Here is a 72,089-nt window from a genome sequence, read left to right as displayed (position 1 = left end):
CTCCTATAACTGTCACTGGCCTACGTGTCCCAGCATCCCCTATCAGAGCTGCAGCCTGTAGTCCTATAACTGTCACTGGCCTACATGTCCCAGCATCCCCTATCAGAGCTGCAGTCTGTAGTCCTATAACTGTCACTGGCCTACGTGTCCCAGCATCCCCTATCAGAGCTGCAGCCTGTAGTCCTATAACTGTCACTGGCCTACATGTCCCAGCATCCCCTATCAGAGCTGCAGCCTGTAGCCCTATAACTGTCACTGGCCTACATGTCCCAGCATCCCCTATCAGAGCTGCAGCCTGTAGTCCTACAACTGTCACTGGACTACGTGTCCCAGCATCCCCTATCAGAGCTGCAGCCTGTAGTCCTATAACTGTCACTGGCCTACGTGTCCCAGCATCCCCTATCAGAGCTGCAGCCTGTAGTCCTATAACTGTCACTGGCCTACATGTCCCAGCATCCCCTATCAGAGCTGCAGTCTGTAGTCCTATAACTGTCACTGGCCTACATGTCCCAGCATCCCCTATCAGAGCTGCAGCCTGTAGCCCTATAACTGTCACTGGTCTACGTGTCCCAGCATCCCCTATCAGAGCTGCAGCCTGTAGCCCTATAACTGTCACTGGTCTACGTGTCCCAGCATCCCCTATCAGAGCTGCAGCCTGTAGCCCTATAACTGTCACTGGTCTACGTGTCCCAGCATCCCCTATCAGAGCTGCAGCCTGTAGCCCTATAACTGTCACTGGCCTACATGTCCCAGCATCCCCTATCAGAGCTGCAGCCTTTAGTCCTATAACTGTCACTGGCCTACATGTCCCAGCATCCCCTATCAGAGCTGCAGTCTGTAGTCCTATAAGTGTCACTGGCCTACATGTCCCAGCATCCCCTATCAGAGCTGCAGTCTGTAGTCCTATAACTGTCACTGGCCTACATGTCCCAGCATCCCCTATCAGAGCTGCAGTCTGTAGTCCTATAACTGTCACTGGCCTACATGTCCCAGCATCCCCTATCAGAGCAGCAGCCTGTAGTCCTATAACTGTCACTGGCCTACGTGTCCCAGCATCCCCTATAAGAGCTGCAGCCTGTAGTCCTATAACTGTCACTGGCCTACGTGTCCCAGCATCCCCTATCAGAGCTGCAGTCTGTAGTCCTATAACTGTCACTGGCCTACGTGTCCCAGCATCCCCTATAAGAGCTGCAGTCTGTAGTCCTATAACTGTCACTGGCCTACGTGTCCCAGCATCCCCTATCAGAGCTGCAGTCTGTAGTCCTATAACTGTCACTGGCCTACGTGTCCCAGCATCCCCTATCAGAGCTGCAGTCTGTAGTCCTATAACTGTCACTGGCCTACGTGTCCCAGCATCCCCTATAAGAGCTGCAGTCTGTAGTCCTATAACTGTCACTGGCCTACGTGTCCCAGCATCCCCTATCAGAGCTGCAGCCTGTAGCCCTATAACTGTCACTGGCCTACATATCCCAGCATCCCCTATCAGAGCTGCAGTCTGTAGTCCTATAAATGTCACTGGCCTACATGTCCCAGCATCCCCTATCAGAGCTGCAGCCTTTAGTCCTATAACTGTCACTGGCCTACATGTCCCAGCATCCCCTATCAGAGCTGCAGCCTTTAGTCCTATAACTGTCACTGGCCTACATGTCCCAGCATCCCCTATCAGAGCTGCAGTCTGTAGTCCTATAAATGTCACTGGCCTACATGTCCCAGCATCCCCTATCAGAGCTGCAGTCTGTAGTCCTATAAGTGTCACTGGCCTACATGTCCCAGCATCCCCTATCAGTGCTGCAGTCTGTAGTCCTATAACTGTCACTGGCCTACATGTCCCAGCATCCCCTATAAGAGCTGCAGTCTGTAGTCCTATAACTGTCACTGACCTACATGTCCCAGCATCCCCTATAAGAGCTGCAGTCTGTAGTCCGATAACTGTCACTGGCCTACATGTCCCAGCATCCCCTATCAGAGCTGCAGTCTGTAGTCCTATAACTGTCACTGGCCTACATGTCCCAGCATCCCCTATCAGAGCTGCAGTCTGTAGTCCTATAACTGTCACTGACCTACATGTCCCAGCATCCCCTATAAGAGCTGCAGTCTGTAGTCCGATAACTGTCACTGGCCTACATGTCCCAGCATCCCCTATCAGAGCTGCAGTCTGTAGTCCTATAACTGTCACTGGCCTACATGTCCCAGCATCCCCTATCAGAGCTGCAGTCTGTAGTCCTATAACTGTCACTGACCTACATGTCCCAGCATCCCCTATAAGAGCTGCAGTCTGTAGTCCGATAACTGTCACTGGCCTACATGTCCCAGCATCCCCTATCAGAGCTGCAGTCTGTAGTCCTATAACTGTCACTGGCCTACATATCCCAGCATCCCCTATCAGAGCTGCAGTCTGTAGTCCTATAAATGTCACTGGCCTACATGTCCCAGCATCCCCTATCAGAGCTGCAGTCTGTAGTCCTATAAGTGTCACTGGCCTACATGTCCCAGCATCCCCTATCAGTGCTGCAGTCTGTAGTCCTATAACTGTCACTGGCCTACATGTCCCAGCATCCCCTATAAGAGCTGCAGTCTGTAGTCCTATAACTGTCACTGACCTACATGTCCCAGCATCCCCTATAAGAGCTGCAGTCTGTAGTCCGATAACTGTCACTGGCCTACATGTCCCAGCATCCCCTATCAGAGCTGCAGTCTGTAGTCCTATAACTGTCACTGGCCTACATGTCCCAGCATCCCCTATCAGAGCTGCAGTCTGTAGTCCTATAACTGTCACTGACCTACATGTCCCAGCATCCCCTATAAGAGCTGCAGTCTGTAGTCCGATAACTGTCACTGGCCTACATGTCCCAGCATCCCCTATCAGAGCTGCAGTCTGTAGTCCTATAACTGTCACTGGCCTACGTGTCCCAGCATCCCCTATAAGAGCTGCAGCCTGTAGTCCTATAACTGTCACTGGCCTACGTGTCCCAGCATCCCCTATCAGAGCTGCAGTCTGTAGTCCTATAACTGTCACTGGCCTACGTGTCCCAGCATCCCCTATAAGAGCTGCAGTCTGTAGTCCTATAACTGTCACTGGCCTACGTGTCCCAGCATCCCTATCAGAGCTGCAGTCTGTAGTCCTATAACTGTCACTGGCCTACGTGTCCCAGCATCCCCTATCAGAGCTGCAGTCTGTAGTCCTATAACTGTCACTGGCCTACGTGTCCCAGCATCCCCTATAAGAGCTGCAGTCTGTAGTCCTATAACTGTCACTGGCCTACGTGTCCCAGCATCCCCTATCAGAGCTGCAGCCTGTAGCCCTATAACTGTCACTGGCCTACATATCCCAGCATCCCCTATCAGAGCTGCAGTCTGTAGTCCTATAAATGTCACTGGCCTACATGTCCCAGCATCCCCTATCAGAGCTGCAGCCTTTAGTCCTATAACTGTCACTGGCCTACATGTCCCAGCATCCCCTATCAGAGCTGCAGCCTTTAGTCCTATAACTGTCACTGGCCTACATATCCCAGCATCCCCTATCAGAGCTGCAGTCTGTAGTCCTATAAATGTCACTGGCCTACATGTCCCAGCATCCCCTATCAGAGCTGCAGTCTGTAGTCCTATAAGTGTCACTGGCCTACATGTCCCAGCATCCCCTATCAGTGCTGCAGTCTGTAGTCCTATAACTGTCACTGGCCTACATGTCCCAGCATCCCCTATAAGAGCTGCAGTCTGTAGTCCTATAACTGTCACTGACCTACATGTCCCAGCATCCCCTATAAGAGCTGCAGTCTGTAGTCCGATAACTGTCACTGGCCTACATGTCCCAGCATCCCCTATCAGAGCTGCAGTCTGTAGTCCTATAACTGTCACTGGCCTACATGTCCCAGCATCCCCTATCAGAGCTGCAGTCTGTAGTCCTATAACTGTCACTGACCTACATGTCCCAGCATCCCCTATAAGAGCTGCAGTCTGTAAGTCCGATAACTGTCACTGGCCTACATGTCCCAGCATCCCTATCAGAGCTGCAGTCTGTAGTCCTATAACTGTCACTGGCCTACATGTCCCAGCATCCCCTATAAGAGCTGCAGTCTGTAGTCCTATAACTGTCACTGGCCTACATGTCCCAGCATCCCCTATAAGAGCTGCAGCCTGTAGTCCTATAACTGTCACTGGCCTACATGTCCAGCATCCCTATAAGAGCTGCAGCCTGTAGTCCTATAACTGTCACTGGCCTACATGTCCCAGCATCCCCTATCAGAGCTGCAGTCTGTAGTCCTATAACTGTCACTGACCTACATGTCCCAGCATCCCTATAAGAGCTGCAGTCTGTAGTCCGATAACTGTCACTGGCCTACATGTCCCAGCATCCCCTATAAGAGCTGCAGTCTGTAGTCCTATAACTGTCACTGACCTACATGTCCAGCATCCCCTATAAGAGCTGCAGTCTGTAGTCCGATAACTGTCACTGGCCTACATGTCCCAGCATCCCCTATAAGAGCTGCAGTCTGTAGTCCGATAACTGTCACTGGCCTACATGTCCCAGCATCCCCTATCAGAGCTGCAGCCTGTAGTCCTATAACTGTCACTGGCCTACGTGTCCCAGCATCCCCTATCAGAGCTGCAGCCTGTAGTCCTATAACTGTCACTGGCCTACGTGTCCCAGCATCCCCTATCAGAGCTGCAGCCTGTAGTCCTATAACTGTCACTGGCCTACATGTCCCAGCATCCCCTATAAGAGCTGCAGTCTGTAGTCCCGATAACTGTCACTGGCCTACATGTCCCAGCATCCCCTATCAGAGCTGCAGCCTGTAGTCCTATAACTGTCACTGGCCTACGTGTCCCAGCATCCCCTATCAGAGCTGCAGCCTGTAGTCCTATAACTGTCACTGGCCTACGTGTCCCAGCATCCCCTATCAGAGCTGCAGCCTGTAGTCCTATAACTGTCTCTGGCCTACATGTCCCAGCATCCCCTATCAGAGCTGCAGCCTGTAGCCCTATAACTGTCACTGGCCTACATGTCCCAGCATCCCCTATAAGAGCTGCAGTCTGTAGTCCTATAACTGTCACTGACCTACATGTCCCAGCATCCCCTATCAGAGCTGCAGCCTGTAGTCCTATAACTGTCACTGGCCTACATGTCCCAGCATCCCCTATAAGAGCTGCAGTCTGTAGTCCTATAACTGTCACTGACCTACATGTCCCAGCATCCCTATCAGAGCTGCAGCTGTAGTCCTATAACTGTGACTGGCCTACATGTCCCAGCATCCCCTATCAGAGCTGCAGCCTGTAGTCTTATAACTGTCACTGGCCTACATGTCCCAGCAATCCCCTATCAGAGCTGCAGCCTGTAGTCCTATAACTGTTTCTGGCCTACATGTCCCAGCATCCCCTATCAGAGCTGCAGCCTGTAGCCCTATAACTGTCACTGACCTACGTGTCCCACATCTCCTATCAGAGCTGCAGCCTGTAGCCCTATAACTGTCACTGGCCTACGTGTCCCAGCATCCCCTATCAGAGCTGCAGTCTGTAGCCCTATAACTGTCACTGGCCTACATGTCCCAGCATCCCCTATAAGAGCTGCAGTCTGTAGTCCTATAACTGTCACTGGCCTACATGTCCCAGCATCCCCTATCAGAGCTGCAGCCTGTAGTCCTATAACTGTCACTGGCCTACGTGTCCCAGCATCCCCTATCAGAGCTGCAGCCTGTTGTCCTATAACTGTGACTGGCCTACATGTCCCAGCATCCCCTATCAGAGCTGCAGCCTGTAGTCCTATAACTGTCACTGGCCTACATGTCCCAGCATCCCCTATCAGAGCTGCAGTCTGTAGCCCTATAACTGTCACTGGCCTACGTGTCCCAGCATCCCCTATCAGAGCTGCAGCCTGTAGTCCTATAACTGTCACTGGCCTACGTGTCCCAGCATCCCCTATCAGAGCTGCAGCCTGTTGTCCTATAACTGTGACTGGCCTACATGTCCCAGCATCCCCTATCAGAGCTGCAGCCTGTAGTCCTATAACTGTCACTGGCCTACATGTCCCAGCATCCCCTATCAGATCTGCAGCCTGTAGTCCTATAACTGTCACTGGCCTACATGTCCCAGCATCCCCTATCAGATCTGCAGCCTGTAGTCCTATAACTGTCACTGGCCTACATGTCCCGGCATCCCCTATCAGAGCTGCAGCCTGTAGTCCTATAACTGTCACTGGCCTACATGTCCCAGCATCCCCTATCAGAGCTGCAGCCTGTAGTCCTATAACTGTCACTGGCCTACGTGTCCCAGCATCCCCTATCAGAGCTGCAGCCTGTAGTCCTGTAACTGGCCTACATGTCCCAGCATCCCCTATAAGAGCTGCAGCCTGTAGTCCTATAACTGTCACTGGCCTACATGTCCCAGCATCCCCTATCAGAGCTGCAGTCTGTAGTCCTATAACTGTCACTGGCCTACGTGTCCCAGCATCCCCTATCAGAGCTGCAGCCTGTAGTCCTATAACTGTCACTGGCCTACGTGTCCCAGCATCCCCTATCAGAGCTGCAGCCTGTAGTCCTATAACTGTCACTGGCCTACATATCCAGCATCCCCTATCAGAGCTGGCAGCCTGTAGTCCTATAACTGTCACTGGCGTACGTGTCCCAGCATCCCCTATCAGAGCTGCAGCCTGTAGTCCTATAACTGTCAATGACCTACATGTCCCAGTATCCCCTATAAGAGCTGCAGCCTGTAGTCCTATAACTGTCACTGGCCTACATGTCCCAGCATCCCCTATCAGAGCTGCAGCCTGTAGCCCTATAACTGTCACTGACCTACATGTCCCAGCATCCCCTATCAGAGCTGCAGCCTGTAGTCCTATAACTGTCACTGACCTACGTGTCCCAGCATCCCCTATCAGAGCTGCAGCCTGTAGTCCTATAACTGTCACTGGCCTACATATCCCAGCATCCCCTATCAGAGCTGCAGCCTGTAGTCCTATAACTGTCATGGCCTACATATCCCAGCATCCCCTATCAGAGCTGCAGCCTGTAGTCCTATAACTGTCACTGGCCTACATGTCCCAGCATCCCCTATCAGAGCTGCAGCCTGTAGCCCTATAACTGTCACTGACCTACATGTCCCAGCATCCCCTATCAGAGCTGCAGCCTGTAGTCCTATAACTGTCACTGACCTACGTGTCCCAGCATCCCCTATCAGAGCTGCAGCCTGTAGTCCTATAACTGTCACTGGCCTACATATCCCAGCATCCCCTATCAGAGCTGCAGCCTGTAGTCCTATAACTGTCACTGACCTACGTGTCCCAGCATCCCCTATCAGATCTGCAGTCTGTAGCCCTATAACTGTCACTGGCCTACATGTCCCAGCATCCCCTATAAGAGCTGCAGCCTGTAGTCCTATAACTGTCACTGGCCTACATGTCCCAGCATCCCCTATAAGAGCTGCAGCCTGTAGTCCTATAACTGTCACTGGCCTACATGTCCCAGCATCCCCTATAAGAGCTGCAGCCTGTAGTCCTATAACTGTCACTGGCCTACATGTCCCAGCATCCCCTATCAGAGCTGCAGCCTGTAGCCCTATAACTGTCACTGGCCTACATGTCCCAGCATCCCCTATCAGAGCTGCAGCCTGTAGTCCTATATACTGTCACTGACCTACGTGTCCCAGCATCCCCTATCAGAGCTGCAGCCCTGTAGCCCTAATAACTGTCACTGGCCTACGTGTCGCCAGCATCCCCTATCAGAGCTGCAGTCTGTAGTCCTATAACTGTCACTGGCTACATATCCCGCCCCCTACAATCACTGACCTAAAGAAGGACATGTGGCAGGTGGCGGGCCTTACCATATCCAGCTTACCCTATTCAGAGCTGCAGCTCTGTAGTCTACTACTGGTCCTGCTACTGCCTATCAGCATACCCCTATCAGATGACTGAACCAGGTAGTCCTATAAGCTGTCCTGACCTAAACGGTCTCAGCATCCATCAGAGGCTTGCGATTTGCCGTAATGTCCTATAACCTGGTCAGCGAAGCCGACATTCCCTACGCATCCCACATCAGAGCTGCCAGCCGTAGTCTATTAACTGGTTATATGGGCGTACAATGTCCCAGCATCCCCTATCAGAGCTGCAGCCTGTAGTCCTATAACTGTCACTGGCCTACATGTCCCAGCATCCCCTATCAGAGCTGCAGCCTGTAGTCCTATAACTGTCACTGGCCTACATGTCCCAGCATCCCTATTCAGAGCTGCAGCCTGTAGTCCTATAACTGTCACTGCCTACGTGTCCCAGCATCCCCTATCAGAGCTGCAGCCTGTAGCCCTATAACTGTCACTGGCCTACGTGTCCCAGCATCCCCTATCAGAGCTGCAGCCTGTAGTCCTATAACTGTCACTGGCCTACATGTCCCAGCATCCCCTATCAGAGCTGCAGCCTGTAGTCCTGTAACTGTCATGGCCTACGTGTCCCAGCATCCCCTATCAGAGCTGCAGCCTGTAGTGCTATAACTGTCACTGGCCTACATGTCCCAGCATCCCCTATCAGATCTGCAGCCTGTAGTCCTATAACTGTCACTGGCCTATGTGTCCCAGCATCCCCTATCAGAGCTGCAGCCTGTAGTCCTATAACTGTCACTGGCCTATGTGTCCCAGCATCCCCTATCAGAGCTGCAGCCTGTAGTCCTATAACTGTCTCTGGCCTACGTGTCCCAGCATCCCCTATCAGATCTGCAGCCTGTAGCCCTATAACTGTCACTGGCCTATGTGTCCCAGCATCCCCTATCAGAGCTGCAGCCTGTAGTCCTATAACTGTCACTGGCCTACATGTCCCAGCATCCCCTATCAGAGCTGCAGCCTGTAGTCCTATAACTGTCACTGGCCTATGTGTCCCAGCATCCCCTATCAGATCTGCAGACTGTAGCCCTATAACTGTCACTGGCCTACATGTCCCAGCATCCCCTATCAGAGCTGCAGTCTGTAGTCCTATAACTGTCTCTGGCCTACGTGTCCCAGCATCCCCTATCAGAGCTGCAGCCTGTAGTCCTATAACTGTCACTGGCCTACATGTCCCAGCATCCCCTATCAGATCTGCAGCCTGTAGTCCTATAACTGTCACTGGCCTATGTGTCCCAGCATCCCCTATCAGAGCTGCAGCCTGTAGTCCTATAACTGTCACTGGCCTATGTGTCCCAGCATCCCCTATCAGATCTGCAGACTGTAGCCCTATAACTGTCACTGGCCTACATGTCCCAGCATCCCCTATAAGAGCTGCAGCCTGTAGTCCTATAACTGTCACTGGCCTACATGTCCCAGCATCCCCTATAAGAGCTGCAGCCTGTAGTCCTATAACTGTCACTGGCCTACATGTCCCAGCATCCCCTATAAGAGCTGCAGCCTGTAGTCCTATAACTGTCACTGGCCTACATGTCCCAGCATCCCCTATCAGAGCTGCAGCCTGTAGTCCTATAACTGTCACTGACCTACGTGTCCCAGCATCCCCTATCAGATCTGCAGTCTGTAGCCCTATAACTGTCACTGGCCTACATGTCCCAGCATCCCCTATAAGAGCTGCAGCCTGTAGTCCTATAACTGTCACTGGCCTACATGTCCCAGTATCCCCTATCAGAAGCTGCAGTCTGTAGTCCTATAACTGTCACTGGCCTACATGTCCCAGTATCCCCTATCAGAGCTGCAGCCTGTAGTCCTGTAACTGTCACTAGCCTACATGTCCCAGCATCCCCTATCAAGAGCTGCAGTCTGTAGTCCTATAACTGTCACTGGCCTACGTGTCCCAGCATCCCCTATCAGAGCTGCAGTCTGTAGTCCTATAACTGGTCACTGGCCTACGTGTCCCCAGCATCCCCTATCAGAGCTGGCAGTCTGTAGTCCTATAACTGTCACTGGCCTACGTGTCCCAGCAATCCCCTATCAGAGCTGCAGTCTGTAGCCCTATAACTGTCACTGCGCCTACGTGTCCAAGCATCCCCTATCAGAGCTGCAGCCTGTAGCCCTATAACTGTCACTGGCCTACATGTCCCAGCATCCCCTATCAGAGCTGCAGCCTGTAGTCCTATAACTGTCACTGGCCTACATGTCCCAGCATCCCTATCAGAGCTGCAGCCTGTAGTCCTATAATGTCACTGGCCTACATGTCCCAGCATCCCCTATCAGAGCTGCAGCCTGTAGTCCTATAACTGTCACTGGCCTACATGTCCCAGCATCTTCCTATCAGAGCTGCAGCCTGTAGTCCTATAACTGTCACTGGCCTACGTGTCCCAGCATCCCCTATCAGAGCTGCAGCCTGTAGTCCTATAACTGTCACTGGCCTACATGTCCCAGCATCTCCTATCAGAGCTGGCAGCCTGTAGTCCTATAATGTCACTGGCCTACGTGTCCCCAGCATCCCCTATCAGAGCTGCAGCCTGTAGTCCTATAACTGTCCACTGGCCTACATGTCCAGCATCCCCTATCAGATGTGCAGTCTGTGTCCCTTGCCATCTGGTTGTCAGCGCCCCATTTACCTTAGTACCATTTAGTGAGGAGATCCCGCAGCCAATTACAGTTGGGCTACTGTGATTGGCTGTAACCCATACAGCTAATCTGTACCATACAGACACTCACACAGGGGATACAGTTAAGCAGCCCCATCATTCCCAACCCATTGGCCTTTATATTCCATGAAATCCAAATAAGTGCCTGTAACCCTCCCCTTGCTTTCTATGGGATCCCCTCTATTTGGGAGCTGCCATTCTTGCTACTCCCCCTATGTGCAGATTGGTACCCCCCGGCCCATGTATTGGTACATTCTGTATAACAGTCAGGCTCTCAGTATCTCTTGCTAGTAATGATGGCATCACATGGGCTGGAGCAAGGGATTGTGGGAGTTCTAGTAACAGAGCTCGGAATTACAGGCCGTCTCTCATAGACTCCATTATAAGAAAATAATTCAAATTTTTAAAAATGATTCCTTAAGATATAATTACCCCTTATTGGGGCAGAACAGCCCTATTGGGTTTATTTAATGGTTAAATGATTCCCTTTTCTCTGTAATAATAAAACAGTACCTGTACTTGATCCCAACTAAGATATAATTACCCCTTATTGGGGGCAGAACAGCCCTATTGGGTTTATTTAATGGTTAAATGATTCCCTTTTCTCTGTAATAATAAAACAGTACCTGTACTTGATCCCAACTAAGATATAATTACCCCTTATTGGGGGCAGAACAGCCCTATTGGGTTTAATTACAGTTGAAATAATTTTTGTAGCAGACTTAGGTAGGAGATCCCAATTACAGAAAGACCGCTTATCTGGAAAACCCCAGATCCCGAGCATTCTGGATAATAGATCCTATACCTGTACATATACATACTGTATTAGCTCAATATAAACAGCACAATAATGCCTTGTATTGTTATGTTATTTATATTATACATCCATATATCAATATCAACTGCCCCAATAACCTTACCCCCTGCCATTATTAGTATCAGTATTACAGCCCCCCCAGTGCCCATAACTCCTGTCAGTAATCGCATTGCTTGAGCCATTGTGATGTCACAGTGCAGGCAGCTGTATTGTGATGTCACAATGCAGAAAGCTGAGGTTGTTGCTAAGCAGCCTGGGATCGGCACATTCTTTCTTACGCGAGCAAGGTGAGTGGAGCTCCGGTTACATAGGGGGGACATTATGGAAATAAAGGTTTAGGGACAGATTTATCAGTGTAACAAGTGGGGGAAGGATACACCCCGCGCGACTGTATTTAATTCCCTACTACAGAGTGTAACATAGTGGGGGGGATATTTATTATAGAGAGCAATTTGGGAATAAGCCATATTTAAAAAGCTTTTCATGACATTCGCACTGTGAATAAAAATTCGCTATTACGTTTGTACATTAAATGCGCCAGTCGCGTCCGGCTTTATACATATAAACAGGGGCGGGGCAAATATGTTCCCTGTGCCAATCATTTCCATTGTAAGATCCCCAGGGGGAGGGGCCAATATAAATACAATACAGTATATACTATACATACAGTTTCCCTTTCCCTACGGGGATTTATCACCCTACCAATTCTAATATATTTTATTGGATTCCACACCGTGTTTTCTTCCTTTTATTTATCTATATTGGTCGTCTTTTATCATTCGTAAATAGTATTATTTTTTTTTTTAAATTCAGAGGTTTACCCCTTATGTAATAAAAGCCACTAAGCACTGTGTGCAGTAACTCATAGCAACCAATACATTGTTTTGGCTTTGTGACCAGTAAATGCTGCTGATTGGTTGCTATGGGGAAACGTAATTATGTTGGTTAGCGCCCCCCATTTTCTAAACACTACTCCTATAGCTTTAGGGGTACAACACCCAAACTCCCCACACTTCTTCGCCTTATAGCAGAGCAGTTTGCTTGTGTTTTTCTAAGCGATCCGGCCCCTCGTCTTTTTGTGGCGCCGCTCCGAACGCCCCAATTTTCCCATTGACTTTGACAGGAAGATTTCAAACTGCTGCCAATCTTACAGCTTTGAAGCTGCACCCCCCAAACTTGAATTGCATAGTCATGGGGTCAGCTTGAATGAAAAGATGATATATGTTGGATGCCCAAAAGTGGGCAGGGCTATGAACATCCAATCAGATTTTATCTATTGACTTTCAATGGGGAAATCCAACCTGCTGCCATTCTCACAGTATTAACCCCGGGGTTTCCAAACTCTTCACAGTTGGTCACTAGGGGATTGCAGTCTTATTTGTAGAAAAAGTGGGCGGAGCCACCAACAGCCAATCCGATTTCACCTATTGAATTTTGTTGGCTTCATTCCAGGGTTCCCATTGGGTGACTATGTATTCACGGTTAGAAAAAGCTGACAGCCAATCAGATCTCATTCAGTGGCTTCACCTGTTTTTCAAACTGACATTAAAACACTATTGGTACAAGGCTCAAAAGTGGGGCCAAACTGTTTAATGTCTCTATATAAATAATAAAATATAAATAAAAGCAACCAATCGGATTACTACCGTTTGCACCAATGATGTTTCTCTCTCTCCGCAGAAAGAATGGCAGCGAAAATGGCGAGGCGCATACTTAGTAAAGTATTTTGTTGCCTCCCACTTTTTAGAAAAGTAAGGGCCTTTGTTTGACTCTAATATCTCTGATTTGGGTTTGCGAATAAAAGTTGCCGATTTCCCAACGCGATCGTTACCATTTATAATCCGACTTTATTCTCTTTGTTTTCAGAAACGAATTGTGATAAAAGATAAAGAAGTTGTTATTCTGGTAAGGAGGGAACTGCCAAGCAAATATATTGTACCCATCCCAGTTTGCATTTCAGTATAATATCAATACTTTATTTCTATTAAATAAACTCTTTTCTTTATGTGAAACAGGTTCAACCAGAAGAACAACAGAATCAACCCACTGAAACCATCTGCGAGGTAAGCAAAACGGAGAAGCTGCAAATATCTCTTTCCTCTTCTGTCTTCTTTCCTATCTATCTATCTATCTATCTCTCTCTCTATCTATCTGTCTGTCTATCCTCTATCTATCTATCTATCTATCTATCTATCTATCTCTCTATCTATCTGTCTGTCTATCCTCTATCTATCTATCTATCTATCTATCTATCTATCTATCTATCTATCCTCTATCTATCTATCTATCTATCTCTCTATCATATATCTATCATCTATCTATCCTCTCTCTATCTATCTCTCTCTCTATCCATCCATCCATCCATCTATCTATCCTCTATCTATCTATCTATCTATCATCTATCTCTCTATCTATCTCTCTATCTATCATCCATCGCTCTATCTATCTGCCCACCTGTCTCTTTCCTCTTCTTCCCTTTGGACACAGACAGGCGCATACACAGTAAAGGGAAAAAGCAGCTTTTCATGTGTAATTGGCTTTTACCCTACTGCGCCTGTACCTGCCAGTGTATGTAGGCTCCCATAGTTGTACTGCCCCCCCTACATTATATATATCCGCTTTGCACCCCTATACTGGCACACACAGTCGGCTCTAGCCATGTGCCCTGCCACATACAATTAATAATCCATTTTAAATACAGATTAATGCAACTGCCAAACCCATAAGGTCACTAGAAATAGGTTTGAGCTTTTCCAGCAAAGAGCCGAGTTGATCTCCCTGATCTCATTATTCTCTTTTCTCTTAACCAGCAACCAGTTCCACCTACTGGGAATGTTGTCTCCCAAGTAAGTAGCGAGAAATAAATTGTTTACAACTGATAAAAATATGAAGTAAAGTTGCTTGTTTTTGTATTATGAAAGATAAATACCGTATAGAGGCCTGATATCTCTGTCTCTTACGCAGGACAACCCGGAGCAGATTGTGGGGCTTGGAGATAACACCTTCCAAGTAAGTGGGAAAGGCAATAGTGGAAAGTAACTGGTTATTTTGCCCTTTATCAAATACATCATTACAGTAGTGAATGAGTTAATCACACTTTTTTTTTTATTCTTTAACCAGGAACAAACAGAAGATGAAACTGGCGCGGATATTCACCAGGTAAGTTAAAATAGACAAAAAAAAAAGTTCTTAAAAAAACCTTCCTTTGTATAAAGAATAATTTCTCTTTGGCTAAATAGGAGTATTCACCTGAGCCATCTGACTTTTCCAAATTCACATTTATTGATCTCCTAACAAAGTTATCTATCTATCTATCTATCTATCTATCTATCTATCTATCGCAACTGCCAAACCCATAAGGTCACAAGAAATAGGTTTTAGCTTTTCCAGCAAAGAGCCGAGTTGATCTCCCTGATCTCATTATTCTCTTTTTTTCCTGAACCAGGAACCAGTTCATCCTACTAGTAATGTTGTCGCTCAAGTAAGTCGCAAGAAATACATAATATAAAACTGATAAAAATATGAACTAAAGTTGCTTGTTTTTGTATCATGAAAGATACGTTAAATACCGTATAGAGGGGTGAGGCCTGATATCTCTGTCTCTTACGCAGGAACCCCCAGAGCAGAACAGACAACAAACTTACATCTTTGATGAAGAACCTGAAGAATTTCATGGTTCTAATGAATCAGAGGAAGAGGAAGATTATGACGTAAGTGGAAAAGAACTAAACCAGCAACAAATATAATAAGAAAATCCCGATATTGATTGACTTTGAATGTAAAATGTGTTTTTGTGTAATTGTATTTGTCTTTTTCTCTTAACAAGGAGGAATCTGATGAAGAACCTGAAGAATTTCATGGTTCTAATGAATCAGAGGAAGAAGTAGATTATGACGTAAGTGGAAAAGAACTAAATCTGCAACAAATATATTAAGAAAATCACGATATTGATTGACTTTGAATGTAAAATGTGTTTTTGTGTAATTGTATTTGTCTTTTTCTCTTAAAAAGGAGGAACCTGATGAAGAACTTAAAAGATTTTTTGGTTCTAATGAATCAGAGGAAGAGGAAGATTATGACGTAAGTGGAAAAGAACTAAATCAGCAACAAATATAATAAGAAAATCCCGATATTGATTGACTTTGAGCGTAAAATGTGTTTTTGTGTAATTGTTTTTGTCTTTTTCTCTTACCAAGGAGGAATCTGATGAAGAAGAACTTCTTTATGAAGAAATTTATGAAGAAGTTTATGAAGAACTGTATGAAGAAGTTTATGGTTCTTATGAATTAGAGGAAGAGCTAGATTATGACGTAAGTGGAAAAGAACTAAATCTGCAACAAATATAATAAGAAAATCCCGATAATGATTGCCTTTGAATGTAAAATGTGTTTTTGTGTAATTGTTTTTGTCTTTTTCTCTTGACAAGGAGGAACCTGAGGAAGTAGAACTGTATGAAGAATTTTATGGTTCTTATGAATTAGAGGAAGAGGTCGATTATGACGTAAGTGGAAAAGAACTAAATCTGCAACAAATATAATAAGAAAATCCCGATATTGATTGCCTTTGAATGTAAAATGTGTTTTTTGTGTAATTGTATTTGTCTTTTTCTCTTAACAAGGAGGAATCTGATGAAGAACTTGTTTATGAAGAAATTTATGAAGAAGTTTATGAAGAAGTTTATGAAGAAGAAGTTTATGGTTCTGATGAATCAGAGGAAGACTATGGCGTAAGTTGAAAAGAACTAAATCTGCAACAAATGTAATAAGAAAATCCCTTAGGATTTTCAATCAGGCTCTTTTAACAAGGAAGCTCAAGGGGAAATAACGGCCAAGTGGCTGTGATGATGGCCACATTTGAGATTTCAGGTTTTTGGGGGATTTAAAAAATTCAAATGCTAATAAATCTGCCCCTCAGGGTGCTTTTAGGGCATTTTAATATCCAGGTGTAGGTGTTTAATTACTAGGGGTAATTACTACATAAATGTGGAGATATGCTAAATGGCTAGCTGAAATTACACCTATTATCTCACATTCATTTGTAGTTTCCTAGAATTGACTTTGTTAAACCAAAGATCTGCTCCGTAGCTAATATTATAACATTCTTCCCTTAGGTGCAAAACAACTGCATAAGACGAGTTATTAGAGACTAAGGCCAACAATCTGCCCAAAGGAATTTCTATGATAGAATATTAACAGATCCAATGAAGAACGTATAAGCGCCAAAAAGGAATCTACCCCAGGCAGGATCTGTTACCAACCTGAAACTTGGCTCCTTCGATATGTTCCCAAAAGAAAAGGGAAGGGATGGAAAGGGTTGGGAACATCTGGAGCCAAAATGCATCTACTTAATGCTATGAACCAGTTGTGTTCAGAGAGGAGTTCCAGTGACAACTCTCAAACACTTATCTGCCTGATATTTTTGGATGTATATGTACTGTACATGTATATTATATTTTGCTTGAGAAAATGTAAAAAATATTGTTATAATAAAAGTTTTATAAAAAAGAGAAACAAACTACAAAAATAAGGGTTTCTTTTTAATGAGAATTTTAATTTGGTGGCAGTGGACGAGTGTGGATATAATAGTGCAAATAGGGAAAGGAGGGATCTCTTTCTCTCTGTAACATAGTAATAGGTAACTTAAAGGTGAACTGTCCCCTTTATGCAAAAATTGGGATATGGTTAATGTTTTGGTAAATGCATATTCTTAAAATGTGAGCTCAGAAATCACCCAAATCTTAATAAAGTAAATTGCTGGTGGGAAAGCATACGTGGGTCTTGCTTTTCCAAAGTCGCCCGCAGTTTCCTTGTAAACAAAATGCTGCGTGTGGTTTCCCACTAGTGGGTTACTTTATTGTCGATGGGAAACAGTCTGGGGTGGATTTGTTGCCCCAGTAGCCCAGATTTAACCCTGGATGACAAATCTCCCCACATGCCATTAGCCTTAAGTGCCGGGCATTCTATGTGGGGCAATTTGTGCTAGTGGTGTAACAACAACAGGGCTGCAAAATGCTCCTCAGAGGGGTCCGGCACGCACACAGCAGCCCCTGCCCGGCCCTCTATCCCCCCACGCTCATGCTGGCTGGGGATGGGGGATTTCTAACAACTATAGAGAAAACAGACCCCTATCCCACAGGCCCCCCCACATGCATGGGGTCTGCATCCTCTATAGCAGGGATCCTCAAACTATGGGCTGGTTAATTTACCCGGCCCCCTGCTGCGTCCTCACCCCTGGCAGCGGAGAGAGAGGACTCAGCGGGGAGTGGGACAGGGGAGCTGAGAGGGAGGACAGATGGTGCTGGCAGAGAGAGGACTCATCGTTGAGTGGGAGGGGGAGCTGGGAAGACAGACGGAGCGGAGGGAGCTGGAAGAGGGAGGACTCAGTGGGCAGCGAGAGGGAGCGCGGGGGCAGTGGGGGGGGGGGGTGGGGAGTGGTCTGTGGAAGAGAGAGGACGCAGCGGGTAGCGGGAGGGGGGAGCTGGAAGAGAGAGAATGCAGGAGTGGGCCATAGTTTGCCCCCAACAGTCTGAGGGACCATGGAGTTGCCCCTTGCTTAAGAAGTTTGAGGACCCCTGTTCTATAGTTACCCCACTGGCTCGATGCCTCTGTATTTTTTTCAGAGGGTCTAAAGTTCAATAAAAATCGAGAAAACTTCCTAAACCCTCTTCCAAGCACTTGGATTGTTTTGTATTGAGCAGTGACTGCTAATGCAAAGCTGAAATTTCTATTTGGCCTTATACCCCCTTTACTTATTCTGAGAGGAACAACTCACTTAGCAACTTAGGGACGTCTTATACTTAGCACTAGCCAATGGGGCAGTTATGTTGAATGAGCAAAATGATTGATATAGAACATTTTTGTCATAGGAGCATAAATCCTAGGTAAATGATGGGGGGAATCAGATGAAAAAGAAGATTGGACCATGTAAGGGGCCAAAACAATAGCATCCCTGACTAATATGGGCTAAGTCAGACAGGAAGGTTTATGAAACCCCATTGGGCAAAGATAGTGGTGTCCAAAATAAAGGTTCCCTCCAGTGTTATCCGATAATTGGCTCAAGGTTCAAATCTGCCCTCCCCTTGAATGGTAACTGCACAGATATCAGCTCCTCCCTTGTATAGGACTCGTTATCCAGAACGCTCGAGACCAAGGGTATTCCGGAAAAGGGGTCTTTCCGTAATTTGGATCTCCATACCTTAAGTCTACTAAAAAAATCAATAAAACATTAATTAAACCCAATAGGATTGTTTTGACTCCAATAACGATTAGTGATATTGTAGTTGGGATCAATTACAAGATGCTGTTTTTTTATTACTACAGAGAAAACGGAAATCAGTTTCAAAATTCTGAATTATTTGATTAAAATGGAGTCTATGGGAGATGGGCTTTCTGTAATTCAGAGCTTTCTGGTTAATGGGTTTCTGTATCAGTGGCCAAAGCCTTGAAGGGTAATTTCAACTCAACACATATTTAGTTATATAGCTAGAGAAGAACGTATCCTCTGTGGCCCATCTCTATTGCGGCCCTCTCCTCCTCTCCTGGCTGTCAAAGCAAAGGTAAAAACCCCCACATTGTCAAAAAAAAGCAAAATTACACACTAACCTGGAAGCAAATAGGGGTAGGAAGCAGCTTCATTAGGATCACTGCAGCTGGAGGGACTGGGAATACTCCGCCAGGAACAGGATGGAGTCCAGGTGCTACAGAACAGAAAAACATTGTTTTTAGTGGTTATTACATGCGGCTGTTCTGCAAGCCAACACTATCAGCTCTTGAAATTATGCAGTCGCCTTTGGTTTTCATGCACATTTAAGAGTAAAGGACATTTTCCTTAAGTCACAGGAATATATCTGCAGGTTATTTCTATGCAGCCCTATAAAAAGGAAAGGGAGTGCGATTACTAAAGTGACCAATGGCAGCGGGCCAATGTGCAGCACTCCCAGGCAGATAACATGGTGCGCATGGAGGCACGGCACCCCCCGGAATGGATTAGTAGAAAAAGAAGCAACTAGTTACAATCAGCAAATAAAAGTGCTCAAAAGATTTTCCTGGTTGAAGCAATCAGTTTGCTTTACATAGGCTTACGAGCTAAATGTCGCGGCTGGAAAGGGATCATCTGGGACGTGTCAGGTTTGGGATACTCTGGTTTTCGGTCAACATCATCCTTCAGCGAAGGGGCTATGGATGGAGCTACCACAGGGTCTGGGATTAGTGCTGCCAGTTTGGCTCTCGGTACATCCTAGAAATAAGAATGAGACATTACTGGCAATAAGTTAGGGGTGAGGAAAAGACACATTTCCTTGTGCTAATTGACAATACTGCAAGCCGCCAATAGCAACCAGCCATATCTGTTCCTTTATTAGTTAATCAAGCAGCAGTTTGCTGTTGCCTGAGAATCTTGAAAAAGAGAAGCAAACGTGAAGGGAGAGAAAGAAATAAATGTGTCTCTGCTAGGTATAAAGGCATGGGAGCGGTAAGGGACAGCAGCTGCTGGCACATATACTAGAGCCCAGAGATAAGCCTAAGCACCACGTTAATATATGAATTTAACATCATTCCCATAATGGAGAAAAGGCGGGATAGCTATATGCAGGTACAAACCCTGATCCCGACATACCTTGTATCCCAAAGCTTTCAGTTCACTTGTGGAGCAGGGGTACAGGTCCATAAATGTGTATCTATCCACAAGGAGTGCCGTCTCCTTCCCTTCATACCCCTCCTTGAATGCTGTGTGTCTCCTTTTTCCCACTTTCAGTATACTAGCTACATCTCCTATGTTACCAAGGCCAGGAAACGTGCCCAAATCTCACTGCAGAAATCAAGGGGGGACAAAGTGAGGCTTCCAGTTTGTCAGACATTGTATAAAGGCCACATTCAGCATATAACAGCAGCATTGTGCAGCTTCGCTTTAGCTGTTCTTCCCTCTTCACTTTCCCCTTCCCCTGTGCTGTCCTTGTACACTCGCACCACTTGCACGGGGATGAAGCCTGAGCCATGAGCAGGCAGGGGAATGGCAATACTGTTGCACGAGCAGCAAAACTTGCACAGGGGCAGTGTATGAACCGAATAGAGTTTTATAGGAATTCTACCATATAAATATATGATGTTTCCCATGATATAGTTGAGGGTACAGGCCTGCTTAGGGCTCCACTGGGTAAAGCTTTTATGCTGCACTGGGAAAAGGATCATAAAATAAACCCTGCAGTCTGTGTTACATGACAGTGTAGAGCAAAAGGCTTAAGGCTGCGCAGGGGAAGGCCCTTGACTTGAGACCCTCATCTCTCACTGCAGTTTCTGTCTGGCCGTCCATATACCAAGTCAACTTTATATTCAGACTCACCCTGATTTGTCGGGAGGCAAACTTCCTGATGTTAAAACTCATTCAAATAATACTCTTATTGGTGTCATTGTCCTCTGCAAAAAAAATATTTAGGATATTTAGGATTCGGTTAATATTATTTTACTTATCATATAACCACACCTAAATTACTAAACATGTACATATAACATAGTATTTCACACATGTTGGTAAGTAACTGTGACCTGTCACAGACCTACAAGGAAGCTACAGGCAGTAGCTCCAAAACTCTAAAGGGGCAGTAAATGATGTTTCTTTACCTAAGGCTACAAACATTTAGGTTAGTCATATAAACACCCTTCTTAAACCATATATTTACTGGGAACTGAGCACTGCAAGGGCATGCCCAATCGGTGCATGGGGTTAGAGAGTTTAGTACAGCAAACTTATGCTTATAAGCCGAGTCTTAGTTGCTCTTTTATAGAAAAAAAACTGAACAGAGAGGATTAGTTACCCTTTATTTGAAAGGCATATTTACTACAGTGATGTATAGAGAGGCCTGTGTTTAATGCAATTATAGAAAGTGATAAGAATTGCCCTATTTATGAACAGTATATAATAGTATGTAAGCCCATATAGCTAGATATTCTTTTGGGGGCTATTTGCTGATCACAAGTCTATCCGTTCTTCTTCAGTCACAGTTGCTGGTAATGTATAGTTGTGATATATAGTCTTGCATGTATGTCATTTACGTCGTTAGTTAATCAGTGTATATATATATATATATATATCTAATATCAAATTCCCAGCAGTGCAGAGAAGAGAAAGGGACAGACACAGTGACAGTTACACATAACTATAAACCCAGTGAGAATGAGGAATGAATGGATATTGGGGAGTTGTATCAGGAGTCAGAACTAGCAGTGAAGGGAAGGGAAAGGGACAGACACAGTGACAGTTACACATAACTATAAACCCAGTGAGAATGAGGAATGAATGGATATTGGGGAGTTGTATCAGGAGTCAGAACCAGCAGTGCAGGGAAGGGAAAGGGACAGACAGACAAAGTGACAGTTACACATAACTATAAACCCAGTGAGAATGAGGAATGAATGGATATTGGGGAGTTGTATCAGGAGTCAGAACCAGCAGTGCAGGGAAGGGAAAGGGACAGACACAGTGACAGTTACACATAACTATAAACCCAGTGAGAATGAGGAATGAATGGATATTGGGGAGTTGTATCAGGAGTCAGAACCAGCAGTGCAGAGAAGGGAAAGGGACAGACACAGTGACAGTTACACATAACTATAAACCCAGTGAGAATGAGGAATGAATGGATATTGGGGAGTTGTATCAGGAGTCAGAACCAGCAGTGCAGGGAAGGGAAAGGGACAGACAGACAAAGTGACAGTTACACATAACTATAAACCCAGTGAGAATGAGGAATGAATGGATATTGGGGAGTTGTATCAGGAGTCAGAACCAGCAGTGCAGGGAAGGGAAAGGGACAGACACAGTGACAGTTACACATAACTATAAACCCAGTGAGAATGAGGGATGAATGGATATTGGGGAGTTGTATCAGGAGTCAGAACCAGCAGTGCAGAGAAGGGAAAGGGACAGACAGACACAGTGACAGTTACACATAACTATAAACCCAGTGAGAATGAGGAATGAATGGATATTGGGGAGTTGTATCAGGAGTCAGAACCAGCAGTGCAGGGAAGGGAAAGGGACAGACACAGTGACAGTTACACATAACTATAAACCCAGTGAGAATGAGGGATGAATGGATATTGGGGAGTTGTATCAGGAGTCAGAACCAGCAGTGCAGGGAAGGGAAAGGGACAGACAGACACAGTGACAGTTACACATAACATACCTCCCAACATTGGAAAAATGAAAAGAGGGACAAAAATACTCCTTTTATATAGTTGAAATGGTGAGATCAGTGCAGAGAAGGGAAAGGGACAGACACAGTGACAGTTACACATAACTATAAACCCAGTGAGAATGAGGGATGAATGGATATTGGGGAGTTGTATCAGGAGTCAGAACCAGCAGTGCAGAGAAGGGAAAGGGACAGACACAGTGACAGTTACACATAACTATAAACCCAGTGAGAATGAGGAATGAATGGATATTGGGGAGTTGTATCAGGAGTCAGAACCAGCAGTGCAGGGAAGGGAAAGGGACAGACACAGTGACAGTTACACATAACTATAAACCCAGTGAGAATGAGGAATGAATGGATATTGGGGAGTTGTATCAGGAGTCAGAACCAGCAGTGCAGGGAAGGGAAAGGGACAGACAGACAAAGTGACAGTTACACATAACTATAAACCCAGTGAGAATGAGGAATGAATGGATATTGGGGAGTTGTATCAGGAGTCAAAACCAGCAGTGCAGGGAAGGGAAAGGGACAGACACAGTGACAGTTACACATAACTATAAACCCAGTGAGAATGAGGAATGAATGGATATTGGGGAGTTGTATCAGGAGTCAGAACCAGCAGTGCAGAGAAGGGAAAGGGACAGACACAGTGACAGTTACACATAACTATAAACCCAGTGAGAATGAGGGATGAATGGATATTGGGGAGTTGTATCAGGAGTCAGAACCAGCAGTGCAGAGAAGGGAAAGGGACAGACACAGTGACAGTTACACATAACTATAAACCCAGTGAGAATGAGGAATGAATGGATATTGGGGAGTTGTATCAGGAGTCAGAACCAGCAGTGCAGGGAAGGGAAAGGGACAGACAGACAAAGTGACAGTTACACATAACTATAAACCCAGTGAGAATGAGGAATGAATGGATATTGGGGAGTTGTATCAGGAGTCAGAACCAGCAGTGCAGGGAAGGGAAAGGGACAGACAGACACAGTGACAGTTACACATAACTATAAACCCAGTGAGAATGAGGAATGAATGGATATTGGGGAGTTGTATCAGGAGTCAGAACCAGCAGTGCAGAGAAGGGAAAGAGACAGACACAGTGACAGTTACACATAACTATAAACCCAGTGAGAATGAGGGATGAATGGATATTGGGGAGTTGTATCAGGAGTCAGAACCAGCAGTGCAGAGAAGGGAAAGGGACAGACAGACACAGTGACAGTTACACATAACTATAAACCCAGTGAGAATGAGGGATGAATGGATATTGGGGAGTTGTATCAGGAGTCAGAACCAGCAGTGCAGGGAAGGGAAAGGGACAGACAGACACAGTGACAGTTACACATAACTATAAACCCAGTGAGAATGAGGAATGAATGGATATTGGGGAGTTGTATCAGGAGTCAGAACCAGCAGTGCAGAGAAGGGAAAGGGACAGACACAGTGACAGTTACACATAACTATAAACCCAGTGAGAATGAGGGATGTATGGATATTGGGGAGTTGTATCAGGAGTCAGAACCAGCAGTGCAGAGAAGGGAAAGGGACAGACACAGTGACAGTTACACATAACTATAAACCCAGTGAGAATGAGGAATGAATGGATATTGGGGAGTTGTATCAGGAGTCAGAACCAGCAGTGCAGGGAAGGGAAAGGGACAGACAGACAAAGTGACAGTTACACATAACTATAAACCCAGTGAGAATGAGGAATGAATGGATATTGGGGAGTTGTATCAGGAGTCAGAACCAGCAGTGCAGGGAAGGGAAAGGGACAGACACAGTGACAGTTACACATAACTATAAACCCAGTGAGAATGAGGGATGAATGGATATTGGGGAGTTGTATCAGGAGTCAGAACCAGCAGTGCAGAGAAGGGAAAGGGACAGACAGACACAGTGACAGTTACACATAACTATAAACCCAGTGAGAATGAGGAATGAATGGATATTGGGGAGTTGTATCAGGAGTCAGAACCAGCAGTGCAGGGAAGGGAAAGGGACAGACACAGTGACAGTTACACATAACTATAAACCCAGTGAGAATGAGGGATGAATGGATATTGGGGAGTTGTATCAGGAGTCAGAACCAGCAGTGCAGGGAAGGGAAAGGGACAGACAGACACAGTGACAGTTACACATAACATACCTCCCAACATTGGAAAAATGAAAAGAGGGACAAAAATACTCCTTTTATATAGTTGAAATGGTGAGATCAGACGCAAATGTGCTATACCCTCATACTGTACGACCTAAGGAAAACAATATAGCAACTCCTACATATAAAATACAAATATAGAGAGAAGGCAGTCAGTTATAAGTGAGTTATAACTATGTACCAGATTTGCCCCCCCATACACAGTGCCCCCAATGACCCAATAGACAGTACCCCCCCATACACAGTGCCCCCAATACACAGTACCCTTCATACACAGTACCCCCAATACACAGTGCCCTTCATACACAGTGCCCCCCAATACAGAGCACCCTTCATACACTGTGGCCCCCAATACAGTGCCCCAATACACAATGCCCCCCAGTACACAGTACCCTTCATACACAGTGCCCCCCAATACACAGTACACTTCATACACAGTGCCCCCCAATACACAGTACACTTCATACACAGTGCCCCCCAATACACAGTACCCTTCATACACAGTTCCCCCAATACACAGTGCCCCCCAATACACAGTACCCTTCATACACAGTACCCTTCATACACAGTGCCCCTCAATACACAATACCCTTCATACACAGTGCCCCAATACACAGTACCCTTCATACACAGTGCTCCCAATACACAGTGCCCCCCAATACACAGTGTCCCCCAATACACAGTACCCTTCATACACAGTACCCCCAATACACAGTGCCCCTCAATACACAATGCCGTTCATACACAGTACCCCCCAAACACAGTGCCCCAATACACAGTGCCCCTCAATACACAGTGCCCCAATACACAGTGCCCTTCATACACAGTTCCCCCCAATACACAGTACCCTTCATACACAAGTGCCCCTCAATACACAGTGCCCCCCAATACACAGTACCCTTCATACACAGTACCCCCAATACACAGTACCCTTCATACACAGTTCCCCCCAATACACAGTGCCCCTCAATACACAATGCCCTTCATACACAGTACCCTGTATACACAGTGCCCCCCATACACAGTGCCCCCCAATACACAGTGCCCCAATACACAATGCCCTTCATACACAGTGTCCCCCAATACACAGTACCCTTCATACACAGTACCCCCAATACACAGTACCCTTCATACACAGTACCCCCCAATACACAATGCCCTTCATACAGTGTCCCCCAATACACATTACCCTTCATACACAGTACCCTTCATACACAGTTTCCCCCAATACACAGTGCCCCTCAATACACAATACCCTTCATACACAGTGCCCCAATACACAGTACCCTTCATACACAGTGCTCCCAATACACAGTGCCCCCCAATACACAGTGTCCCCCAATACACAGTACCCTTCATACACAGTGCCCCCCAATACACAGTACCCTTCATACACAGTACCCCCAATACACAGTGCCCCTCAATACACAATGCCCTTCATACACAGTACCCCCCAAACACAGTGCCCCAATACACAGTACCCCCCAATACACAGTGCCCCAAAACACAGTGCCCCCCAATACACATTACCCTTCATACACAGTTCCCCCAATACACAGTACCCTTCATACACAGTGCCCCTCAATACACAGTGCCCCCCAATACACATTACCCTTCATACACAGTACCCCCAATACACAGTACCCTTCATACACAGTTCCCCCCAATACACAGTGCCCCTCAATACACAATGCCCTTCATACACAGTACCCCGCATACACAGTGCCCCCCATACACAGTGCCCCCAATACACAGTGCCCCCCAATACATAGTACCCTTCATACACAGTGCCCCCAATACACAGTACCCTTCATACACAGTGCCCCCCAATACACAGTACCCCCAATACACAGAACTCCAATACACAGTGCCCCCCAAAACACAGTAACCTTCATACACAGTGCCCCCCCATAACCACAATGCCTTCATACACAGTACCCCAATACACAGTTCCCCCCAATACACAGTTCCCCCCAATACACAGTGCCCCTCAATACACAATGCCCTTCATACACAGTACCCTGCATACACAGTGCCCCCCAATACACAGTGCCCCAATACACAATGCCCTTCATACACAGTGTCCCCCAATACACAGTACCCTTCATACACAGTACCCCCAATACACAGTACCCTTCATACACAGTGCCCCCAATACACAGTACCTTTCATACACAGTGCCCCCCCAATACACAGTACCTTTCATACACAGTGCCCCCCCAATACACAGTACCCCCAATACACAGAACCCCAATACACAGTGCCCCCCAAAACACAGTACCCTTCATACACAGTGCCCCCCAATACACAATGCCTTCATACACAGTACCCCAATACACAGTACCCCCAATACACAGTACCCCCAATACACAGAACCCCAATACACAGTGCCCCCCAAAACACAGTACCCTTCATACACAGTGCCCCCCAATACACAATGCCTTCATACACAGTACCCCAATACACAGTACCCCCAATACACAGTACCCTTCATACACAGTACCCCCAATACACAGTGCCCCTCAATACACAATGCCCTTCATACACAGTACCCCCCAAACACAGTGCCCCAATACACAGTACCCCCCAATACACAGTGCCCCAAAACACAGTGCCCCCCAATACACATTACCCTTCATACACAGTTCCCCCAATACACAGTACCCTTCATACACAGTGCCCCTCAATACACAGTGCCCCCCAATACACATTACCCTTCATACACAGTACCCCCAATACACAGTACCCTTCATACACAGTTCCCCCCAATACACAGTGCCCCTCAATACACAATGCCCTTCATACACAGTACCCCGCATACACAGTGCCCCCCATACACAGTGCCCCCAATACACAGTGCCCCCCAATACATAGTACCCTTCATACACAGTGCCCCCAATACACAGTACCCTTCATACACAGTGCCCCCCAATACACAGTACCCCCAATACACAGAACTCCAATACACAGTGCCCCCAAAACACAGTAACCTTCATACACAGTGCCCCCCCATAACCACAATGCCTTCATACACAGTACCCCAATACACAGTTCCCCCCAATACACAGTTCCCCCCAATACACAGTGCCCCTCAATACACAATGCCCTTCATACACAGTACCCTGCATACACAGTGCCCCCCAATACACAGTGCCCCAATACACAATGCCCTTCATACACAGTGTCCCCCAATACACAGTACCCTTCATACACAGTACCCCCAATACACAGTACCCTTCATACACAGTGCCCCCAATACACAGTACCTTTCATACACAGTGCCCCCCCAATACACAGTACCTTTCATACACAGTGCCCCCCCAATACACAGTGCCCCCAATACACAATGGCTTCATACACAGTACCCCAATACACAGTACCCCCAATACACAGAACCCCAATACACAGTGCCCCCCAAAACACAGTACCCTTCATACACAGTGCCCCCCAATACACAATGCCTTCATACACAGTACCCCAATACACAGTACCCCCAATACACAGTACCCCCAATACACAGTACCCCAATACACAGTATCCCCCATACACAGTACCCCCTATACACAGTACCCTTCATACACAGAGCCCCCCATACACAGTGCCCCCCAATACACAGTACCCTTCATACACAGAGCCCCCCCATACACAGTACCCTTCATACACAGTGCCCCCCATACACAGTACCCTTCATACACAGTGCAATCCTCCTACTTCTTCCGTGGTTCCTCTCCTTATGTGGCTCCATGTGCGGCGGTGCCAGGCCCTTTTATAAGGTTGCGCCTGTGGGTATGTGTGACATCAATACGCACGGGGCGCAACCTTATAAAAGGGCCTGGCACCGCCGAAGAAGGAGCCACATAAGGAGAGAAGGCGCGCAAGGAGCAGGAGCGCCCACCTTCAGCCGGCGGATCTCGCTATCACGGATCGTTCCATGAATGTTACGGAAATGCGGGACAGCGGCATATGTGTGTATGGGTGTGTATATGTGTGTATGGGTGTGTATATGTGTGTATGGGTGTGTATATGTGTGTATGGGTGTGTATGGGTGTGTTTATGTGTGTATGGGTGTGTATATGTGTGTATGGGTGTGTGTATGTGTGTATGGGTATGTATATGTGTGTATATGTGTGTATGGGTATGTATATGTGTGTATGGATGTGTATATGTGTGTATGGGTGTGTATGGGTGTGTATGGGTGTGTTTATGTGTGTATGGGTGTGTATATGTGTGTATGGGTGTGTGTATGTGTGTATGGGTATGTATATGTGTGTATATGTGTGTATGGGTATGTATATGTGTGTATGAGTGTGTATGGGTGTGTGTATGTGTGTATGGGTATGTATATGTGTGTATGGGTATGTATATGTGTGTATGGGTGTGTATACAGTATGTGTGTATGGGTGTGTATATGTGTGTATGGGTGTGTATATGTGTGTATATATGTGTATATGTGTGTATGGGTGTGTATATGTGTGTATGGGTATGTATATGTGTGTATGGGTATGTATACAGTATGTGTGTATGGGTGTGTATATGTGTGTATGGGTGTGTATATGTGTGTATGGGAGTGTGTGTATGGGTGTGTATATGTGTGTATGAGTGTGTATATGTGTGTATGGGTGTGTATGAGTGTGTATATGTGTGTATGGGTATGTATATGTGTGTATGAGTGTGTATATGTGTGTATGGGTGTGTGTATATGTATGAGTGTATATGTGTGTATATGTGTGTATGGGTGTGTATATGTGTGTATGGGTATGTATATGTGTGTATGGGTGTGTATACAGTATGTGTGTATGGGTGTGTATATGTGTGTATGGGTGTGTATATGTGTGTATGGGTGTGTATATGTGTGTATATATGTGTATATGTGTGTATGGGTGTGTATATGTGTGTATGGGTGTGTATATGTGTGTATATATGTGTATATGGGTGTGTATATGTGTGTATGGGTGTGTATATGTGTGTATGGGAGTGTGTGTATGGGTGTGTATATGTGTGTATGAGTGTGTATAGGTGTGTATATGTGTGTATGGGTGTGTATATGTGTGTGTGGGTGTGTGTATGGGTGGGTATATGTGTGTTTGTGTGTATGGGTGTGTATGGGTGTGTATATGTGTGTATGGGTGTGTATATGTATGAGTGTGGGTGTGTATATGTGTGTATGGGTGTGTATATGTGTGTGTGTGTATGGGTGGGTATATGTGTGTGTGGGTGTGTGTATGGGTGGGTATATGTGTGTATGGGTGTGTATATGTATGAGTGTGGGTGTGTGTATATGTGTATATGGGTATGTATATGTGTGTATGGGTGTGTATATGTATGAGTGTGGGTGTGTATATGTGTATATGGGTATGTATATGTGTGTATGGGTGTGTATATGCAGGGCCGCCATCAGAAATCACGGGGCCCCTCAGAACAGAATTTTCTGGGCCCCCTCCTCCCATGCCCCACACACCTCCCCAATGGCCCCTCCCATCAGTACAAAGGACAGAGACATTGGTAGCCAGGGCCCCCTAAAACACTGGTAGCCAGGGACCCCCTAAAACATTGGTAGCCAGGGTAGCGACCCCCTAAAACATTGCTAGCCAGCCGAGGGCCCCCTAAAACATTGCTGGTCCTCCCCCAGCATCCTCATACTATGGCCCGCTTCCCGCTGCAGCATCCTCCAGTTGCCCCCTAGCATCCTCCACAAAATCCTCCAGCTCCCTCCCAGCATCCTCCACCTTCCCCCAGCACCCTCATCAGCATCCTCCAGCCCCCCTTACCATCCTCCAGCTTCACCCAGCGTCCTTCCCAACATCCTCCAGCATCCTCCCCAGCATGCTCCAGCCCCACCTACCATCATCCAGCTTCCCCCAGCATCATCCAGCCCCCCTTACCATCCTCCAGCTTCCCCCAGCGTCATCCCCAACATCCTCCAGCCCCCCCTAACATCCTCCTCCCTACCATCCTCCTGAGGCATGTCCTGTGGCTCTCCCTGCTCTCCCCAGCACCCGCCTTCTATATCATCCGCCGCCGCCGCCTCCTCCGGCTGTATCCTCTTCTTATGCCCACCGGCTTGCCGCTGCAGTTTTTATAAGGTTGCGCCCGTGGTCAGTGGGTAATTCAATTGGCTGGGCCCCGTGCATACTTGTGACGTCAGTACACACGGGGCCCAGCCAATTGAATTACCCGCTGACCACCAATGACCCAAGGGCCCGTAATTCTTTAAAGGGGGCCCGTGCTTAAAAGCTGTGTCACGGCCGGGCCCCCTTTAAAGCAACAATCGGCCGGACCCGGGACAACAGTCCCCCCTGTGCCCCCCTGATGGCGGCCCTGTGTATATGTATGAGTGTGGGTGTGTATATGTATGAGTCTGGGTGTGTATATGTGTGTATGGGTGTGTATATGTGTATATGTGTGTGTATATGGGTGTATGGGTGTGTATATGTATGAGTGCTGCTAGTTTGGGGCAAGTGATAATAATGGGGGATTTTAATTACCCTGATATTGACTGGGGCAATAGTACTGCCAGGACAGTAAATGGGAACAAGTTTATAAACTTGCTGCACGACAACTTTATGTCACAGGTTGTTGAGGAGCCAACCAGGAACAATGCTATACTAGATCTAGTGATCTCTAATGACCCAGAACGTATAGCAAATGTGCAAGTGGTTGAACCCCTGGGTAATAGTGACCATAATGTTATTTCATTTGATGTTTGGTGCAGGAAACAAATTTACACGGGGGCAACAAAGACAATGAATTTTAGGAAGGCAAATTTTAGCTCCTTAAGGGCAGCGCTTCAGGGCATAGATTGGGGCATTATGTTTTCTGATAAAAATACAGAGCAGAAATGGTTGTCATTTAAAATGATATTAAATCATTACTGTTCTCAATTCATTCCATTAATAAGAAAAAGTAGAAGTGTTAAGAATCACCCTATGTGGCTTAACTCTGAGGTAAAGAAGTTAATAGGGAAAAAAAGGAAAGCTTTTAAGAAATATAAGTCAGAGGGGACAGTAGCTGCGTTTAATGAATATAAACACTATAACAAGTGTTGTAAAACAGCAATCCGGAAGGCAAAGATAGAAAATGAGGAGCGCATCGCGGCCGAGGCCAAGACTAACCCCAAAAAGTTTTTTAAGTATATTAATAGTAAAAAGATGCAGGTTGAGGGTGTGGCCCCATTGAGTTATAATAACAATATGGTTACAGCGGATACAGAAAAGGCAGATGTGCTTAACCAGTTCTTTTCTTCTGTGTATACAGTAGAGGAGCCAGTGGGCCAAGTCTCACCCAATAGCTTCACTGTTGCCTCAGCTCCAACTACACAGTGGTTGGCACAGGATATGGTGCTTAAAGGGTTACACACGATAAATGTAAACAAGGCACCTGGGCCAGATGGAATACACCCTCGGGTACTGAGAGAGCTAGGGGCAGAATTGCAGTGGCCCTTGTTTCTGATATTCTCAGACTCTCTTTCATCAGGTATGGTACCTAGTGATTGGAAGAAGGCGAATGTCACTCCCATATTTAAAAAGGGAATAAGATCTCAGCCTGGCAATTATAGGCCTGTAAGTTTGACATCCGTGGTGGGCAAGTTATTTGAAGGCTTGTTAAGGGATCACATTCAAAATTATGTAGTGGAGAATGGCATTATGAGCAGTAATCAGCATGGCTTTATGAAGGACAGGTCATGTCAGACCAATTTAATTGCTTTTTATGATGAGGTAAGTAAGAAGCTGGACAGTGGGGATGCAGTAGATATAATCTATTTGGATTTTGCCAAAGCATTTGATACCGTTCCCCACAAACGACTGCTTTCTAAGCTAAGGTCTATTGGTCTTAGTGAAGCCGTTTGCACATGGATAGAAAACTGGCTACAGGATCGGGTACAGAGGGTGGTTGTTAATGGCACATTCTCTACTTGGAGTAAGGTTCTCAGTGGGGTCCCTCAGGGTTCTGTACTGGGTCCACTTTTGTTTAATTTGTTCATAAATGACTTAGGGGAGGGTATTATGAGTAATGTATCAGTGTTTGCAGATGACACAAAACTCTGCAGACCAGTCAATTCTATCCAGGATGTGACATCCCTGCAGCAGGATCTTGACCAACTGGCAATCTGGGCAGCTAAGTGGCAGATGAGATTTAATGTGGATAAATGTAAGGTCATGCACCTGGGATGTAAAAATATGCAAGCCCCGTATAACCTTAATGGGACTGCACTAGGCAAATCCATAATGGAGAAGGATCTTGGAGTCCTTGTAGATAATAAACTTGGCTGTAGCAAGCAATGCCAGGCAGCAGCTGCAAGGGCAAACAAGGTTCTGAGCTGTATTAAAAGGGGTATAGATTCACGGGAGGAGGGGGTTATTCTTCCCCTTTACAGAGCACTGGTAAGGCCCCATCTAGAATATGCTGTTCAGTTTTGGTCTCCAGTGCTCAAACGGGACATTATTGAGTTAGAGAGGGTCCAGAGAAGGGCAACTAAGCTGGTAAAGGGTATGGAAAGTCTCGGTTATGAAGAAAGACTGGCCAAGTTGGGTCTGTTTACACTGGAGAAGAGGCGCTTAAGAGGTGACATGATAACTATGTATAAATATATAAGGGGATCATATAATAACCTCTCTAATGTTTTATTTACCAGTAGGTCCTTCCAACGGACACGAGGGCACCCACTCCGTTTAGAAGAAGGGAGGTTCCATTTAAATATTCGGAAAGGATTTTTTACAGTGAGAGCTGTGAAGTTGTGGAATTCCCTCCCCGAATCAGTCGTACTGGCTGATACATTATATAGCTTTAAGAAGGGGCTGGATGGATTCTTAGCAAGTGAGGGAATACACGGTTATGGGAGATAGCTCTTAGTACAAGTTGATACAGGGACTGGTCCGATTGCCATCTTGGAGTCAGGAAGGAATTTTTTCCCCTCTGAGGCAAATTAGAGAGGCTTCAGATGGGGTTTTTCGCCTTCCTCTGGATCAACTTGTAGTTAGGCAGGTTAGGTATAGGCATTATGGTTGAACTTGATGGACGTATGTCTTTTTTCAACCCAACTTACTATGTTACTATGTTACTATGAGTGTGGGTGTGTATATGTGTGTATGGGTGTGTATATGTATATGTGTGTATGGGTGTGTATATGTGTGTATGTGTGTGTATATGTATGAGTGTGGGTGTGTATATGTGTGTATGGGTGTGTATATGTATATGTGTGTATGGGTGTGTATATGTGTGTATGGGTGTGTATATGTGTGTATGGGTGTGTATATGTGTGTATGTATATATGTGTGTGTGGGTGTGTGTGTGTATATATGTGTGTATGAGTGTGTATGAGTGTGTATGTGGGTATATGGGTGTGTATATGTGTGTATGTGTATGGGTGTGTGTATGGGTGTGTATATATGTGTGTATGGGTGTGTATATATGTGTGTATGGGTGTGTGTATGTGTGTATGGGTGTGTATATATGTGTGTATGGGTGTGTATATGTGTGTATGGGTGTGTATATGTGTGTATGGGTGTGTATGTGTGTGTATGGGTGTGTATATGTGTGTATGGGTGTGTGTATGGGTGTGTGTATATGTGTGTATATGTGTGTATGGGTGTGTATGGGTGTGTATATGTGTGTATGGGTGTGTGTATGGGTATGTATATGTGTGTATGAGTGTGGGTGTGTATATGTGTGTATGGGTGTGTATATGTGTGTATGTGTGTGTGTATATATGTGTGTGTGGGTGTGTATATATGTGTGTATGGGTGTGTATATGTGTGTATGGGTGTGTATATGTGTGTATATGTGTGTATGGGTGTGTATGTGTGTGTATGGGTGTGTATATGTGTGTATGGGTGTGTGTATGGGTGTGTATATGTGTGTATGGGTGTGTATGGGTGTGTATATGTGTGTATGGGTGTGTGTATGGGTATGTATATGTGTGTATGAGTGTGTATGGGTGTGTATATGTGTGTATGTGTGTGTGTATATATGTGTGTGTGGGTGTGAATATGTGTGTATGAGTGTGTATGAGTGTGTATGTGGGTATATGGGTGTGTATATGTGTGTATGGGTGTGTGTATGTGTATGGGTGTGTATATATGTGTGTATGGGTGTGTGTATATGTGTGTATGGGTGTGTATATGTGTGTATGGGTGTGTATATGTGTGTATGGGTGTGTATATGTGTGTATGGGTGTGTATATGTGTGTATGGGTGTGTGTATGTGTGTATGGGTGTGTGTATGTGTGTATGGGTGTGTATATATGTGTGTATGGGTGTGTATATGTGTGTATGGGTGTGTATATGTGTGTATGGGTGTGTATGTGTGTGTATGGGTGTGTATATGTGTGTATGTGTGTGTATATGTGTGTGTATATGTATGAGTGTGGGAGTACTTATAGCATCATATAACCCATGTATATAAAGGTAAATGCCCTGTAATTTGGGAAGGTCTTTAATGAACCTTTTAGAATTAAACCCTTTTGAACCTCTGCCAACACCACCTTTATCCTGCATTGGCCTCATACCTGCCCCCATGTTACCCTCTCCCTTTGCTGGGTGGAGCTGCCATACCACTTGCCTCTTCCATGTTTCATTGACACCAGGAAAGCAGAGCGATTTATATAAAGAGACCCAGAATGATCCAGTGAATGAACACTCAGATGTGGCAGCAATATGGCAATTTACACTAATATGTCAGATGTGAGTGTGTTGCACAGTGTGAGCTTAATGCAGTTGGTCTGTTTAATAGGAAAATAAATCATGAACACAACCATAATTCTAAATGGGTTTATTTCTCATTATTGTAAGTCTAATATCCCCGTGACTCAAACAGGGCTATCCAATGGTGTCTGAACGTTTATGTTACCCCTCGGCAAGTCAGGGGTACGGGAATGATGGGAATGTTCAGCTGGAGGGGTGCAGCACTGATACACTGGGGAGGGGGGCATTAAGGGAAATAATGGCAGAAATGGAGGAAATCACTGGGTGGGACTCTGGGCAGCACTTGGGGTATCAGTCTTGGGTTTGTACTTATTCTAATATAAATGTCATTATGGGAGAGTTGGGGTTGGTGGGAGGAATGGGGGAGCAGGGAGACTGCAAACCTCTCGGGATAAATACACAGAAGGATAGAAAGGGATTTGGTACCAGATTCCTTCATATTCTTATTTCTCTCTGTAAGTTACACTGTATGTAAGTGTCAGGGCTAAAGGGTATAGAGATACAAGTCTCAGAGCTGCCCTATTCCCAGCCTCCAACTGTCACTGCCATAAGTCTGATGGCTGCCAGTTGGTACCTGCCTGGGAGAGACCACGGGCTGAAGTAAGGGAGACAGTAATGACTGTGTCTTTTGGTTGCTAGGGTCCCACTTACTTTAGCAACATATACATGTGTGGCAAACTTGCAGCCAATCACAGTAGGAACTAGAAAGGGAAGTTTGAGAACAATCTTCATGTTGGGTTGAAAAACATGACATCACTGATTGGGCTCCGCCAACTTTTTCTAACCTTGGACCCACAGTTATACAGTAAAACCACTGTGCAAAGTTTGGGGACTTTGGTTTTAATAGTGTCTGAATGGCAGCAACTTAAATTTCCCCACTGAAAGTCAACGACATCTGATTGGCGGTTGGTGGCTCCACCCCCTTTTTCTAACCTGGAACTGCAGTGACCCAGTGACTAACTCTGCGAAGTTTAGGGGCCCTGGGATTTATAGTTACAGAACGGCAGCAATTAAAATTTAAACCAATAAAAGTCAATAGGTGAATTGTGATTGGTGGTTGGTGGCTCCGCCCACTTTTTCTAACCTTGAGTCGAAGTCACCCAGTGACAAACAGTGGGCACCCCGGCATAAATAGTGTGAGAATGGCAGCATTTTACATTTAAACCAATAAAATTCAATGGATGAAATCTGATTGGCTGTTAGTGGCCCAACCTACTTTTCCTATTTTTGAACTGCAGTCCCCCAGTGACCAACTTTGCAAATTTTGGGGACTCAGGCATAAAAATTGTGAGAATGGCAGCATTTTACACTTCCCCATTGAAAGTAAATAGGTGAAATGTTATTGGCTGCTGGTGGCTCCGCCCACTTTTTTCTAACTTTGAATGGCAAATACCCAGTGACTAACTCTGGAAACTTTAACAACCCTGGAATTAATATTTAAATAATGGCATCAGTTTAAATATAAACCAATGAAATCTAATGGGTGGAAATGGATTGGCTGTTGGTGGCTCCTCCCACTTGTTTGGGAACCCTGACATAAATAGTGTGAGCAAAGCAACATTTTAAATATAAACCAAAAAAAATCAAGTCTGATTGGCTGTCGGCGGCTGTTGGGGACCTTAGTATCAAAATTTAAAGAATGGCCGCAGTTTAAATTTAAACATAAGAAGTCTATAGGTGAGATCTAATTGGTTGTTGTTGGCCCCACCCACCTTTCTAAACTTGGAACATAGTCACCTAGTGACAAACTGCGCAAAGTTTGGGGACCGACATTAAACATGTGAGAACGGCAGCAGTTAAAATTTTCCCACTGAAAACAATGAAAGAAATGTGATTGGCTTTTGGTGGCCCCGCCCACCTTTTCTAACCTTGAGTACAAAGTCGCCCAGTGACTGTGCAAAGTTTGGGAACCCTGGCATCAAACCAATAAAATAAAATAAGTGAAATTTGATTGGCTGTTGGTGGCCCCGCCCACTTTCTCAAAACTAAAACTGTAGTCCCCTAGTGGCAAACTGTGAAAAGTTTGGGGGCCCCGGTGTTAATTCTGTGAGACTGGCAGCAGGCTGGATTTCCCCATTGAAAGTCAATAGGTAAAATCTGATTGGCTGTTGGTGGCTCCACCCACTTTTTCTAACTCTGAACTGCAGTCACCTGGTGCCTAACTCTGCAAGTTTGGGGCCCCGGGATTAATACTGTGAGACTGGCAGCAGGTTGGATTTCTGCCAAGTCAATAGGTAAAATCTGATTGGCTGTTCACAGCTCCGCCCACTTTTGGGCATCCAACAATCATCCTATTTTCATTCCGGCTGACCCCATGACTGTGTGATTCAAGTTTGGGGGGTGTGGCCTCACAGCTGTAAGATTGGCAGCAGTTTCAATTTCCCCATTAAAGTCAATTATTACAATTTGATTGGCTGTTGTTGGTCCCTCCCACTTTGGGGTCATCCAACAAATGTTGCTGCTTCATTCAGGGCAACCCCATGACTGTGTGATTCAAGTTTGGGGGGTGCAGCTTCAAAGCTGTAAGATTGGCAGCAGTTTGAAAATCTTCCCTGTCAAAGTCAATGGGAAAATTGGGGGGTTCGGAGCGGCGCCACAAAAAGACGGGGGGGCCGGATCGCTTAGAAAAACACAAGCAGCCTGCTCCGCTATAGGGCGAAGAAGTGTGGGGAGTTTGGGTGTTGTACCCCTAAAGTTATAGGAGGAGTAGCGTTTAGAAAATGGGGGCGCTAAGAATAAGAAGAAGCGGAAGAATAAGCTAACAATAGGTTAGCTGAAAGCACTTCTACTGTGTAGCGCTGGCTGAAAGCTCAGACTCAGGCACACTTTACTGCTGCGCTGCAAGTTGGAGTGATATCCCCCCCCCTCACCCCCAGCAGCCGATCAGCAGAACAATGGGAAGGGAGCAAGATAGCAGCTCCCAGTAGGTATCAGAATAGCACTCAATAGTAAGAAATCCAAGTCCGGCTTGGGACTCCTCCAGTTACATGGGAGTAGGAGAAACAATAGGTTAGCTGAAAGCAGTTCTAATGTGTAGCGCTGGCTGAAAGCTCAGACTCAGGCACAAGGCACTGAGATGGCGCCTACACACCAATATTACAGCTACAAATACATTTGTTGGTTCAAGAATAAAATGTTAAATGGCAGAGTGTAATTTTCCCAGAGCATTAGCCATTGTTATAACTCTGTCAAAATACTCGGGCATCATAAATAAGCCCTGATTTTTGCCTAATTTCTACTAAAAGATATAACAGAAGAGTTTAGAATTCAGATGTTTACATCCCTATTATAAAGAACCTGGGAACCATTAAAATATAACTAGAGAGGTACATTTCCTGAAGAAAATGTGAGTGGTGCTTGCCATGGCAAAACTCGTGCCCCAATATTACAATGTTTCCTTCAGTTCTCTGTGACAATTGCCCCTGCTGGGGCAATTAACTACCCACCCCTCGCAAAAGTCATAGCACCCCATTCCCAAATAAGCCGCACAGTTTGAAAACTCATTCATGGGTCTACGACAAACAGTGGTTAATTGGCCCCTGCTGGCAACTCCTATAACTGTAAAGGGCATACATGTCCCAGCATCCCCTATCATCAGAGCTGCAGCCTGTAGTCCTATAACTGTCTCTGGCCTACATGTCCCAGCATCCCCTATCATCAGAGCTGCAGCCTGTAGTCCTATAACTGTCTCTGGCCTACATGTCCCAGCATCCCCTATCAGAGCTGCAGCCTGTATTCCTATAACTGTCACTGGCCTACGTGTCCCAGCATCCCCTATCAGAGCTGCAGCCTGTAGTCCTGTAACTCGCCTACATGTCCCAGCATCCCCTATCATCAGAGCTGCAGCCTGTAGTCCTGTAACTGGCCGACATTTCCCAGCATCCCCTATCAGAGCTGCAGCCTGTAGTCCTATAACTGTCACTGGCCTAGATGTCCCAGCATCCCCTATCAGATCTGCAGCCTGTAGTCCTATAACTGTCTCTGGCCTAGATGTCCCAGCATCCCCTATCAGAGCTGCAGCCTGTAGTCCTATAACTGTCTCTGGCCTACATGTCCCAGCATCCCCTATCAGAGCTGCAGCCTGTAGTCCTATAACTGTCTCTGGCCTACATGTCCCAGCATCCCCTATCAGAGCTGCAGCCTGTAGTCCTATAACTGTCACTGGCCTACGTGTCCCAGCATCCCCTATCAGAGCTGCAGCCTGTAGCCCTATAACTGTAACTGGCCTACATGTCCCAGCATCCCCTATCAGAGCTGCAACCTGTAGCCCTATAACTGTCACTGGCCTACATGTCCCAGCATCCCCTATCAGAGCTGAAATCTGTAGTCCTATAACTGTAACTGGCCTACATGTCCCAGCATCCCCTATCAGAGCTGCAGCCTGTAGTCCTATAACTGTCTCTGGCCTACATGTCCCAGCATCCCCTATCAGAGCTACAGCCTGTAGTCCTATAACTGTCTCTGGCCTACATGTCCCAGCATCCCCTATCAGAGCTGCAGCCTGTAGTCCTGTAACTGTCACTGGCCTACATGTCCCAGCATCCCCTATCAGAGCTGCAGCCTGTAGTCCTATAACGGTCTCTGACCTACATGTCCCAGCATCCCCTATCAGAGCTGCAGCCTGTAGTCCTATAACGGTCTCTGACCTACATGTCCCAGCATCCCCTATCAGAGCTGCAGCCTGTAGTCCTATAACTGTCTCTGGCCTACATGTCCCAGCATCCCCTATCAGAGCTGCAGCCTGTAGTTCTATAACTGTCTCTGGCCTACATGTCCCAGCATCCCCTATCAGAGCTGCAGCCTGTAGTCCTATAACTGTCTCTGGCCTACATGTCCCAGCATCCCCTATCAGAGCTGCAGCCTGTAGTCCTATAACTGTCACTGGCCTACATGTCCCAGCATCCCCTATCAGAGCTGCAGCCTGTAGTCCTATAACTGTCTCTGGCCTACATGTCCCAGCATCCCCTATCAGAGCTGCAGCCTGTAGTCCTATAACTGTCTCTGGCCTACGTGTCCCAGCATCCCCTATCAGAGCTGCAGCCTGTAGTCCTATAACTGTCACTGGCCTAGATGTCCCAGCATCCCCTATCAGATCTGCAGCCTGTAGTCCTATAACTGTCTCTGGCCTAGATGTCCCAGCATCCCCTATCAGAGCTGCAGCCTGTAGTCCTATAACTGTCTCAGGACTACATGTCCCAGCATCCCCTATCAGAGCTGCAGCCTGTAGTCCTATAACTGTCTCTGGCCTACATGTCCCAGCATCCCCTATCAGAGCTGCAGCCTGTAGTCCTATAACTGTCTCTGGCCTACATGTCCCAGCATCCCCTATCAGAGCTGCAGCCTGTAGACCTGTAACTGGCCTACGTGTCCCAGCATCCCCTATCAGAGCTGCAGCCTGTAGCCCTATAACTGTAACTGGCCTACATGTCCCAGCATCCCCTATCAGAGCTGCAGCCTGTAGCCCTATAACTGTCACTGGCCTACATGTCCCAGCATCCCCTATCAGAGCTGAAATCTGTAGTCCTATAACTGTCAGTGGCCTACATGTCCCAGCATCCCCTAACAGAGCTGCAGCCTGTAGTCCTATAACTGTCTCTGGCCTACATGTCCCAGCATCCCCTATCAGAGCTGCAGCCTGTAGTCCTATAACTGTCTCTGGCCTACATGTCCCAGCATCCCCTATCAGAGCTACAGCCTGTAGTCCTATAACTGTCTCAGGCCTACATGTCCCAGCATCCCCTATCAGAGCTGCAGCCTGTAGTCCTGTAACTGTCACTGGCCTACATGTCCCAGCATCCCCTATCAGAGCTGCAGCCTGTAGTCCTATAACGGTCTCTGACCTACATGTCCCAGCATCCCCTATCAGAGCTGCAGCCTGTAGTCCTATAACGGTCTCTGACCTACATGTCCCAGCATCCCCTATCAGAGCTGCAGCCTGTAGTCCTATAACTGTCTCTGGCCTACATGTCCCAGCATCCCCTATCAGAGCTGCAGCCTGTAGTCCTATAACTGTCTCTGGCCTACATGTCCCAGCATCCCCTATCAGAGCTGCAGCCTGTAGTCCTATAACTGTCTCTGGCCTACATGTCCCAGCATCCCCTATCAGAGCTGCAGCCTGTAGTCCTATAACTGTCACTGGCCTACATGTCCCAGCATCCCCTATCAGAGCTGCAGCCTGTAGTCCTATAACTGTCTCTGGCCTACATGTCCCAGCATCCCCTATCAGAGCTGCAGCCTGTAGTCCTATAACTGTCTCTGGCCTACGTGTCCCAGCATCCCCTATCAGAGCTGCAGCCTGTAGTCCTATAACTGTCTCTGGCCTACGTGTCCCAGCATCCCCTATCAGAGCTGCAGCCTGTAGTCCTATAACTGTCACTGGCCTACATGTCCCAGCATCCCCTATCAGAGCTGCAGCCTGTAGTCCTATAACTGTCTCTGGCCTACGTGTCCCAGCATCCCCTATCAGAGCTGCAGCCTGTAGTCCTATAACTGTCACTGGCCTAAATGTCCCAGCATCCCCTATCAGAGCTGCAGCCTGTAGTCCTATAACTGTCACTGGCCTACATGTCCCAGCATCCCCTATCAGAGCTGCAGCCTGTAGTCCTATAACTGTCACTGGCCTACATGTCCCAGCATCCCCTATCAGAGCTGCAGCCTGTAGTCCTATAACTGTCTCTGGCCTACGTGTCCCAACATCCCCTATCAGAGCTGCAGCCTGTAGTCCTATAACTGTCACTGACCTACATGTCCCAGCATCCCCTATCAGAGCTGCAGCCTGTAGTCCTATAACTGTCTCTGGCCTACGTGTCCCAGCATCCCCTATCAGAGCTGCAGCCTGTAGTCCTATAACTGTAACTGGCCTACGTGTCCCAGCATCCCCTATCAGAGCTGCAGCCTGTAGTCCTATAACTGTAACTGGCCTACGTGTCCCAGCATCCCCTATCAGAGCTGCAGCCTGTAGTCCTATAACTGTCACTGGCCTACGTGTCCCAGCATCCCCTATCAGAGCTGCAGCCTGTAGTCCTATAACTGTAACTGGCCTACGTGTCCCAGCATCCCCTATCAGAGCTGCAGCCTGTAGTCCTATAACTGTCACTGGCCTACATGTCCCAGCATCCCCTATCAGAGCTGCAGCCTGTAGTCCTATAACTGTAACTGGCCTACGTGTCCCAGCATCCCCTATCAGAGCCTCAGTCTGTAGTCCTATAACTGTCACTGGCCTACGTGTCCCAGCATCCCCTATCAGAGCTGCAGCCTGTAGTCCTATAACTGTCTCTGGCCTACGTGTCCCAGCATCCCCTATCAGAGCTGCAGCCTGTAGTCCTATAACTGTCACTGGCCTACATGTCCCAGCATCCCCTATCAGAGCTGCAGCCTGTAGTCCTATAACTGTAACTGGCCTACGTGTCCCAGCATCCCCTATCAGAGCCTCAGTCTGTAGTCCTATAACTGTCACTGGCCTACGTGTCCCAGCATCCCCTATCAGAGCTGCAGCCTGTAGTCCTATAACTGTAACTGGCCTACATGTCCCAGCATCCCCTATCAGAGCTGCAGCCTGTAGTCCTATAACTGTCACTGGCCTACGTGTCCCAGCATCCCCTATCAGAGCTGCAGCCTGTAGTCCTATAACTGTCACTGGCCTACATGTCCCAGCATCCCCTATCAGAGCTGCAGTCTGTAGCCCTATAACTGTCACTGGCCTACGTGTCCCAGCATCCCCTATCAGAGCTGCAGCCTGTAGCCCTATAACTGTCACTGGCCTACATGTCCCAGCATCCCCTATCAGAGCTGCAGTCTGTAACCCTATAACTGTCACTGGCCTACATGTCCCAGCATCCCCTATCAGAGCTGCAGTCTGTAACCCTATAACTGTCACTGGCCTACATGTCCCAGCATCCCCTATCAGAGCTGCAGCCTGTAGTCCTATAATTGTCTCTGGCCTACATGTCCCAGCATCCCCTATCAGAGCTTCAGCCTGTAGTCCTATAACTGTCACTGGCCTACATGTCCCAGCATCCCCTATCAGAGCTGCAGCCTGTAGTCCTATAACTGTCACTGGCCTACATGTCCCAGCATCCCCTATCAGAGGTGCAGCCTGTAGTCCTATAACTGTCACTGGCCTACATGTCCCAGCATCCTCTATCAGATCTGCAGCCTGTAGTCCTATAACTGTCACTGGCCTACATGTCCCAGCATCCCCTATCAGAGCTGCAGTCTGTAGTCCTATAACTGTCACTGGCCTACATGTCCCAGCATCCCCTATCAGAGCTGCAGCCTGTAGTCCTATAACTATCACTGGCCTACATGTCCCAGCATCCCCTATCAGAGCTGCAGTCTGTAGTCCTATAACTGTCACTGGCCTACATGTCCCAGCATCCCCTATCAGAGCTGCAGCCTGTAGCCCTATAACTGTCACTGGCCTACGTGTCCCAGCATCCCCTATCAGAGCTGCAGCCTGTAGTCCTATAACTGTCACTGGCCTACGTGTCCCAGCATCCCCTATCAGAGCTGCAGCCTGTAGTCCTATAACTGTCACTGGCCTACATGTCCCAGCATCCCCTATCAGAGCTGCAGTCTGTAGCCCTATAACTGTCACTGGCCTACGTGTCCCAAAATCCCCTATAAGAGCTGCAGCCTGTAGTCCTATAACTGTCACTGGCCTACATGTCCCAGCATCCCCTATCAGAGCTGCAGTCTGTAGTCCTATAACTGTCACTGGCCTACATGTCCCAGCATCCCCTATCAGAGCTGCAGTCTGTAGTCCTATAACTGTCACTGGCCTACATATCCCAGCATCCCCTATCAGAGCTGCAGCCTGTAGTCCTATAATTGTCTCTGGCCTACATGTCCCAGCATCCCCTATCAGAGCTGCAGCCTGTAGTCCTATAACTGTCACTGGCCTACATGTCCCAGCATCCCCTATCAGAGCTGCAGCCTGTAGTCCTATAACTGTCACTGGCCTACATGTCCCAGCATCCCCTATCAGATCTGCAGTCTGTGTCCCTTGCCATCTGGTTGTCAGCGCCCCATTTACCTTAGTACCATTTAGTGAGGAGATCCCGCAGCCAATTACAGTTGGGCTACTGTGATTGGCAGTAACCCATACAGCTAATCTGTACCATACAGACACTCACACAGGGGATACAGTTAAGCAGCCCCATCATTTCCAACCCATTGGCCTTTATATTCCATGAAATCCAAATAAGTGCCTGTAACCCTCCCCTTGCTTTCTATGGGATCCCCTCTATTTGGGAGCTGCCATTCTTGCAACTCCCCCTATGTGCAGATTGGTACCCCCGGCCCATGTATTGGTACATTCTGTATAACAGACAGGCTCTCAGTATCTCTTGCTAGTAATGATGGCATCACATGGGCTGGAGCAAGGGATTGTGGGAGTTCTAGTAACAGAGCTCGGAATTACAGGCCGTCTCTCATAGACTCCATTATAAGAAAATAATTCAAATTTTTAAAAATGATTCCCTTTTCTCTGTAATAATAAAACAGTACCTGTACTTGATCCCAACTAAGATATAATTACCCCTTATTGGGGCAGAACAGCCCTATTGGGTTTAATTACAGTTTAAATAATTTTTGTAGCAGACTTAGGTAGGAGCTCCCAATTACAGAAAGACCGCTTATCTGGAAAACCCCAGACCCCGAGCATTCTGGATAATGGATCCTATACCTGTACATATACATACTGTATTAGCTCAATATAAACAGCACAATAATGCCCTGTATTGTTATGTTATTTATATTATACATCCATATATCAATATCAACTGCCCCAATAACCTTACCCCCTGCCATTATTAGTATCAGTATTACAGCCCCCCCAGTGCCCATAACTCCTGTCAGTAATCGCATTGCTTGAGCCATTGTGATGTCACAGTTTAGGCAGCTGTATTGTGATGTCACAATGCAGAAAGCTGAGGTTGTTGCTAAGCAGCCTGGGATTGGCACATTCTTTCTTACGCGAGCAAGGTGAGTGGAGCTCCGGTTACATAGGGGGGACATTATGGAAATAAAGGTTTAGGGACAGATTTATCAGTGTAACAAGTGGGGGAAGGATACACCCCGCGCGACTGTATTTAATTCCCTACTACAGAGTGTAACATAGTGGGGGGGATATTTATTATAGAGAGCAATTTGGGAATAAGCCATATTTAAAAAGCTTTTCATGACATTCGCACTGTGAGTAAAAATTCGCTATTACGTTTGTACATTAAATGCGCCAGTCGCGTCCGGCTTTATACATATAAACAGGGGCGGGGCAAATATGTTCCCTGTGCCAATCATTTCCATTGTAAGATCCCCAGGGGGAGGGGCCAATATAAATACAATACAGTATATACTATACATACAGTTTCCCTTTCCCTACGGGGATTTATCACCCTACCAATTCTAATATATTTTATTGGATTCCACACCGTGTTTTCTTCCTTTTATTTATCTATATTGGTCGTCTTTTATCATTCGTAAATAGTATTATTTTTTTTTTAAATTCAGAGGTTTACCCCTTATGTAATAAAAGCCACTAAGCACTGTGTGCAGTAACTCATAGCAACCAATATATTGTTTTGGCTTTGTGACCAGTAAATGCTGCTGATTGGTTGCTATGGGTTGCTATGGGGAAACGTAATTATGTTGGTTAGCGCCCCCCATTTTCTAAACGCTACTCCTCCTATAACTTTAGGGGTACAACACCCAAACTCCCCACACTTCTTCGCCTTATAGCAGAGCAGGCTGCTTGTGTTTTTCTAAGCGATCCCGCCCCCCGTCTTTTTGTGGCGCCGCTCCGAACCCCCCAATTTTCCCATTGACTTTGACAGGGAAGATTTTCAAACTGCTGCCAATCTTACAGCTTTGAAGCTGCACCCCCCAAACTTGAATCGCATAGTCATGGGGTCAGCTTGAATGAAAAGATGATATATGTTGGATGCCCAAAAGTGGGCAGGGCTATGAACATCCAATCAGATTTTATCTATTGACTTTCAATGGGGAAATCCAACCTGCTGCCATTCTCACAGTATTAACCCCGGGGTCCCCAAACTCTTCACAGTTGGTCACTAGGGGATTGCAGTTTTATTTGTAGAAAAAGTGGGCGGAGCCACCAACAGCCAATCCGATTTCACCTTTTGAATTTTGTTGGCTTAATTCCAGGGTTCCCATTGGGTGACTATGTATTCACGGTTACAAAAAGCCGACAGCCAATCACATCTCATTCAGTGGCTTCACCTGTTTTTCAAACCGACATTAAAACACTATTAAAGAAAAGGGTTTGGTACAAGGCTCAAAAGTGGGGCCAAACTGTTTAATGTCTCTATATAAATAATAAAATATAAATAAAAGCAACCAATCGGATTACTACCGTTTGCACCAATGATGTTTCTCTCTCTCCGCAGAAAGAATGGCAGCGAAAATGGCGAGGCGCATACTTCGAAAAGTATTTTGTTGCCTCCCACTTTTTAGAAAAGTAAGGGCCTTTGTTTGACTCTAATATCTCTGATTTGGGTTTGCGAATAAAAGTTACCGATTTCCCAACGCGATCGTTACCATTTATAATCCGACTTTATTCTCTTTGTTTTCAGAAACGAATTGTGATAAAAGATAAAGAAGTTGTTATTCTGGTAAGGAGGGAACTGCCAAGCAAATATATTGTACCCATCCCAGTTTGCATTTCAGTATAATATCAAATACTTGGCTCTTTATTTCTATTAAATAAACTCTTTTCTTTATGTGAAACAGGTTCAACCAGAAGAACAAAAACATCAACCCACTGAAACCATCTGCGAGGTAAGCAAAACGGAGAAGCTGCAAATATCTCTTTCCTCTTCTGTCTTCTTTCCTATCTATCTATCTACCTATCTATCATCTATCTCTCTATCTATCATTCTATCTTTCTATCTATCTATCTATCTATCTATCTATCTATCTACCTACCTATCTATCTATCATCTATCTCTCTATCTATCTATCTATCTACCTATCTGTCATCTATCTCTCTATCTACCTATCTATCATCTATTACTCTATCTATCTATCATCCATCGCTCTATCTATCTATCTGCCCACCTGTCTCTTTCCTCTTCTTCCCTTTGGACACAGACAGGCGCATACACAGTAAAGGGAAAAAGCAGCTTTTCATGTGTAATTGGCTTTTACCCTACTGCGCCTGTACCTGCCAGTGTATGTAGGCTCCCATAGTTGTACTGCCCCCCTACATTATATATATCCGCTTTGCACCCCTATACTGGCACACACAGTCGGCTCTAGCCATGTGCCCTGCCACATACAATTAATAATCCATTTTAAATACAGATTAATGCAACTGCCAAACCCATAAGGTCACTAGAAATAGGTTTGAGCTTTTCCAGCAAAGAGCCGAGTTGATCTCCCTGATCTCATTATTCTCTTTTCTCTTAACCAGCAACCAGTTCCACCTACTGGGAATGTTGTCTCTCAAGTAAGTAGCGAGAAATAAATTGTTTACAACTGATAAAAATATGAAGTAAAGTTGCTTGTTTTTGTATTATGAAAGATAAATACCGTATAGAGGCCTGATATCTCTGTCTCTTACGCAGGACAACCCGGAGCAGATTGTGGGGCTTGGAGATAACACCTTCCAAGTAAGTGGGAAAGGCAATAGTGGAAAGTAACTGGTTATTTTGCCCTTTATCAAATACATCATTACAGTAGTGAATGAGTTAATCACACTTTTTTTTTTATTCTTTAACCAGGAACAAACAGAAGATGAAACTGGCGTGGATATTCACCAGGTAAGTTAAAATAGACAAAAAAAAAGTTCTTAAAAAAACCTTCCTTTGTATAAAGAATAATTTCTCTTTGGCTAAATAGGAGTATTCACCTGAGCCATCTGACTTTTCCAAATTCACATTTATTGATCTCCTAACAAAGTTATCTATCTATCTATCTATCATCTATCTATCTATCTATCTATCTATCTATCGCAACTGCCAAACCCATAAGGTCACAAGAAATAGGTTTTAGCTTTTCCAGCAAAGAGCCGAGTTGATCTCCCTGATCTCATTATTCTCTTTTTTTCCTGAACCAGGAACCAGTTCATCCTACTAGTAATGTTGTCGCTCAAGTAAGTCGCAAGAAATACATAATATAAAACTGATAAAAATATGAACTAAAGTTGCTTGTTTTTGTATCATGAAAGATACGTTAAATACCGTATAGAGGGGTGAGGCCTGATATCTCTGTCTCTTACGCAGGAACCCCCAGAGCAGAACAGACAACAAACTTACATCTTTGATGAAGAACCTGAAGAATTTCATGGTTCTAATGAATCAGAGGAAGAGGAAGATTATAACGTAAGTGGAAAAGAACTAAATCAGCAACAAATATAATAAGAAAATCCCGATATTGAATGACTTTGAATGTAAAATGTGTTTTTGTGTAATTGTTTTTGTCTTTTTCTCTTAACAAGGAGGAACCTGATGAAGAACCTAAAGAATTTCATGGTTCTAATGAATCAGAGGAAGAGGAAGATTATAACGTAAGTGGAAAAGAACTAAATCAGCAACAAATATAATAAGAAAATCCCGATATTGATTGACTTTGAATGTAAAATGTGTTTTTGTGTAATTGTATTTGTCTTTTTCTCTTAACAAGGAGGAACCTGATGAAGAACCTGAAGAATTTCATGGTTCTAATGAATCAGAGGAAGAGGAAGATTATGACGTAAGTGGAAAAGAACTAAATCTGCAACAAATATAATAAGAAAATCCCGATATTGATTGACTTTGAATGTAAAATGTGTTTTTGTGTAATTGTATTTGTCTTTTTCTCTTAACAAGGAGGAACCTGATGAAGAACCTGAAGAATTTCATGGTTCTAATGAATCAGAGGAAGAGGAAGATTATGACGTAAGTGGAAAAGAACTAAATCTGCAACAAATATAATAAGAAAATCCCGATATTGATTGACTTTGAATGTAAAATGTGTTTTTGTGTAATTGTATTTGTCTTTTTCTCTTAACAAGGAGGAACCTGATGAAGAACTTAAAAAATTTTTTGGTTCTAATGAATCAGAGGAAGAGGAAGATTATGACGTAAGTGGAAAAGAACTAAATCAGCAACAAATATAATAAGAAAATCCCGATATTGATTGACTTTGAATGTAAAATGTGTTTTTGTGTAATTGTATTTGTCTTTTTCTCTTACCAAGGAGGAACCTGATGAAGAACTTAAAAAATTTTTTGGTTCTAATGAATCAGAGGAAGAGGAAGATTATGACGTAAGTGGAAAAGAACTAAATCAGCAACAAATATAATAAGAAAATCCCGATATTGATTGACTTTGAATGTAAAATGTGTTTTTGTGTAATTGTTTTTGTCTTTTTCTCTTACCAAGGAGGAATCTGATGAAGAAGAACTTCTTTATGAAGAAATTTATGAAGAAGTTTATGAAGAACTGTATGAAGAAGTTTATGGTTCTTATGAATTAGAGGAAGAGGAAGACTGTGACGTAAGTGGAAAAGAACTGAATCAGCAACAAATATAATAAGAAAATCCCGATATTGAATGCCTTTGAATGTAAAATGTGTTTTTGTGTAATTGTATTTGTCTTTTTCTCTTAACAAGGAGGAACCTGAGGAAGTAGAACTGTATGAAGAATTTTATGGTTCTTATGAATTAGAGGAAGAGGTCGATTATGACGTAAGTGGAAAAGAACTAAATCTGCAACAAATATAATAAGAAAATCCCGATATTGATTGACTTTGAATGTAAAATGTGTTTTTGTGTAATTGTTTTTGTCTTTTTCTCTTAACAAGGAGGAATCTGATGAAGAACTTGTTTATGAAGAAATTTATGAAGAAGTTTATGAAGAAGTTTATGAAGAAGAAGTTTATGGTTCTGATGAATCAGAGGAAGACTATGGCGTAAGTTGAAAAGAACTAAATCTGCAACAAATGTAATAAGAAAATCCCTTAGGATTTTCAATCAGACTCTTTTAACAAGGAAGCTCAAGGGGAAATAACGGCCAAGTGGCTGTGATGATGGCCACATTTGAGATTTCAGGTTTTTTGGGGATTTAAAAAATTCAAATGCTAATAAATCTGCCCCTCAGGGTGCTTTTAGGGCATTTTAATATCCAGGTGTAGGTGTTTAATTACTAGGGGTAATTACTACATAAATGTGGAGATATGCTAAATGGCTAGCTGAAATTACACCTATTATCTCACATTCATTTCTAGTTTCCTAGAATTGACTTTGTTAAACCAAAGATCTGCTCCGTAGCTAATATTATAACATTCTTCCCTTAGGTGCAAAACAACTGCATAAGACGAGTTATTAGAGACTAAGGCCAACAATCTGCCCAAAGGAATTTCTATGATAGAATATTAACAGATCCAATGAAGAACGTATAAGCGCCAAAAAGGAATCTACCCCAGGCAGGATCTGTTACCAACCTGAAACTTGGCTCCTTCGATATGTTCCCAAAAGAAAAGGGAAGGGATGGAAAGGGTTGGGAACATCTGGAGCCAAAATGCATCTACTTAATGCTATGAACCAGTTGTGTTCAGAGAGGAGTTCCAGTGACAACTCTCAAACACTTATCTGCCTGATATTTTTGGGTGTATATGTACTGTACATGTATATTATATTTTGCTTGAGAAAATGTAAAAAATATTGTTATAATAAAAGTTTTATAAAAAAGAGAAACAAACTACAAAAATAAGGGTTTCTTTTTAATGAGAATTTTAATTTGGTGGCAGTGGACGAGTGTGGATATAATAGTGCAAATAGGGAAAGGAGGGATCTCTTTCTCTCTGTAACATAGTAATAGGTAACTTAAAGGTGAACTGTCCCCTTTATGCAAAAATTGGGATATGGTTAATGTTTTGGTAAATGCATATTCTTAAAATGTGAGCTCAGAAATCACCCAAATCTTAATAAAGTAAATTGCTGGTGGGAAAGCATACGTGGGTCTTGCTTTTCCAAAGTCACCCGCAGTTTCCTTGTAAACAAAATGCTTCGTATGGTTTCCCACTAGTGGGTTACTTTATTGTCGATGGGAAACAGTCTGGGGTGGATTTGTTGCCCCAGTAGCCCAGATTTAACCCTGGACGACAAATCTCCCCACATGCCATTAGCCTTAAGTGCCGGGCATTCTATGTGGGGCAATTTGTGCTAGTGGTGTAACAACAACAGGGCTGCAAAATGCTCGTCAGAGGGGCCCGGCACGCACACAGCAGCCCCTGCCCGGCCCTCTATCCCCCCACGCTCTTGCTGGCTGGGGATGGGGGATTTCTAACAACTATAGAGAAAACAGACCCCTATCCCAAAGGCCCCCCCACATGCATGGGGTCTGCATCCTCTATAGCAGGGATCCTCAAACTATGGCCTGGTTAATTTACCCAGCCCCCTGCTGCATCCTCACCCCTGGCAGCGGAGAGAGAGGACTCATCGACAGGGACAGGGGAGCTGAGAGGCAGGACAGACAGTGCTGGCAGAGAGAGGACTCATCGTTGAGTGGGAGGGGGAGCTGGGAAGACAGATGGAGCGGAGGGAGCTGGAAGAGGGAGGACTCAGTGGGCAGCAAGAGGGAGCGCGGGGGCAGTGGGGGGGGGGTGGGGAGTGGTCTGTGGAAGAGAGAGGATGCAGTGGGTAGCGGGAGGGGGGAGCTGGAAGAGAGAGAATGCAGGAGTGGCCCATAGTTTGCCCCCAACAGTCTGAGGGACCATGGACTTGCCCCTTGCTTAAGAAGTTTGAGGACCCCTGTTCTATAGTTACCCCACTGGCTCGATGCCTCTGTATTTTTTTCAGAGGGTCTAAAGTTCAATAAAAATCGAGAAAACTTCCTAAACCCTCTTCCAAGCACTTGGATTGTTTTGTATTGAGCAGTGACTGCTAATACAAAGCTGAAATTTCTATTTGGCCTTATACCCCCTTTACTTATACTGAGAGGAACAACTCACTTAGCAACTTAGGGACGTCTTATACTTAGCACTAGCCAATGGGGCAGTTATGTTGAATGAGCAAAATGATTGATATAGAACAATTTGCTTCCTCCATCTATTAAGACTTAATGGGCACATTTAAGATTGCTCGAGCCTTTGGGCTTAAATTTGTACTAGATTGTTAGGAAAACACTTAGGGGCTCATGTAAGAATGCTCAAGCGTTCAGATCCCAAACCCACATGAGAGTTCCCAAACTAGCCCGTGGTTTCTTCATCTGAGTAGCACACTTTGCACAAATTGGGTTTTTCTTTTCCCTGGCCAATAGAAAAAAAGCTTGTCCAAAAAGCTCTTTATTTTTGGGGGGAAAAAGAAAAACCTGATTCGTGCTATTCGGATGAAGATTTGTTTGGGAACTCTCATGTGGGTTTAGGATCCGACCACTCGAGCATTCTTACACGAGCCCCTAAGTGTTATCCTTCAATCCTAGCAAAACTAATGTAACTATCAATTATAGGCTCTTGTTTATATATTAGGGGCACGTGTATGATCGATTGAGCCCCTTGGCTTAGGAAAGGAAACTTAAAGGAAACCCCGCGTAAGTTAAGGAACCAAATAAAGGGAATAAAATACTTGCTTAGTTGGGGTTTTTTCCTTTGTTTGGCTGAACTTTTTCGTATTTATAAGAGCCTGCTCGGGGAAGGAAAACCTAACTAACGAGGTATTTTTACCCAAAAACTATCGCAGGGTTTCCTTTATGATTGCTCCAACCAAAAGGCTCAAGCGATCTTACATGTGCCCCTTGGGGTCCTCAAATATGTTGTTGGATCCACGTGGCCCTAGACACAGAGCTTCACTTCTGTGTTGCTGCATAGTATGAAATAACGGACTGGGAGTTTTAGTTTGGGGCACAGTAGGAACATTTTTGTCATAGGAGCATAAATCCTAGGTAAATGATGGGGGGGAATCAGATGAAAAAGAAGATTGGACCATGTAAGGGGCCAAAACAATAGCATCCCTGACTAATATGGGCTAAGTCAGACAGGAAGGTTTATGAAACCCCATTGGGCAAAGATAGTGGTGTCCAAAATAAAGGTTCCCTCCAGTGTTATCCGATAATTGGCTCAAGGTTCAAATCTGCCCTCCCCTTGAATGGTAACTGCACAGATATCAGCTCCTCCCTTGTATGGCAGCTTCAGCATCCTCCATAATAAAGACAACAAAATGCAATACAGGTATAGGACCCGTTATCCAGAACGCTCGAGACCAAGGGTATTCTGGATAAGGGGTACTTCCGTAATTTGGATCTCCATACCTTAAGTCTACTAAAAAATCAATAAAACATTAATTAAACCCAATAGGATTGTTTTGCCTCCAATAACGGTTAGTGATATTGTAGTTGGGATCAATTACAAGATGCTGTTTTTTTATTACTACAGAGAAAACGGAAATCAGTTTTAAAATTCTGAATTATTTGATTAAAATGGAGTCTATGGGAGACGGGCTTTCTGTAATTCAGAGCTTTCTGGTTAATGGGTTTCTGGATAAGGGATCCCATACTGTATCAGGAATTCGAACCCCATATTTTTATGATGTGGAAATGTTATTTATAAAATAGTTGGTTTTGTGTATTCTTACCTGAATGGAATGTATCAGGCCCGCCCTACTGAGACATATTGATGCAATTCAGCAGTTTCATTAAAATGAAGTGCCATCATTTGTCAGACATTCCCTTGGGTTATTTTTCTATAGGGAAAATATTAGTAAAAGTCTTACTGTTCAAATGGAGACAGCCATTCCCTTTCAGTCCCCTGCCGCCAATGAAACGCAAGGAATATCCCTTTATTCATAACTCTACAGACAAAAGGAAGGTTTATTAGTAAAGTCAGATTCATTTCTCTCCTCCTCATACCCAAATATACATTCAACTGAGTGAGCTTTGGAATATTTGGGTTTAGTAACAATACATTGGGTTTAGTTTGTGACTTTCTGCCCTACACACTACAGGCTTTTGCATGTTTGTGATACACACGTGTCGCTTTATGCTCCTCGTTGGCAGCTCATTTTGTAGCATCGTTGTCTGTAAATGCATTGGATCCCTAAACAACAGAGCCGTTTTCTCTGAAGGGGGCGCAGTGCCAGGCACACAATCGCGCACATCATGTAAAGCCCCAGTGTGCCCATTTTGCCTATTACTGTAATTAAGGTTCAAACTGAAGAATGCAGAGGAACATAGGCACCTTGCACTCTATTCCTGGTCTATGGAAAATGGAAAGTCAGGGGCTCCTTCCTCCCTGCTGTTTATTTTCTGCAAAGAAATCATGTATAATGGAGGGGCCTAATTATTATTACTATTGATATAGTGCTATTGTTCTCTGTAGCACGTTACAGAGTAAGGGGACACTAATACAAGCCCATAGGGTTTACATATACAGAACAATGGGAAGGGAGCAAGATAGCAGCTCCCAGTAGGTATGAGAATAGCACTCAATAGTAAGAAATCCAAGTCCGGCTTGGGACTCCTCCAGTTACATGGGAGTAGGAGAAACAATAGGTTAGCTGAAAGCAGTTCTAATGTGTAGCGCTGGCTGAAAGCTCAGACTCAGGCACAAGGCACTGAGATGGCGCCTACACACCAATATTACAGCTACAAATACATTTGTTGGTTAAAGAATAAAATGTTAAATGGCAGAGTGTATTTTTCCCAGAGCATTAGCCATTGTTATAACTCTGTCAAAATACTCGGGCATCATAAATAAGCCCTAATTTTTGCCTAATTTCTAGTAAAAGATATAACAGAAGAGTTTAGAATTCAGATGTTTACATCCCTATTATAAAGAACCTGGGAACCATTAAAATATAACTAGAGAGGTACATTTCCTGAAGAAAATGTGAGTGGTGCTTGCCGTGGCAAAACTCGTGCCCCAATATTACAATGTTTCCTTCAGTTCTCTGTGACAATTGCCCCTTCTGGGGCAATCAAGGCCCCCATAAGGGGGGAACAGTGGGGACAGCTGTCCCGGGCCCAGGCAATTTTTACTTTTAAAGGGGGCCCGGCGGTGCTACAGTTTTCTTAGTCGCTCGGGCCCTATTTAATAAAATCCGGGCCCTGTCATTGGTTTGTTGCGCCCCGCGTGTACGGGTGACGTCATACACACGGGGCGCAACCTTATAAAAGGGCCTGTCTCTATTCGCATGGAGACAGACGTGCGGAGGCTTCGCCCGTGAAGGATCCGGAGATGCTGCCGAAGATGCCAGAGGAGCCACCAAAGCCATCGGAGAAGCCGAAGAGGACTGCTGCAGGTCGCCAATGTATTGGGGGGGCTGCGGGACACACTGACCACCAATGTATTAGAGCAGGGGTGGGCAAACTACGGCCCGCGGGCCACATCCGGCCCCTTTGCCTTTTTAATCCGGCCCGCTGACGACGCCAAGTCTCATCACGCGAGACTTGGTGTCATTGGCGTGCCGGAATTAAAGAGAGAAGGGGGCCCGCCCTGGCCCGGTCCGGCCCGGGGGTGAGTAAATGTGGCCCGTGAGCCAAAAAGTTTGCCCACCCCTGTATTAGAGGGACACTGCTCTTGACACCAATGTATTAGGGGGGGCTGCAGGGCACAATGATCACCAATGTATTATGGGGGCACTGCTGCTGGGCACCAATGTATTATGGGGGCACTGCTGCTGGGCACCAATGTATTATGGGGGCACTGCTGCTAGGCACCAATGTATTAGGGGGCACTGCTGCTGGGCACCAATGTATTATGGGGGCACTGCTGCTGGGCACCAATGTATTAGGGGGCACTGCTGCTGGGCACCAATGTATTAGGGGGGCACTGCTGCTGGGCACCAATGTATTATGGGGGCACTGCTGCTGGGCACCAATGTATTATGCCGCACGGTTTGACACCTCATTCATGGGTCTACGACAGATGGTGGTTAATTGCCCCCTGCTGGCAACACCTATAACTGTCACTGGCCTACGTGTCCCAGCATCCCCTATCAGAGCTGCAGCCTGTAGCCCGATAACTGTCACTGGCCTACATGTCCCAGCATCCCCTATCAGAGCTGCAGCCTGTAGTCCTATAACTGTTTCTGGCCTACATGTCCCAGCATCCCCTATCAGAGCTGCAGCCTGTAGCCCGATAACTGTCACTGGCCTACGTGTCCCAGCATCCCCTATCAGAGCTGCAGCCTGTAGTCCTTTAACTGTCACTGGCCTACATGTCCCAGCATGACCTATCAGAGCTGCAGCCTGTAGTCCTATAACTGTCACTGGCCTACATGTCCCAGCATCCCCTATCAGAGCTGCAGCCTGTAGTCCTATAACTGTCACTGGCCTACATGTCCCAGCATCCCCTATCAGAGCTGCAGCCTGTAGTCCTATAACTGTCACTGGCCTACATGTCCCAGCATCCCCTATAAGAGCTGCAGCCTGTAGTCCTATAACTGTCACTGGCCTACATGTCCCAGCATCCCCTATAAGAGCTGCAGCCTGTAGTCCTATAACTGTCACTGGCCTACATGTCCCAGCATCCCCTATAAGAGCTGCAGCCTGTAGTCCTATAACTGTCACTGACCTACATGTCCCAGCATCCCCTATAAGAGCTGCAGCCTGTAGTCCTATAACTGTCACTGGCCTACATGTCCCAGCATCCCCTATAAGAGCTGCAGTCTGTAGTCCGATAACTGTCACTGGCCACATGTCCCAGCATCCCCTATAAGAGCTGCAGCCTGTAGTCCTATAACTGTCACTGGCCTACATGTCCCAGCATCCCCTATAAGAGCTGCAGTCTGTAGTCCGATAACTGTCACTGGCCTACATGTCCCAGCATCCCCTATAAGAGCTGCAGTCTGTAGTCCTATAACTGTCACTGACCTACATGTCCCAGCATCCCCTATAAGAGCTGCAGCCTGTAGTCCTATAACTGTCACTGGCCTACATGTCCCAGCATCCCCTATAAGAGCTGCAGTCTGTAGTCCTATAACTGTCACTGACCTACATGTCCCAGCATCCCCTATAAGAGCTGCAGCCTGTAGTCCTATAACTGTCACTGGCCTACATGTCCCAGCATCCCCTATAAGAGCTGCAGTCTGTAGTCCGATAACTGTCACTGGCCTACATGTCCCAGCATCCCCTATCAGAGCTGCAGCCTGTAGTCCTATAACTGTCACTGGCCTACGTGTCCCAGCATCCCCTATCAGAGCTGCAGCCTGTAGTCCTATAACTGTCACTGGCCTACGTGTCCCAGCATCCCCTATCAGAGCTGCAGCCTGTAGTCCTATAACTGTCACTGGCCTACGTGTCCCAGCATCCCCTATCAGAGCTGCAGCCTGTAGTCCTATAACTGTCACTGGCCTACGTGTCCCAGCATCCCCTATCAGAGCTGCAGCCTGTAGTCCTATAACTGTCACTGGCCTACGTGTCCCAGCATCCCCTATCAGAGCTGCAGCCTGTAGCCCTATAACTGTCACTGGCCTACGTGTCCCAGCATCCCCTATAAGAGCTGCAGCCTGTAGTCCTATAACTGTCACTGGCCTACATGTCCCAGCATCCCCTATAAGAGCTGCAGTCTGTAGTCCTATAACTGTCACTGACCTACATGTCCCAGCATCCCCTATCAGAGCTGCAGCCTGTAGTCCTATAACTGTGACTGGCCTACATGTCCCAGCATCCCCTATCAGAGCTGCAGCCTGTAGTCTTATAACTGTCACTGGCCTACATGTCCCAGCATCCCCTATCAGAGCTGCAGCCTGTAGTCCTATAACTGTTTCTGGCCTACATGTCCCAGCATCCCCTATCAGAGCTGCAGCCTGTAGCCCTATAACTGTCACTGACCTACGTGTCCCACATCCCCTATCAGAGCTGCAGCCTGTAGCCCTATAACTGTCACTGACCTACATGTCCCAGCATCCCCTATCAGAGCTGCAGCCTGTAGTCCTATAACTGTCACTGGCCTTCATATCCCAGCATCCCCTATCAGAGCTGCAGCCTGTAGCCCTATAACTGTCACTGACCTACATGTCCCAGCATCCCCTATCAGAGCTGCAGCCTGTAGTCCTATAACTGTCACTGGCCTACATATTCCAGCATCCCCTATCAGAGCTGCAGCCTGTAGTCCTATAACTGTCACTGGCCTACATGTCCCAGCATCCCCTATCAGAGCTGCAGCCTGTAGCCCTATAACTGTCACTGGCCTACATGTCCCAGCATCCCCTATCAGAGCTGCAGCCTGTAGCCCTATAACTGTCACTGACCTACATGTCCCAGCATCCCCTATCAGAGCTGCAGCCTGTAGTCCTATAACTGTCACTGACCTACGTGTCCCAGCATCCCCTATCAGAGCTGCAGCCTGTAGTCCTATAACTGTCACTGGCCTACATGTCCCAGCATCCCCTATAAGAGCTGCAGTCTGTAGTCCTATAACTGTCACTGACCTACATGTCCCAGCATCCCCTATAAGAGCTGCAGCCTGTAGTCCTATAACTGTCACTGGCCTACATATTCCAGCATCCCCTATCAGAGCTGCAGCCTGTAGTCCTATAACTGTCACTGGCCTACATGTCCCAGCATCCCCTATCAGAGCTGCAGCCTGTAGCCCTATAACTGTTTCTGGCCTACATGTCCCAGCATCCCCTATCAGAGCTGCAGCCTGTAGCCCTATAACTGTCACTGACCTACGTGTCCCACATCCCCTATCAGAGCTGCAGCCTGTAGCCCTATAACTGTCACTGACCTACATGTCCCAGCATCCCCTATCAGAGCTGCAGCCTGTAGTCCTATAACTGTCACTGGCCTTCATATCCCAGCATCCCCTATCAGAGCTGCAGCCTGTAGCCCTATAACTGTCACTGACCTACATGTCCCAGCATCCCCTATCAGAGCTGCAGCCTGTAGTCCTATAACTGTCACTGGCCTACATATTCCAGCATCCCCTATCAGAGCTGCAGCCTGTAGTCCTATAACTGTCACTGGCCTACATGTCCCAGCATCCCCTATCAGAGCTGCAGCCTGTAGCCCTATAACTGTCACTGGCCTACATGTCCCAGCATCCCCTATCAGAGCTGCAGCCTGTAGCCCTATAACTGTCACTGACCTACATGTCCCAGCATCCCCTATCAGAGCTGCAGCCTGTAGTCCTATAACTGTCACTGACCTACGTGTCCCAGCATCCCCTATCAGAGCTGCAGCCTGTAGTCCTATAACTGTCACTGGCCTACATATCCCAGCATCCCCTATCAGAGCTGCAGCCTGTAGTCCTATAACTGTCACTGACCTACGTGTCCCAGCATCCCCTATCAGATCTGCAGTCTGTAGCCCTATAACTGTCACTGGCCTACATGTCCCAGCATCCCCTATAAGAGCTGCAGCCTGTAGTCCTATAACTGTCACTGGCCTACATGTCCCAGCATCCCCTATAAGAGCTGCAGCCTGTAGTCCTATAACTGTCACTGGCCTACATGTCCCAGCATCCCCTATCAGAGCTGCAGCCTGTAGTCCTATAACTGTCACTGGCCTACATGTCCCAGCATCCCCTATCAGAGCTGCAGCCTGTAGTCCTATAACTGTCACTGACCTACGTGTCCCAGTATCCCCTATCAGAGCTGCAGTCTGTAGTCCTATAACTGTCACTGGCCTACATGTCCCAGTATCCCCTATCAGAGCTGCAGCCTGTAGTCCTGTAACTGTCACTAGCCTACGTGTCCCAGCATCCCCTATCAGATCTGCAGCCTGTAGTGCTATAACTGTCACTGGCCTACATGTCCCAGCATCCCCTATCAGAGCTGCAGCCTGTAGTCCTATAACTGTCACTGGCCTACATGTCCCAGCATCCCCTATCAGAGCTGCAGCCTGTAGTCCTATAACTGTCTCTGGCCTACATGTCCCAGCATCCCCTATAAGAGCTGCAGCCTTTAGTCCTATAACTGTCACTGGCCTACATGTCCCAGCATCCCCTATCAGATCTGCAGCCTGTAGTCCTATAACTGTCACTGGCCTACATGTCCCAGCATCCCCTATAAGAGCTGCAGCCTGTAGTCCTATAACTGTCACTGGCCTACATGTCCCAGCATCCCCTATAAGAGCTGCAGCCTGTAGTCCTATAACTGTCACTGGCCTACATGTCCCAGCATCCCCTATCAGATCTGCAGCCTGTAGCCCTATAACTGGCCTACATGTCCCAGCATCCCCTATCAGATCTGCAGCCTGTAGCCCTATAACTGTCACTGGCCTATGTGTCCCAGCATCCCCTATCAGAGCTGCAGCCTGTAGTCCTATAACTGTCACTGGCCTATGTGTCCCAGCATCCCCTATCAGAGCTGCAGCCTGTAGTCCTATAACTGTCACTGGCCTATGTGTCCCAGCATCCCCTATCAGAGCTGCAGCCTGTAGTCCTATAACTGTCACTGGCCTATGTGTCCCAGCATCCCCTATCAGAGCTGCAGCCTGTAGTCCTATAACTGTCACTGGCCTACGTGTCCCAGCATCCCCTATCAGAGCTGCAGCCTGTAGTCCTATAACTGTCACTGGCCTACATGTCCCAGCATCCCCTATCAGAGCTGCAGCCTGTAGTCCTATAACTGTCACTGGCCTACGTGTCCCAGCATCCCCTATCAGAGCTGCAGCCTGTAGTCCTATAACTGTCACTGGCCTACATGTCCCAGCATCCCCTATCAGAGCTGCAGCCTGTAGTCCTATAACTGTCACTGGCCTACATGTCCCAGCATCCCCTATCAGAGCTGCAGCCTGTAGTCCTATAACTGTCACTGGCCTACATGTCCCAGCATCCCCTATCAGAGCTGCAGCCTGTAGTCCTATAACTGTCACTGGCCTACATGTCCCAGCATCCCCTATCAGAGCTGCAGCCTGTAGTCCTATAACTGTCACTGGCCTACGTGTCCCAGCATCCCCTATCAGAGCTGCAGCCTGTAGTCCTATAACTGTCACTGGCCTACATGTCCCAGCATCCCCTATCAGAGCTGCAGCCTGTAGTCCTATAACTGTCACTGGCCTACATGTCCCAGCATCCCCTATCAGAGCTGCAGCTGTAGTCCTATACTGTCACTGGCCTACATGTCCCAGCATCCCCTATCAGAGCTGCAGCCTGTAGTCCTATAACTGTCACTGGCCTACATGTCCCAGCATCCCCTATCAGAGCTGCAGCCTGTAGTCCTATAACTGTCACTGGCCTACATGTCCCAGCATCCCCTATCAGAGCTGCAGCCTGTAGTCCTATAACTGTCACTGGCCTACATGTCCCAGCATCCCCTATCAGAGCTGCAGCCTGTAGTCCTATAACTGTCACTGGCCTACATGTCCCAGCATCCCCTATCAGAGCTGCAGCCTGTAGTCCTATAACTGTCACTGGCCTACATGTCCCAGCATCCCCTATCAGAGCTGCAGCCTGTAGTCCTATAACTGTCACTGGCCTACGTGTCCCAGCATCCCCTATCAGAGCTGCAGCCTGTAGTCCTATAACTGTCACTGGCCTACATGTCCCAGCATCCCCTATCAGAGCTGCAGCCTGTAGTCCTATAACTGTCACTGGCCTACATGTCCCAGCATCCCCTATCAGAGCTGCAGCCTGTAGTCCTATAACTGTCACTGGCCTACATGTCCCAGCATCCCCTATCAGAGCTGCAGCCTGTAGTCCTATAACTGTCACTGCCTACATGTCCCAGCATCCCCTATCAGAGCTGCAGCCTGTAGTCCTATAACTGTCTCTGGCCTACGTGTCCCAGCATCCCTATCAGAGCTGTGCAGCCTGTAGTCCTATAACTGTCCACTGGCCTACATGTCCCAGCATCCCCTATCAGAGCTGCAGCCTGTAGTCCTATAACTGTCTCTGGCCTACGTGTCCAGCATCCCCTATCAGAGCTGCAGCCTGTAGTCCTATAACTGTCACTGGCCTACGTGTCCCAGCATCCCCTATCAGAGCTGCCAGCCTTGTAGTCCTATAACTGTCACTGGCCTACATGTCCCAGCATCCCCTATCAGAGCTGCAGCCTGTAGTCCTATAACTGTCACTGGCCTACGTGTCCCCAGCATCCCCTATCAGAGCTGCAGCCTGTAGTCCTATAACTGTCAACTGGCCTACATGTCCCCAGCATCCCCTATCAGAGCTGCAGCCTGTAGTCCTATAACTGTCACTGGCACTACGTGTCCCAGCATTCCCCTATCAGAGGGGCTGCAGCCTGTAGTCCTATAACTGTCACTGCCTACGTGTCCCAGCATCCCCTATCAGAGCTGCAGCCTGTAGTCCTATAACTGTAACTGGCCTACATGTCCCAGCATCCCCTATCAGAGCTGCAGCCTGTAGTCCTATAACTGTCACTGGCCTACGTGTCCCAGCATCCCCTATCAGAGCTGCAGCCTGTAGTCCTATAACTGTCACTGGCCTACATGTCCCAGCATCCCCTATCAGAGCTGCAGCCTGTAGCCCTATAACTGTCACTGGCCTACGTGTCCCAGCATCCCCTATCAGAGCTGCAGCCTGTAGCCCTATAACTGTCACTGGCCTACATGTCCCAGCATCCCCTATCAGAGCTGCAGTCTGTAGCCCTATAACTGTCACTGGCCTACATGTCCCAGCATCCCCTATCAGAGCTGCAGCCTGTAGTCCTATAACTGTCACTGGCCTACATGTCCCAGCATCCCCTATCAGAGGTGCAGCCTGTAGTCCTATAACTGTCACTGGCCTACATGTCCCAGCATCCCCTATCAGAGCTGCAGCCTGTAGTCCTATAACTGTCACTGGCCTACGTGTCCCAGCATACCCTATCAGAGCTGCAGCCTGTAGTCCTATAACTATCACTGGCCTACATGTCCCAGCATCCCCTATCAGAGCTGCAGCCTGTAGTCCTATAACTATCACTGGCCTACATGTCCCAGCATCCCCTATCAGAGCTGCAGTCTGTAGTCCTATAACTGTCACTGGCCTACATGTCCCAGCATCCCCTATCAGAGCTGCAGCCTGTAGCCCTATAACTGTCACTGGCCTACGTGTCCCAGCATCCCCTATCAGAGCTGCAGCCTGTAGTCCTATAACTGTCACTGGCCTACGTGTCCCAGCATCCCCTATCAGAGCTGCAGCCTGTAGTCCTATAACTGTCACTGGCCTACGTGTCCCAAAATCCCCCATCAGAGCTGCAGTCTGTAACCCTATAACTGTCACTGGCCTACATGTCCCAGCATCCCCTATCAGAGCTGCAGTCTGTAGTCCTATAACTGTCACTGGCCTACATGTCCCAGCATCCCCTATCAGAGCTGCAGTCTGTAACCCTATAACTGTCACTGGCCTACATGTCCCAGCATCCCCTATCAGAGCTGCAGTCTGTAGTCCTATAACTGTCACTGGCCTACATGTCCCAGCATCCCCTATCAGAGCTGCAGTCTGTAACCCTATAACTGTCACTGGCCTACGTGTCCCAGCATCCCCTATCAGAGCTGCAGCCTGTAGTCCTATAACTGTCACTGGCCTACATGTCCCAGCATCCCCTATCAGAGCTGCAGTCTGTAGTCCTATAACTGTCACTGGCCTAAATGTCCCAGCATCCCCTATCAGAGCTGCAGTCTGTAGTCCTATAACTGTCACTGGCCTACATGTCCCAGCATCCCCTATCAGAGCTGCAGTCTGTAGTCCTATAACTGTCACTGGCCTACATATCCCAGCATCCCCTATCAGAGCTGCAGCCTGTAGTCCTATAATTGTCTCTGGCCTACATGTCCCAGCATCCCCTATCAGAGCTTCAGCCTGTAGTCCTATAACTGTCACTGGCCTACATGTCCCAGCATCCCCTATCAGAGCTGCAGCCTGTAGTCCTATAACTGTCACTGGCCTACATGTCCCAGCATCCCCTATCAGATCTGCAGTCTGTGTCCCTTGCCATCTGGTTGTCAGCGCCCCATTTACCTTAGTACCATTTAGTGAGGAGATCCCGCAGCCAATTACAGTTGGGCTACTGTGATTGGCTGTAACCCATACAGCTAATCTGTACCATACAGACACTCACACAGGGGATACAGTTAAGCAGCCCCATCATTTCCAACCCATTGGCCTTTATATTCCATGAAATCCAAATAAGTGCCTGTAACCCTCCCCTTGCTTTCTATGGGATCCCCTCTATTTGGGAGCTGCCATTCTTGCTACTCCCCCTATGTGCAGATTGGTACCCCCGGCCCATGTATTGGTACATTCTGTATAACAGTCAGGCTCTCAGTATCTCTTGCTAGTAATGATGGCATCACATGGGCTGGAGCAAGGGATTGTGGGAGTTCTAGTAACAGAGCTCGGAATTACAGGCCGTCTCTCATAGACTCCATTATAAGAAAATAATTCAAATTTTTAAAAATGATTCCCTTTTCTCTGTAATAATAAAACTGTACCTGTACTTGATCCCAACTAAGATATAATTACCCCTTATTGGGGGCAGAACAGCCCTATTGGGTTTAATTACAGTTTAAATAATTTTTGTAGCAGACTTAGGTAGGAGATCCCAATTACAGAAAGACCGCTTATTTGGAAAACCCCAGACCCCGAGCATTCTGGATAATGGATCCTATACCTGTACATATACATACTGTATTAGCTCAATATAAACAGCACAATAATGCCCTGTATTGTTATGTTATTTATATTATACATCCATATATCAATATCAACTGCCCCAATAACCTTACCCCCTGCCATTATTAGTATCAGTATTACAGCCCCCCCAGTGCCCATAACTCCTGTCAGTAATCGCATTGCTTGAGCCATTGTGATGTCACAGTGCAGGCAGCTGTATTGTGATGTCACAATGCAGAAAGCTGAGGTTGTTGCTAAGCAGCCTGGGATCGGCACATTCTTTCTTACGCGAGCAAGGTGAGTGGAGCTCCGGTTACATAGGGGGGACATTATGGAAATAAAGGTTTAGGGACAGATTTATCAGTGTAACAAGTGGGGGAAGGATACACCCCGCGCGACTGTATTTAATTCCCTACTACAGAGTGTAACATAGTGGGGGGGATATTTATTATAGAGAGCAATTTGGGAATAAGCCATATTTAAAAAGCTTTTCATGACATTCGCACTGTGAATAAAAATTCGCTATTACGTTTGTACATTAAATGCGCCAGTCGCGTCCGGCTTTATACATATAAACAGGGGCGGGGCAAATATGTTCCCTGTGCCAATCAGTTCCATTGTAAGATCCCCAGGGGGAGGGGCCAATATAAATACAATACAGTATATACTATACATACAGTTTCCCTTTCCCTACGGGGATTTATCACCCTACCAATTCTAATATATTTTATTGGATTCCACACCGTGTTTTCTTCCTTTTATTTATCTATATTGGTCGTCTTTTATCATTCGTAAATAGTATTATTTTTTTTTTTAATTCAGAGGTTTACCCCTTATGTAATAAAAGCCACTAAGCACTGTGTGCAGTAACTCATAGCAACCAATACATTGTTTTGGCTTTGTGACCAGTAAATGCTGCTGATTGGTTGCTATGGGGAAACGTAATTATGTTGGTTAGCGCCCCCCATTTTCTAAACACTACTCCTATAGCTTTAGGGGTACAACACCCAAACTCCCCACACTTCTTCGCCTTATAGCAGAGCAGTTTGCTTGTGTTTTTCTAAGCGATCCGGCCCCTCGTCTTTTTGTGGCGCCGCTCCGAACGCCCCAATTTTCCCATTGACTTTGACAGGGAAGATTTTCAAACTGCTGCCAATCTTACAGCTTTGAAGCTGCACCCCCCAAACTTGAATTGCATAGTCATGGGGTCAGCTTGAATGAAAAGATGATATATGTTGGATGCCCAAAAGTGGGCAGGGCTATGAACATCCAATCAGATTTTATCTATTGACTTTCAATGGGGAAATCCAACCTGCTGCCATTCTCACAGTATTAACCCCGGGGTTTCCAAACTCTTCACAGTTGGTCACTAGGGGATTGCAGTCTTATTTGTAGAAAAAGTGGGCGGAGCCACCAACAGCCAATCCGATTTCACCTATTGAATTTTGTTGGCTTCATTCCAGGGTTCCCATTGGGTGACTATGTATTCACGGTTAGAAAAAGCTGACAGCCAATCAGATCTCATTCAGTGGCTTCACCTGTTTTTCAAACTGACATTAAAACACTATTGGTACAAGGCTCAAAAGTGGGGCCAAACTGTTTAATGTCTCTATATAAATAATAAAATATAAATAAAAGCAACCAATCGGATTACTACCGTTTGCACCAATGATGTTTCTCTCTCTCCGCAGAAAGAATGGCAGCGAAAATGGCGAGGCGCATACTTAGTAAAGTATTTTGTTGCCTCCCACTTTTTAGAAAAGTAAGGGCCTTTGTTTGACTCTAATATCTCTGATTTGGGTTTGCGAATAAAAGTTGCCGATTTCCCAACGCGATCGTTACCATTTATAATCCGACTTTATTCTCTTTGTTTTCAGAAACGAATTGTGATAAAAGATAAAGAAGTTGTTATTCTGGTAAGGAGGGAACTGCCAAGCAAATATATTGTACCCATCCCAGTTTGCATTTCAGTATAATATCAAATACTTTATTTCTATTAAATAAACTCTTTTCTTTATGTGAAACAGGTTCAACCAGAAGAACAACAGAATCAACCCACTGAAACCATCTGCGAGGTAAGCAAAACGGAGAAGCTGCAAATATCTCTTTCCTCTTCTGTCTTCTTTCCTATCTATCTATCTATCTATCTCTCTCTCTATCTATCTGTCTGTCTATCCTCTATCTATCTATCTATCTATCTATCTATCTATCTCTCTATCTATCTGTCTGTCTATCCTCTATCTATCTATCTATCTATCTATCTATCTATCTATCCTCTATCTATCTATCTATCTATCTCTCTATCATATATCTATCATCTATCTATCCTCTCTCTATCTATCTCTCTCTCTATCCATCCATCCATCCATCTATCTATCCTCTATCTATCTATCTATCATCTATCTCTCTATCTATCTCTCTATCTATCATCCATCGCTCTATCTATCTGCCCACCTGTCTCTTTCCTCTTCTTCCCTTTGGACACAGACAGGCGCATACACAGTAAAGGGAAAAAGCAGCTTTTCATGTGTAATTGGCTTTTACCCTACTGCGCCTGTACCTGCCAGTGTATGTAGGCTCCCATAGTTGTACTGCCCCCCTACATTATATATATCCGCTTTGCACCCCTATACTGGCACACACAGTCGGCTCTAGCCATGTGCCCTGCCACATACAATTAATAATCCATTTTAAATACAGATTAATGCAACTGCCAAACCCATAAGGTCACTAGAAATAGGTTTGAGCTTTTCCAGCAAAGAGCCGAGTTGATCTCCCTGATCTCATTATTCTCTTTTCTCTTAACCAGCAACCAGTTCCACCTACTGGGAATGTTGTCTCCCAAGTAAGTAGCGAGAAATAAATTGTTTATAACTGATAAAAATATGAAGTAAAGTTGCTTGTTTTTGTATTATGAAAGATAAATACCGTATAGAGGCCTGATATCTCTGTCTCTTACACAGGACAACCCGGAGCAGATTGTGGGGCTTGGAGATAACACCTTCCAAGTAAGTGGGAAAGGCAATAGTGGAAAGTAACTGGTTATTTTGCCCTTTATCAAATACATCATTACAGTAGTGAATGAGTTAATCACACTTTTTTTTTTATTCTTTAACCAGGAACAAACAGAAGATGAAACTGGCGCGGATATTCACCAGGTAAGTTAAAATAGACAAAAAAAAAGTTCTTAAAAAAACCTTCCTTTGTATAAAGAATAATTTCTCTTTGGCTAAATAGGAGTATTCACCTGAGCCATCTGACTTTTCCAAATTCACATTTATTGATCTCCTAACAAAGTTATCTATCTATCTATCTATCTATCTATCTATCTATCTATCTATCTATCTATCTATCTATCTATCTATCGCAACTGCCAAACCCATAAGGTCACAAGAAATAGGTTTTAGCTTTTCCAGCAAAGAGCCGAGTTGATCTCCCTGATCTCATTATTCTCTTTTTTTCCTGAACCAGGAACCAGTTCATCCTACTAGTAATGTTGTCGCTCAAGTAAGTCGCAAGAAATACATAATATAAAACTGATAAAAATATGAACTAAAGTTGCTTGTTTTTGTATCATGAAAGATACGTTAAATACCGTATAGAGGGGTGAGGCCTGATATCTCTGTCTCTTACGCAGGAACCCCCAGAGCAGAACAGACAACAAACTTACATCTTTGATGAAGAACCTGAAGAATTTCATGGTTCTAATGAATCAGAGGAAGAGGAAGATTATGACGTAAGTGGAAAAGAACTAAACCAGCAACAAATATAATAAGAAAATCCCGATATTGATTGACTTTGAATGTAAAATGTGTTTTTGTGTAATTGTATTTGTCTTTTTCTCTTAACAAGGAGGAATCTGATGAAGAACCTGAAGAATTTCATGGTTCTAATGAATCAGAGGAAGAAGTAGATTATGACGTAAGTGGAAAAGAACTAAATCTGCAACAAATATATTAAGAAAATCACGATATTGATTGACTTTGAATGTAAAATGTGTTTTTGTGTAATTGTATTTGTCTTTTTCTCTTAACAAGGAGGAACCTGATGAAGAACTTAAAAGATTTTTTGGTTCTAATGAATCAGAGGAAGAGGAAGATTATGACGTAAGTGGAAAAGAACTAAATCAGCAACAAATATAATAAGAAAATCCCGATATTGATTGACTTTGAGCGTAAAATGTGTTTTTGTGTAATTGTTTTTGTCTTTTTCTCTTACCAAGGAGGAATCTGATGAAGAAGAACTTCTTTATGAAGAAATTTATGAAGAAGTTTATGAAGAACTGTATGAAGAAGTTTATGGTTCTTATGAATTAGAGGAAGAGCTAGATTATGACGTAAGTGGAAAAGAACTAAATCTGCAACAAATATAATAAGAAAATCCCGATAATGATTGCCTTTGAATGTAAAATGTGTTTTTGTGTAATTGTTTTTGTCTTTTTCTCTTGACAAGGAGGAACCTGAGGAAGTAGAACTGTATGAAGAATTTTATGGTTCTTATGAATTAGAGGAAGAGGTCGATTATGACGTAAGTGGAAAAGAACTAAATCTGCAACAAATATAATAAGAAAATCCCGATATTGATTGCCTTTGAATGTAAAATGTGTTTTTGTGTAATTGTATTTGTCTTTTTCTCTTAACAAGGAGGAATCTGATGAAGAACTTGTTTATGAAGAAATTTATGAAGAAGTTTATGAAGAAGTTTATGAAGAAGAAGTTTATGGTTCTGATGAATCAGAGGAAGACTATGGCGTAAGTTGAAAAGAACTAAATCTGCAACAAATGTAATAAGAAAATCCCTTAGGATTTTCAATCAGGCTCTTTTAACAAGGAAGCTCAAGGGGAAATAACGGCCAAGTGGCTGTGATGATGGCCACATTTGAGATTTCAGGTTTTTGGGGGATTTAAAAAATTCAAATGCTAATAAATCTGCCCCTCAGGGTGCTTTTAGGGCATTTTAATATCCAGGTGTAGGTGTTTAATTACTAGGGGTAATTACTACATAAATGTGGAGATATGCTAAATGGCTAGCTGAAATTACACCTATTATCTCACATTCATTTGTAGTTTCCTAGAATTGACTTTGTTAAACCAAAGATCTGCTCCGTAGCTAATATTATAACATTCTTCCCTTAGGTGCAAAACAACTGCATAAGACGAGTTATTAGAGACTAAGGCCAACAATCTGCCCAAAGGAATTTCTATGATAGAATATTAACAGATCCAATGAAGAACGTATAAGCGCCAAAAAGGAATCTACCCCAGGCAGGATCTGTTACCAACCTGAAACTTGGCTCCTTCGATATGTTCCCAAAAGAAAAGGGAAGGGATGGAAAGGGTTGGGAACATCTGGAGCCAAAATGCATCTACTTAATGCTATGAACCAGTTGTGTTCAGAGAGGAGTTCCAGTGACAACTCTCAAACACTTATCTGCCTGATATTTTTGGATGTATATGTACTGTACATGTATATTATATTTTGCTTGAGAAAATGTAAAAAATATTGTTATAATAAAAGTTTTATAAAAAAGAGAAACAAACTACAAAAATAAGGGTTTCTTTTTAATGAGAATTTTAATTTGGTGGCAGTGGACGAGTGTGGATATAATAGTGCAAATAGGGAAAGGAGGGATCTCTTTCTCTCTGTAACATAGTAATAGGTAACTTAAAGGTGAACTGTCCCCTTTATGCAAAAATTGGGATATGGTTAATGTTTTGGTAAATGCATATTCTTAAAATGTGAGCTCAGAAATCACCCAAATCTTAATAAAGTAAATTGCTGGTGGGAAAGCATACGTGGGTCTTGCTTTTCCAAAGTCGCCCGCAGTTTCCTTGTAAACAAAATGCTGCGTGTGGTTTCCCACTAGTGGGTTACTTTATTGTCGATGGGAAACAGTCTGGGGTGGATTTGTTGCCCCAGTAGCCCAGATTTAACCCTGGACGACAAATCTCCCCACATGCCATTAGCCTTAAGTGCCGGGCATTCTATGTGGGGCAATTTGTGCTAGTGGTGTAACAACAACAGGGCTGCAAAATGCTCCTCAGAGGGGCCCGGCACGCACACAGCAGCCCCTGCCCGGCCCTCCATCCCCCCACGCTCATGCTGGCTGGGGATGGGGGATTTCTAACAACTATAGAGAAAACAGACCCCTATCCCACAGGCCCCCCCACATGCATGGGGTCTGTTTCCTCTATAGCAGGGATCCTCAAACTATGGCCTGGTTAATTTACCCAGCCCCCTGCTGCGTCCTCACCCCTGGCAGCGGAGAGAGAGGACTCAGCGGGGAGCGGGACAGGGGAGCTGAGAGGGAGGACAGACGGTGCTGGCAGAGAGAGGACTCATCGTTGAGCTGGAAGAGGGTGGACTCAGTGGGCAGCGAGAGGGAGCGCGGGGGCAGTGGGGGGGGGGTGGGGAGTGGTCTGTGGAAGAGAGAGGACGCAGCGGGTAGCGGGTAGCAGGAGCTGGAAGAGGGAGAATGCAGGAGTGGGCCATAGTTTGCCCCCAACAGTCTGAGGGACCATGGACTTGCCCCTTGCTTAAGAAGTTTGAGGACCCCTGTTCTATAGTTACCCCACTGGCTCGATGCCTCTGTATTTTTTTCAGAGGGTCTAAAGTTCAATAAAAATTGAGAAAACTTCCTAAACCCTCTCCCAAGCACTTGGATTGTTTTGTATTGAGCAGTGACTGCTAATGCAAAGCTGAAATTTCTATTTGGCCTTATACCCCCTTTACTTATTCTGAGAGGAACAACTCACTTAGCAACTTAGGGACGTCTTATACTTAGCACTAGCCAATGGGGCAGTTATGTTGAATGAGCAAAATGATTGATATAGAACAATTTGCTTCCTCCATCTATTAAGACTTAATGGGCACATTTAAGATTGCTCGAGCCTTTGGGCTTAAATTTGTACTAGATTGTTAGGAAAACACTTAGGGGCTCATGTAAGAATGCTCAAGCGTTCAGATCCCAAACCCACATGAGAGTTCCCAAACTAGCCCGTGGTTTCTTCATCCGAGTAGCACACTTTGCACAAATTGGGTTTTTCTTTTCCCTGGCCAATAAAAAAAAAGCTTGTCCAAAAAGCTCTTTATTTTTGGGGGGAAAAAGAAAAACCTGATTCGTGCTATTCGGATGAAGATTTGTTTGGGAACTCTCATGTGGGTTTAGGGTCCGACCACTCGAGCATTCTTACACGAGCCCCTAAGT

The 72,089-nt window shown here is 45.7% G+C and overlaps 1 protein-coding gene and 3 long non-coding RNA genes across 4 annotated transcripts; 3 read left to right on the top strand and 1 right to left on the bottom strand.

Annotated features, from left to right (window-relative positions):
* Window positions 1-12,778: 12,778 nt before the first annotated feature.
* Window positions 12,779-13,475, top strand: LOC116406680. Its single transcript, XR_004219748.1, has 3 exons — window positions 12,779-13,085; window positions 13,201-13,239; window positions 13,350-13,475. It is a non-coding gene; the product is annotated as an uncharacterized LOC116406680 (long non-coding RNA).
* An 834-nt stretch (window positions 13,476-14,309) lies between these two features.
* LOC116406676 lies at window positions 14,310-14,986 on the top strand. The gene is made up of 4 exons (XR_004219743.1): window positions 14,310-14,343; window positions 14,455-14,493; window positions 14,780-14,815; window positions 14,946-14,986. It is a non-coding gene; the product is annotated as an uncharacterized LOC116406676 (long non-coding RNA).
* Window positions 14,987-18,923: 3,937 nt separating this feature from the next.
* On the bottom strand, window positions 18,924-20,099 carry LOC116406640 (cleavage stimulation factor subunit 3-like). The gene is made up of 3 exons (XM_031891074.1): window positions 19,948-20,099; window positions 19,416-19,569; window positions 18,924-19,030 (listed from the first exon to the last, which is right to left on the bottom strand). The coding sequence occupies exons 1-3, from the start codon at window positions 19,996-19,998 to the stop codon at window positions 18,924-18,926; spliced, it is 312 nt and encodes a 103-aa protein (XP_031746934.1). The 5' UTR covers window positions 19,999-20,099.
* A 26,442-nt stretch (window positions 20,100-46,541) lies between these two features.
* On the top strand, window positions 46,542-48,670 carry LOC108645277. The gene is made up of 6 exons (XR_004219744.1): window positions 46,542-47,185; window positions 47,820-47,855; window positions 47,974-48,018; window positions 48,130-48,168; window positions 48,465-48,500; window positions 48,631-48,670. It is a non-coding gene; the product is annotated as an uncharacterized LOC108645277 (long non-coding RNA).
* The last annotated feature ends 23,419 nt before the right edge of the window (window positions 48,671-72,089 follow it).

This window comes from Xenopus tropicalis, chromosome 8 (genome assembly GCF_000004195.4).
Source record: "Xenopus tropicalis strain Nigerian chromosome 8, UCB_Xtro_10.0, whole genome shotgun sequence".
Taxonomy (NCBI): Eukaryota; Metazoa; Chordata; class Amphibia; order Anura; family Pipidae; genus Xenopus; species Xenopus tropicalis.
This window is presented reverse-complemented; position numbering and strand designations above follow the sequence as displayed.

What these genes read in the sequence shown, in the direction of transcription:
- LOC116406640 (XM_031891074.1), bottom strand. Translation starts at nt 19,998, where the DNA reads ATGGACCTGTACCCCTGCTCCACAAGTGAACTGAAAGCTTTGGGATAC. An exon ending in TGAAAGCTTTGGGATACAAG is followed by an intron (nt 19,570 to 19,947) that starts GTATGTCGGGAT and finishes TCTTATTTCTAG; the next exon opens with GATGTACCGAGAGCCAAACT. An exon ending in CCAGCCGCGACATTTAGCTC is followed by an intron (nt 19,031 to 19,415) that starts GTAAGCCTATGT and finishes TCTGTTCTGTAG; the next exon opens with CACCTGGACTCCATCCTGTT.